Source organism: Trichomycterus rosablanca, chromosome 16 (genome assembly GCF_030014385.1).
Source record: "Trichomycterus rosablanca isolate fTriRos1 chromosome 16, fTriRos1.hap1, whole genome shotgun sequence".
Classification (NCBI taxonomy): Eukaryota; Metazoa; Chordata; class Actinopteri; order Siluriformes; family Trichomycteridae; genus Trichomycterus; species Trichomycterus rosablanca.
In genome coordinates, this window is record NC_086003.1 from 10,098,011 (window position 1) to 10,161,133 (window position 63,123).

General features: G+C 39.0%; 2 protein-coding genes and 2 long non-coding RNA genes across 4 annotated transcripts; 3 read left to right on the top strand and 1 right to left on the bottom strand.

Annotated features, from left to right (window-relative positions):
* Positions 1 to 8,984: 8,984 nt before the first annotated feature.
* On the top strand, positions 8,985 to 11,578 carry LOC134330846 (uncharacterized). Its single transcript, XM_063012116.1, has 5 exons — positions 8,985 to 9,063; positions 9,114 to 9,700; positions 10,237 to 10,392; positions 10,499 to 10,591; positions 11,011 to 11,578. The coding sequence occupies exons 1-5, from the start codon at positions 8,985 to 8,987 to the stop codon at positions 11,320 to 11,322; spliced, it is 1,227 nt and encodes a 408-aa protein (XP_062868186.1). The 3' UTR covers positions 11,323 to 11,578.
* A 20,138-nt stretch (positions 11,579 to 31,716) lies between these two features.
* On the top strand, positions 31,717 to 33,310 carry LOC134330177 (uncharacterized). The gene is made up of 3 exons (XR_010014987.1): positions 31,717 to 31,773; positions 33,099 to 33,151; positions 33,256 to 33,310. It is a non-coding gene; the product is annotated as an uncharacterized LOC134330177 (long non-coding RNA).
* Positions 33,311 to 38,596: 5,286 nt separating this feature from the next.
* On the bottom strand, positions 38,597 to 39,480 carry ch25hl2 (cholesterol 25-hydroxylase like 2). Its single transcript, XM_063011994.1, has one exon. The coding sequence runs from the start codon at positions 39,478 to 39,480 to the stop codon at positions 38,599 to 38,601; it is 882 nt and encodes a 293-aa protein (XP_062868064.1). The 3' UTR covers positions 38,597 to 38,598.
* A 17,307-nt stretch (positions 39,481 to 56,787) lies between these two features.
* On the top strand, positions 56,788 to 58,164 carry LOC134330744 (uncharacterized). Its single transcript, XR_010015030.1, has 3 exons — positions 56,788 to 57,341; positions 57,621 to 57,653; positions 57,947 to 58,164. It is a non-coding gene; the product is annotated as an uncharacterized LOC134330744 (long non-coding RNA).
* The last annotated feature ends 4,959 nt before the right edge of the window (positions 58,165 to 63,123 follow it).

Consider the following 63,123-nt stretch of genomic DNA (forward strand, 5'->3'; position numbering starts at 1 on the left):
GCTTTATTTCGTTGATATGAACATTGTCAAATGAAATAACATCTTCGATAATCTCGAAGAAGCGTTTACAGCAGAGAAGTTTAATGTCAGTGTTCCTTTTACATTTATATTACTTCAGTGATCTGAGCATTGCCAACTGAATTTAAAAAGTCAAAAAGGCTCAACGAAACGTTGAAATCAAAATAGTTGATTTGTATAGTGTTACTTTAAAGTCTCATTACTTCGTTGAGACTACCTTTTCCAAATGCATTTCAGTCCTCAGACAAGTTCATTCACAGCAGTTTAGTGTTTTTCCAAATCGCTATTACTTAATTGACACTGACATAGCCATTTTCAGCGTCAGACAAGCTCTTTGAAGCGTTTTAATAACTAATAAATAATTGAAAAGTTTTATTCAATTTGTAAATTCATTTTACTACATTCCTATGGACATTGCCAAATGAATATTAAGCGTCATCAACTCTCCACGAAGTATTCAGTCTGACATTGTCAAATGCATTTTCATCCTCAGACAAGCTCAAAACACCGTTTTAGGCACAACAATTAAAGGTTCTCGTACTTGTCTTTTACATTGCATTATTTCTTCAATCTGACGTAACAAATACATTTCTAAGGCTCAGACAAGGTCAAAACAGTGTTTTAAGCATAGCAACGAAGTGTTTTATTGTTATGAGTATTCTTAACATTTGACATTGACGTTGACATTGATTTTGCCAAATGCATTTCTAACTTTGCAAGACACAGTAGTTTAGTTTTTCAGTTGGTGTGTACAAATGCATTTACATAACAAATACGTTTCTAAGGCTCAGAAATGCTCAAAACAGTGTTTTAAGCATAGCAGTGAAGTGTTTTGTTGTTTTGAGAATTCCTAAGACTTCGTTGGCATTGACTTTGCCAAATGTATTTCTTACTTTGCAAAACACAGAATTTTAGTGTTTCAATTGGTGTGTACATTGCTTTTACTTCATTGAGACTTACTCAGCCAAATTCATTTTCAGCGTCAGACAAGCTCTTACAATCGTTCAATTAACAGCATCAATAAGCTTTTTCAGTTTGTAAATTCGTATTACTCCGTTCATATGGACATTGCCAAATGAATATTCAGCATCGGAAAATGTCGATTAAGCAAAGTATTTTAATGTTAAAGTATTTCCCAACAATCTTGTTTATTCGTTCAGACGTTTATTGCCAAATGAATTTTTAAGCTCAAGCATGATCAAAACAGTGTTGCATGCAAACCCGTGAAGTGTTTTAGTCATTTTGAACATTCGCTTTATTTCGTTGATATAAAATAACATCATCGACAATTTCGAAGAAGCGTTTACAGCAGAGTAGTTTAATGTCAACGTGTTCCTTTACAGTCTGGTTAGTTCGTTTAGACTGACATCTCCAAATGCATTTTCAAGCTCTGACAAGTTCAAAACAGGCAGAGTTGCAAAGTGTTTTAGTCATTTTGAACATTCCTATCATATCGTTTAGATGGACATTTCCAAATGAATTTTAACCAAGCCCGGAGTGGCTAATCGGTAGATTCGGGAGGATTTTTGATGGGCCGGCTCATGTCAATCTCGAGTTTGGGCCGGTTGGGAAAAATAATTTTGACACATCTGTCACTTTTCTATTTTTCTTCTTGCATTCATTCATCTGACAGCGCAGCCCCTACATCACAGTAGATCAGATTGGTTCTACCATCTGAGGGAATCCCCCCCCTCCCCGGTTTGGCCCACGAGGCGTCTTTTCTGGAGCGCCGGTAAAAGTAAATAGCGCAAACCATCAGTCGGACTCGGTGGTGATGGAGTGCAGGAAGAGGCCAGGTGAAGCCGAAAAAGCCAGTTAAAAAAAGGGGGTTGGAAGAAGATGCTGCCAAATGTGCCAAATTAACAGACTTGTTTTCCAGAGGACAGACCCCAGTTAGCCGGTAAAGAGAGATATGGACATTTGCAATGTCAACTTAGCGTAGTTTATTTTGTAGAACCCAATACACACCATTAATCACAAATATCCAGTTTCAAGCTGAAAATAATAAACATAATTTGAAGTGTAATATATTAAATAGCCTAACTCATTAATGGAATGTTTTGTTCCGACGCTACTGTACTGATGATCCCGAGGAAGCTACTGACTACTGAAGGGACAGGATAGAGGATAGTCTAACCGTAAACTAAGATACACTGTAAAAAGGACACTGTGAAATGTACAGTAACTTGCTGGCAGCAATTAGCCGGTAAGTTGCTGTAATAAATTTTACAGTACGCTTACTGCAAATTTAATTACAGTAACTATAAAATACTGTAATATTTATTACAGTAATAATCACAGTACGGTAGCTCTTATTACAGTAATTTCACATTACTGTAACCTATTACAGCAGTAATGCAGTCTTTTCATTACAGCAAATATCAGACTACTTTAAAGACATTACAGCATTTAACACTAAAATAATATTCGAAAAATAACTATACATTGTAAAAATTAAGACACTGCATTTGTAACAAAAATCATTTATTGAATTTCAACATTTTAAAACATGTTTTTGAAAATACATAGATAATTAAATAAATACATTCATATTTTTGTAAACACTGCTGTTTTGAACAAAACCATAAAAAAATCCACATCTTGGGCTAAAGTTTTCTTTCCTGCACTGTAAAGATAAAACAAGGAATTACTGTTACTGCTGTAGAAATTTATATACAAGACTGGAGACTATGACAGTTTTGTTCATTCCTAACCTCCCATTAGAGATATTACATTAATAAACACATTCTGCTATTAAAAATGTGCTGTTTAAAATTCTTACCTGTTTTGGTAATGTTATGCACGCTGGCTCTCTAGTGTATCACTTTTGGCTAGACCATTAGCTAGTTGTTTATCAACTGGCCGATTAGTTCTATGTTTAGCGAGCTAGCTCGCTTTCTGTCTTAATAGCGTTTTAAAAGAGTAGGTGACTATTATCAAGTAATTCTAATTTCTGTACCTGTTACTGATTATATAAAGATGTCTTTCTGTCTGAGTGATAAAAAAACTAATATTTTTGTTAGATATAATGCAAACTGTACTATTACCAAAGACGGATTATTGTTTAAACTGACAGAAAAGAACAATCCCGCTTAAACTTACTGTATTGTGATTCACAGCAGAAATATGCTTACTGTAAAATTCGTTCACCACTGAAACTTGACCATGATTCTTTGCAGATCTACAGTAAAATGCTGTGTACAGGTTCTACAGTAAGAATTTTATCATTCTACAGTAGTAATACTGTAAAAACTACAGAAATTTGTTACAGTGTAGTTATTTGTAATGTAAAATATAATGTAGAGAAAATACATGATATATGTTAAATTGTTCAGACAGATGTCAGCACGATAGCCTAATTTATTTTAACAAATGGAGACAATTAGCCTAAATCACTATCAATTTCACACCATGTTATGTCCATGTTATGTTATTCAGCAAAATAGGCTAACCTATAATGACATTTTTTTAGCCTCAGAGCAGCAGATAAGCCATGTCTTTAGACAATGACACTGTTATTAATAAAGTTGCAGAAACCAGTGCACTGCTTAGGAGGCTTTTGATGCTGTAGGTAGCCTACTAAACACACTGAAAAAATGGAAACTCGAGGGCTGTTCAAATTACAAATATGCAGTTTGTATATATTACATAATTTATTTATATTTCTCTTCAGAACATGTTTAAATCTTGTAAATATATTTCAATTTTTAGGTATGTAAATTCTGCTAGTTTCAATCATGTTAAGAATAATTAAAGTAGTTATGTTTTATTACCCGGGAAATTTCGCCTTCGGGGGTCAGTCTCGAGGACAGAAAACCGTCACTGTTGAAGCACGCCATATTTTCCCTCGCTTTTGAAAGATTTACTGTGGATGTGGACCGCAAACTACACGGAAAAGGTAATTAAAACTTATTAAGTTTCAGTCAGTGTTAGAGGTAGTTTGTTTACATGCAATATTTGAACAAGTTTAGTTTTTGATATGCCGATAATTTCGAGCGAAACGAAGTTTATGTTAATGCTTAAACGTTAACTTTTTTTTATCAGTATTAATAATGCGGTAATGTGTTTTAGATTTTGAAAATGTATGTGACAGAACTTCTCTTTTAAAATCCGTAATAAATGGTAGTTTTTTTAAAAACGTTACTATTGTAAAACAAGCTAACGCTTGTGAAAATAGACTTTATATATATGAGATAACTTCATTAGTTAAATAATATTATAATTCTTTAGACGGTGTTGGTCAGTTTTCTCATTATAAAAGCCTTTATGGAGTCTCACTGTAAATTCCTATGGTTTATTTTACTTTACAAATAACATTTTTTAAAAACTGTTTAGACGTTTTTTTCATCTAGTGCCATTGTTTGGCCTCTTGAGTGCTGTTCCAAAGGTTGTGCAATTGTGGTGAGTACATTTTTTTTTCATTTTGAACAAAATCTTGGTGGTTGAACTGAGATTTTAATGTAAATGTAATGATTTAACACTTAAAAGTATATGTTTGAAATTTATATAAACAGACCACAAATGTGTTTCTCTAAATTGAAATGTGGATTAGATGTTAGATTTACTTGATTTCTATGAAGTAGTTAGTTAAAAAAAAATAAAGTTTAAAATTATTTTAAATGAAATAATACAATTTATTTTGTACTTTATAGGTATCCTCCAACTTTGCTCTGAGTGCTGTGTCAAAGGCTCTTTAGTGGTGAGCATTATTATTCAAATGCATTTGTTGGTTTACTTGTTCCACAGCATGACTGATGCTATTCATCTTAAAAAATGTGCTAAAAGAATTGCAAGAATATAGATAATTTCTATTTTTTTAGATGCACATCATTGTTATGAACTTTTTTCCAACAGCCCTGAAGTGAGTCTTACTTTCTTTAAGGTTCTAATGTTCATTTTTTTGTTGAAACTGATTTAGATGGGTGTCACTAATAAAGTTAAACCTAATTATTCTAAATATTAAACACAACACAAATTAAACAGCACCACAAACTACAGCACCTAAAGTTGCTGTGAATGTTAATTAACACTTCCATTAAACACAGGTGACTAAAAATGACAACCATTATGATGGTGGGATTTATTGGATGGCTGTTGAATTACACTACAGTGGTTTTGGTTTTAAAGGTGGCATCTAAATGTATGCTTTTGAGTGGTAGAGAATAGTGGTATGCAGCATTTAATTATTTTGTGAGGCAAGACTTATTTTGTAAATGAACTGACCTAACCATAGTTTGTCTCTCTTTCTCTAGTAAATGTGGCAGTGTAAAGGGTGTTCAGTAGCTGTTGGAAGTAGGTTACAACTACTTAACCATTACAAACTTAAACACCCACATTTTGGACGCACCATACGCTATCCATGTACATATTCTAAATGTCCATGTACATTTAAGACATGGAATGCTTTAATCGTACATCAAAGTAGGGTGCATTCCACACATGATAATCAGACACATAAAGAGTTGTCTATATTTAGCTGTCACTTATGTGCATGCAAGAATTTAGCTAATGAAAGGGAGTTTTTTATACACATCAACACGCATCTAAAGAGAAATGAAAATGTCAGCTGCATGTTTGCTGGCTGTAGTTTTCAAACCAGTATTTATGGAACCTTTAAAGCTCATAAGAGTCGCCGACACACACCTCACAAGTTAACTGACTTCTTACCAGGTATTGTGAAAACAACTACACTAACAGCTCCATCATTAGATAATTTTTTTACTGATAGTCAGGATTGCGAGTGTGTGAAAGAGGGAGTTTCTGATACATCTCTTGATTTAAGCAATGAACATGAGGCACTTCCAAGTGTAATTGAGCAGCAGCTTGCAGCAGCCTTACTGAAGTTGGAATATTTAGTCCATGTGCCAGGTACAGCTATTGATGAATTTTTACAAGAACTTTACTTGATAAACTCTGCATCAGTTCCACTATCAAGAGATGCTGTAAGGGATATCTTTCAGCATCACAACCTACATGTTGATGAATTTGTAGTTACAGAAATCACCACAGCGGTTTGCTCATCTAACCCTGTTCCAAAAGCAATTGAAAAAGGTGGCCCTCTAAGCACTTCGTATCGACGCAAACAGTACTACAAGGAAAAATTCAATGTTGTGGAACCAATTACTTACATACTTGATCATAAAAAAAAACACACTTTTCAGTATGTTCCACTGTTAAAATCTTTGCAGCAAATTTTAAATAGAAAAGACATTCTTGATAGGATTATTCAAAATCATAGAGAACAGCAGGACATCGAACTTGACCCATCTTATGAATTCAGGTCACCTGAAGATGGTTTACATTTTAAGGAAAACAGCTTCCTGAATGCAGATGAGTTGCGAATATCACTGCGTCTCTATATTGATGATTTTGAGACCTGCAACCCCCTAGGCACTTCCCGGAAAAAACACAAGCTTTGTGGTATTTACTGGATTTTAGGTAATTTGCCACCAGGCTCCCACTCGTCGTTGTCGTCTATTTATCTTGCAGTACTTTGTAAGAGTGGTTTTGTAAAAACTTACGGTTATGACAAAGTTTTGGAACCTCTTCTTCAAGATCTAAAAACTCTTGAGGACCATGGTGTGTATGTGCCTTTGTTTGGCAGGTCTCTTAAAGGTACAGTGTTGTGTATTGTGGCTGATAACTTGGGAGCTCACAGTATTGCTGGATTCATAGAAAGTTTTTCTGGTGATTTCTTTTGTCGGTTTTGCACAGGAAGGAGTTGTGATATTAGGAATCATTGTGTTGCATCTGGTGCTTTCAGGCTGAGAACTAAAGAGGACCATGCAGAACATGTAAAAACAGCTTGTGAGATCAATGCACATTGCTTTGGAGTTAAAAGGGAGTGTGTTTTTACCAAAAATCTGTCTCATTTTCATGTTGTCTCCGGTTTCCCTCCTGACATTGCTCATGACTTATTTGAGGGCATTGTGCCTGTTGAGCTGGCGTACTGCTTGGCATCAATGATTTCAAAAAAGTTATTTACATTGGATCACTTGAATAAAGCTATATTGGCTTTTCCCTATAAATGGTCAGACAAAACGAATAAGCCACACATTGTACCACAGAGTTTCTTGGTTCGTAAAACTATTGGCGGCAACGCTCATGAAAATTGGAGCCTACTGAGGCTGCTTCCATTTGTGATTGGGCATCTTGTGCCAGAAAATGAGCCAGCGTGGCTTGTGTTGATGGATTTGAAAGATATTGTTGAGTTAGTTGTTGCTCCCGTGCATACTGATGAATCCATCTCATTCCTTGACAGCAAAATTGTTGACCACAGACAGAGGTACCAAGAGCTGTTCCCTGATGTCCGAATTCTACCGAAGCATCACTATCTTGAGCACTATCCTCAGATGATAAGATGTTTTGGACCAGTAGTTGCAGTTTGGACAATGCGATTTGAAGCCAAGCATGGCTTCTTTAAGAACATTGTGCAACACACCAGTTGCTTTAAGAATATACCTCTTACTTTGGCTTCAAAACATCAAATGATGATTGCTTTTCACATAAACTCGCCATCCTATGGTACATCTAGCCTAAATGTACTGTATCTAATGTATCCACAGTTCCAGTTGATGTACTGAAGGAGGAAGTGGCTGAGGCTATTAGGCTAAAATGCCCTAGCATGTCTGAAGTTCATCTTGCCAAGAATGCATCAAGTAGTGGCATAGCCTACAGTAATGGCATGGTAGTTGTCCATGGATCAGCAGGTGGATTACCAGAGTTTGCTGAAATTATTCAGATGTGTGTAATACATGAGAGTCTGTTTTTTATTGTAAAAGTTCTGTGTGGGTGGTACAGTGAACACTACAGAGCCTTTGAACTAAGCTTGTCCCCGTCCAGAGAAATAAAACTTGTGGCACTCAGTGACCTCACTGACACATATCCACTGGCCTGTTACATGGTTGGATCAAGCCGTATGGTGACCTTAAAAAGGCATATCATTATTAAAGGTTGGTTAACCCTCCCCAAAGTTGTCATTAAAGTGTTCTGTTTTGTACATATATGCAATTTTGTTGGCTTGTGTGATCTAATGAACTCCAGGGCTAGGTTGCCAAGAGCTCCCAGTAGGGTCTCCCAAGGTGAACAGGTCTGGAGTGAAGATCCAAACAAACACGATCCATATTTCGCCCTTATGAACCCAAAGGAGAGCACACTGTGTGCCCTGCCCAGGAAAGGCTTACCAGGACCTACCCCTGGAGCTTGGCATGGGGGTAGTGTCCAACAACGAGTTTCTGGTGGCTAGGCAGCCCATTTAACCCTGGCCGAGCTCAACCCAAAAAGGCAACGTGGGAGGATGTTGTGGACCCACTACCCGCAAGATCCAGATTAAGGGTGTGGTGCAGTGTTTGTTGGGCACAGTGTGGGGGAAGGGGCCCCTGGCAGAAACATCTGGGTTTTTTGCTTGCCCTATTGCCACCATGACCCTAAAAGGATAAGTGGAGTAGTTGATGATGTTTTATGATTTGACTACAAAATAAAAGCCTGGGCTAGAATCAGTTTAAAAATGAGAAACCTGACATCCTATTCAATACATGGTTGTTTCAATACAATAAAAATAAATAAATAAAATAAAAAATCTGATTAACCTAAAATAATAAGTAATTATGCTTTAACCTAATCACTATTCTTACTTTCTCTTAACAGACTAAGGCATAGAAGGATGTATTCCCCAGCAGTTCTCAGAGTTATCCTGGGTGACAACAGCAGTCAGAGGATAACTTTCCAAAATGGACTTCCTGAATCTATCAAAGAACTTGTTGATGAGGTACAAAGACAGTGTGAAGTTCACTTTAATTTTAGGCTTCAATTTATGGATGAACTATTTGGAAATGAGTTTATGAACCTTACTTCAATTGATGAAGTACAGGATAGAGGGACAATCAGAGTAATTCCCATAACCGACGCTTCAGCTCCCCACTGTGCTAATATCTCTTTTACCTCAGCTACTGCCCATCGCTCGGTTGATGAATCCTCATCTCTGTCTAGTGTTGACACAGATATACTCTCTTCACCAGAGTCAGAGTCATCGTCATCAAGCTCTCGGTTATTTTGGCCTAGAATCTTTCATGTTCCTAAGTTTTGTTACGATGCAGAGTTGAAACTTCATCAGGGCAATGCAGCTTACAAGGAAAATGGTACATTGCTTATTCCAGATCCAAAACTGAAGTCAAACATTCTTGACGGCCTGGTGCAAGAAATAGTTACGTTTAAAGTTTATGTCACTGATAAAGAGTTTAACACTGTTGGAGAGGCCCTCATCTCAAAGCATCCTTGCCTGACTGAGAAAGGCTCCCTCACTGGATTTGCTGGATGGAAAGCTAGCTTGAAGAATAAACTGGCAATCTACCGCACTCACTTGAGAAAGCTTGGGTGTCCAGAGGTGACAATAAACTCTCTTAAGCACAAACCAGAGGGCAAATCAAGTGCTGCTTTTGGCATAAAAAAACCTAGGAGGTCTGAAGTGAACTACTGTCCCTCCTATCCTGCTGGAGAATCTGTTAAGAGCCTTGAGAGTGTGAGAGTTGAGCTTCTTTCAGATGTTAAGAAGAAGAACAACAGGGAAGTACTGAGAATGAAAATGGAAAAGACATTTGCATACAGGAGACATGAAGTGGTTCGTGATACACCAATGATACAAGACTTTCAGGCAAGATGGCCAGCACTCTTTGACGTAAGCGAGGTATGTAATTTATAACATTCTACACACAGAGATGTTATGAACAAGCTAAAACAAAAGCTGTTTGTATGAAGCCTAACTGTTGAGCTTTGCCACAAAGCTAAACATTTGGCATATTTTTGTAAAATTATCTGCTGGCTGCTTGACGGCCCCCCTTAGTTTTAGACAAATTATCGTCATTATGTAGTCCGCTTATGTGCCCAACAAACATGTGGCCAACAAACACTGCACCACACCCTTACTTTGGATTTTTTGGGTAGTGGGTCCACAAGATCCTCCCATGTTGCCTTTTTGGGCTGAGCTTGACCAGGTTATGTGGGCTGCCTATAGCCACCAGGAACTCCCCGTCGTACACTACCCCCAGGCCAAGCTCCAGAGGTCATAATACTAATTATTTGTGAACTTTGGAACTGCTGTACAAATTAAACTTAAGCTTCCTCTTGCTTATAGTAAATAAACGGGTGACAAACGTTTTCATTGTATTTCTTTCCAAATTCCTGCTTCACAGCACATTTATGTCTAATCATTCTTGTTTTCAGATAAATGCTGAATTTAAGCGGATTACCACCATGCCCCTTCAGTCCAGATTTCTCTCTCAGTTAGATGTGCACTCTGAGAAACTGATGGTTCTGTTTAAAAAAAGAGGAGGACAAATAGGCAAACACCTAGAGAGCATCATAGCACCCATGGCTCAAGTAAGTATACTTCCTTGAAAAAAGTACTGCTTTGTTGATGTAGCATTTGATTAAAAGGAAAAAGACTTTAAGCAAACAACTTGCTCTGCTTATTCCCTTTGAATAGAATGATGATGTTGATTTAGGACGAGAATGTATCATCAAGGCAATTTGTGTGTACCTCAACGAGGATCCAGAAAACCTCTTGAGAGAGTATGTGGTGAGTACTATTTTTGAGGTTCAGATGCCCAGATTTTATCTTTAATATTTTGTAAACTTTACAATGTCTATTTATTGAAATTATATATCAGCCAAGTCAGATATCAATATTGTAATGATGGGGCTGTGACAGTATGGATTTTTACTATGGTGGAAAAGCAACATATGCCTGCTCTTTGGCAATTTATTGCCAGTGACTTGTTAGCATGTAAATGAATATGGGTAATAAAATACAGTAAATAGAATAATAATTCTGATGAGAATATTGCAGTTGAAATCCATTTTGGGGCCCAGTGCGATCATTCACAAAAATGTGTAGGCTAACTTCAGAACCTGTCCTTTCATTCTGCAGTACAATATTTCCTCTACACATTAGCAATGTGTTTGTGTAATCTTATTTTGTGACTGTGTGTTCTTCAGGCAGCAGATGAAGCCCTCATCCAGGGATCCATTGAGGAGACCACACTGGGAATATATGTTTTAAAAAAAAGAGATGCCAGTGATAAACCAGACGACATTGGGATTGTCCTTGAGGGTCAAGTGGTCTTGCAGGAGTTGGATAACGTTGCATTAGCTTCTGCAATGTTGTTTGGCCTAATGTATTCTCTAAACCTAAACTACCCTCCTGAACTCAAGTACATCTTCGAAGTGCTTCAGAAGGTTGTCATGGAGCTGGAAGGCAACACACTCTCTAAGAAAGTCCAAGTCCTTAAAAACAGACTTTATCAGTAAACTGACATGTTTTGGAATGAATCACTGAATAGAGGGTATCTTGGCCTCAGCCTCTTTTATGACCCCTCTCATTGATTTTTGTGAACATATGTGAACCTTGCATTCAAATGCTTTGTTATATATGCATATATTATTTATAAGTGGTACAGTACCCCCTTTCCTGTTGGATTTGGGGTGATTTGTTCATGCATTATTTACTGTTGAACGATTGTCATTATAATCGTTTGAGCGCTTGCACATTTATGGGGCCTTTGTTATTAACAGATTTACAACACTACATTGTTAGGTAAACACAAATATTATAAGGAAAGTCTTACTGTTTTGTTTGAGGTTCGACCAATACCTACTGCTTTTATCAAAGATATTAGCTGTCCAGAGTTGAAAACTACAGTGTTGTAAAAAAAAAAGTATTTGCTCCTTCCCAATTTCTTATATTGTTGTTTATTTGTTACATTTTAATGTCTATGAGTTGTAAACTAATTTTAATATAAGATAGTCAACATGAGTAAACACATTACTATTTCACATGTTCAATAAACTAAACTATTATTTAAAAGCTGCAGTCATGCCTAGTAACACCGAACACATTTGTCAATTGGATTATCGGTTATCGGTGTTATCTGTATTGAATACATCTTCATGAAACTAAATGATCATTTAAAAGCTGCGTTTGTGTTTGCTTGTGTTGTTTATTTTGTGTTAATGTTATTTGAAAGCTGTAAAACATTGGAATGTGACATTGGCAACAGTAGAAGATTTGGGAAGGTGCAAATAGATTTTTACAGCCTTGTACGTAAGAATTCTTTGCGTCATTGTGGATCATTCTTTATTGATGCCATTTTTTTCGTCTTGAAAAAGAACTCTTTATGTTCTCTAATGTTTTTGCATAATTAATGGTTAGCATGTCAACAAATTCATTCAGTGTAGTTTGGTGTGAAATGCTCTGTTTTAGAGAAATTTGCAGTTTTTATATGTAATATTCATGCTAAATAGTGAATAGTTATATTTGTGTTGCAGACATTGTGAACCCATGTTCCAATCACCACTGAAAAGAAAATTTGATTTAACCACTGCATACTACTACTGAATGATATTGCTTTGGGTTCCAGTAGTAATGGATGTTTACTATGCATTTTCTTTATAAAACACATTATATAACTGATCAACCATAACATTAAAACCACTGTCCATTTAATCAGCTCCACTTACCATATAGAAGCACTTTGTAGTTCTACAATTACTGACTGTAGTCCATTTGTTTCTCTGCATGCTTTTTTTAACCTGCTTTCACTCTGTTCTTCAATGATCAGGACTCTCCCAGGACCATGACAGAGTAGGTATTATTTGGGTGGTGGATCATTCTCAGCACTGCAGTGACACTGACATGGTGGTGGTGTGTTGGTGTGTGTTGTGCTGGTATGAGTGGATCAGACACAGCAGCGCTGATGGAGTTTTTAAATACCGTGTTCACAGTGTGGGCAGCGTCCTGTGACTACTGATGAAGGTCTAGAAGATCAAACAGCAGCAATAGATGAGCGATCGTCTCTGACTTTACATCTACAAGGTGTAGTAGATGTAACTGACTTTACATCTACTAGGTAGGAGTGTCTAATAGAGTGGACAGTGAGTGGACACGGTATTTAAAAACTCCAGCAGCACTGCTGTGTCTGATCCACTCATACCAGCACAACACACACTAACACACCCCCACCATGTCAGTGTCACTGCAGTGCTGAGAATGATCCACCACCTAAATAATACCTGCTCTGTGGTGGTCCTGATAAAATGGACAGTGTGTGTGTAGAAACAAGGAGGTGGTTTTAATTTTATGGCTGATTGGTGTATTTTTTTTTTTTTTCAAATGTTGTATGTTTTGTGTATATGCACACAGATTTTTTTTTTTTTTTTTGAGTGACTTATTTATTTTCCTGGTAAAGTTGAACGTCTGTTTACCTTAAGTAGGCGCGCGCCTTGTACTGAGTACAAAAGATTTTCAGAATTCCAGGTCTTACCTTGATCAGCTGAATCGATTCGATGCTATCTCAGGCCTCTTGAACCATCCTCTGCTACCATTTGTTAGGATAAATCTTTTAGTTCAAAAGGTCCTGAAGAAAGCAGTCGGGAAGTCCAGAAAGTACTCTTTAAAACACTTTATTAAGTGTAAAAATGATCTGTGAATATATATCAGAGCTAAGCCAATCGGCGCTCCTTTCTCCTGCAGTCTAGAAACACAACCACACAGAAAGAGACCGCTTCTGTCCGCGCCGTTCTTTTTTAAACTCAGCTAGGCTCCTCCTTCTTTACTGCTGGTGGAGCCAATGAAGTGTGCTAAAAAGCCCAGGGCTCCGCCTCCCCCCTTCGGTAGAAGTCAGGGAGGGAGCCTAGCCGGCGCCATGTTGGACAAAAGACCATGCGGCCTGGATGTCGTAAAACTTGGAAAATGCCGTAAAACTTCCCATATTAAATGTACGTTTTTATGTTCCGAAAAACCTAACAATCTTTAAAGTTTTTTGGTAGGAACTTACCAAAAATACAGCCTTTTGCTTGAGACGGTCCATGTAGATCAACCTTTACTTACAAGTACCAACTATAAAACTATGAAACCTAACGTTCTCTCATGGTTTTATGAGAACTAACAGAGAACGTTAGGTAAAGCTTGTATAAGGTTTTATTTCTTATGTGTATAAAGTATCGTTCCAGTAACGTTCCCGGAAGGTTTCTAAGTTAACCCAGCTAGCACAATCATCTGGCCCAGTTCCCACTTTTCTATCGGCACAGTCGGCCGAGTGTCAGAATCGGCCAGAATCAATGTAGCCAGATCCGGCCCAGTTGTTACCACAGCTGGGTTTGGCTGGTGCTCGTAGAAACGCGTGCGCGCCGACGCTGGTTGTCCGGCTGTGGCCCAGCGTCCAGTCTCTGATTCAGCGGCGGCAGAACGAGCGTCACCATAGCAACAGTGCGACGCGAGCCGTTGAAGAAGAGGACTCGTTCGTTCGTGTGAGGTAAATAAACATTTAATCTCTGGAAATGGAAACTGTTTATGGTAATGTTATCTAGTGAGTTTCAGGTTAACTGGTAGTCTGAACTGAAACACTTCAGGTAACGTTAGCTAAAAGGCTAACAGTTTCTAGCATTAGACAACAGCTGCTAAATAATTAAAGTTCATTGAATACTGTGGATAACGTAAACTTAAAAGCTACAATAAGCAACAAGAACAACAACAACAATAATAGTAATACAATAATAAGCAACAGACGACCTACCATCTCTGACTACATCCACAAGGTGGACCAACAAAGCAGGTGTGTATAATTTAAGAGTGGACAGTGAGTGGACACGGTATTTGAAAACTCCAGCAGCGATGCTGTGTCTGATCCAGTCATATAAGCACAACACACAGTAACACACCACCAACCACGTCAGTGTCACTGCAGTGCTGAGAATGATCCACCACCTAAATAATACCTGCTCTGTGGTGGTCATGTGGAGGTCCTGACTATTGAAGAATAAGGTAAAAAGGGGCTAACAAAGTATGCTGAGTAACTGATGGACGACAGTGGAACTGTAGAGCTACAAAGTGCACCTATAGATAGATAACTTTATTAATCCCATAGGGAAAGTCAGTAAATGGTTAGTAAACTATATGGTTAGTGGAGCTGATAGAAAAAGAGTATACATACAAAGAGGTGGTTTTAATGTTATGGCTGATCGTATATAATTTTATAACCCAAAGATTGTCCCTTGTATTTTTTGTAGATATTCAAGTGTCCACTACCATCACTGAGCCACATTTGCTTATTCACCTCTCATACATGAGTAAAAACTATGAACACTACTCTGCAGCATCTAACAGCCGGTGTAGATCATCAGCCAAGGTCACAAGATCCAGCAAGAAGGTTCTGGGTTCGATCCCCAGGTGGGGCGGTCTGGGTCATTTCTGTGTTGTTTGCATGTTCTCCCCATGTCCGCGTAGGTTTCATCCGGGTGCTCCGGTTTCCTCCCACAGTCCAAAGACATGCAAGTGAGGTGAATTGGAGACACTAAATTGTTCATGACTGTGTTTGATATAACCTTGAGAACTGATGAATCTACCGTTCCTGTCATGAATGTAACCAAAGTGTAAAACATGAGGTTAAAATCCTAATAAACAAACAAACAGTACTTCTTTATATTGTGTATATATATATATATATATATATATATATATATATATACAGTATATATATATATATATATATATATATATAGTTTACTTTTATAATTATTATTCTTATATGCAATTATATGTTATTTTCTATGTATAGTATTCATATAGCTGTCATTTTGGTTCACTTTTGTAATTGGTCTTATTTATAATATTCTGATTATTATTATACTACTTGCTGCAATTATCTTAATAAAATACTTTCTACTGCACAATCTGTAGTTAATCTGTAGCATCTGTAGTTAATCTGTAGCATAAATCTACTATTTTTTCTATGAGGATGTGAAAGGAGAAGAAAACGGTAAATAAATAGTATCGTAGTGTTTCGGGGGCTATTCCGGCCCAGTTATGGGAGAGTCGGCGGAGATCTGGCACCCGGATTTGGGCCAGTGTATTTGGCCCGATTCTGGGCAGTCATTCAAAAAGAGTCAGAGCCGACACGGGCTGCCGGTGTTACCGGAGTGTTATTGCAAGGTTGTCTAAAGTTTTCAATAATTTAAAGGTTAGTACAAGGTTCCCTTAAGGTTTCAATAATTTTAAGGTTAGGGGAACGTTAGGGGAACGTTCCCACAACTATAATGCACAACCAAACGGGAACGTTCTATTTCCGTAAAGAAAACTTTCCTGGGGAACCAAAGGGCAACCAAAATGATCTGTTCCCAGAACGTTCTGGGAACCAAAAACTAACGTTCCCGGAACGTTCTGGGAACCAAAAATTGTTAGCTGGGTTTTTATCAATGGGAGACAGAGTGATGTGTATAAAAACAGAAGGAAACTGCTGTTTAATTAATTATATTCATATATGTTCACTTTTATTCTTAGTAACGCGGTGTGTGCGCAACATAACCTGTTTAATACACCGCTGTATGAGTGCAGATGAAGCCTCATTTAAGCTTTTGAAGCTTTTTTCCTGATTGTGCTGAAAATACCTGGGGGGAGGGGGGGCACCTTACACAGTCATGAGAACAAAGGTTTTATTTATGGTGTTTAACATTTATTATTTTTATTCTTTATAATAATAAGTCAACCATATTTTAGGCAAAACAACGCACTCTGCCCACTGTGCTACTCATACAGCGGTGTAGTGTATTAAACAGGTTATGCTGCTATAACCAGCGCACACACACCGTTACTAAGAATAAAAGTGAACACTACTTAATATAATTAATTAAACAGCAGTTTCCTTCTGTTTTTATACACATCACTCTGTCTCCCATTGATACATTGAAAAATTGAAATTTGAAAAATACAGAACAAAGCGTCCTGTATCAGTTCAATACAGAACGCGGCGTTTAGTCTCCAGATAAAGAAGGATTCTGTATTTTACAGGACGGTGGGTAACCCTGGTTTGATTGTCTCTTATATAATCAGTGAGATAACACACAGCACCAAAGCTTCATCAGTCCTGCACATGCTGCTTTAATATAAGCTCCGATACACTGAGTCCACTGTTACAAAAGTGAAACAAGCTTTAAAGCCTCGGCATCAAATGTTCCGTCCCTAATAAACAATGTTTTGTCCATTTTGTGTTAATTACTTTCATTATTTCGCTTTTGTTTTCCTTGTGGGAATTCCTTAGATGTTTAGAAGAGCGGACAGTAGATAGAGATGCACACATCTAAACATCTGCACAATCTAATAACTTTCCACAAGAAAAACAATAGCGGGTCAACTGGATAAAATGATTTCCACAAACTAGACAAAACCTTGTTTATCGTCACCATCACAAACTCCGTTCACTTTACCGCTGACAAACAGTTTGATTGACAGCAGGTAAGCAACACGCACTTCCGGTGTTATTGTACCTACCTTTTCCGTCAGAAATGTGCGGCCGAGAAGTGCAAAACAAATTAACATTTTAGAAAACAAAATTACATATGCCGAAAACAAATTTACAAGTGCTGAAACACTTTTACATATGCCAAAACAAATTTACAAACACTGGGTACCCAAACACTTGTAAAAAAATTTTGCAAAGTGGCCTGTGAAGTTAAAAATTGTTCATATATATTTACAGAGGTAGATAAATGAGTGCACAGAAGGGCATGGTGTCCAGTATCGAACCTAGAATAGTTCAAGCAACATATAACCGTTCAAAAGTGTTATGAGTTCAGCAGTCTGATGGTCTGGGGGAAATAACTGTTACAGAACCTGGTGGACCTGCAGCCTCCACACCACACAGAGATGCAGCTTGTCAGAATGCTCTCTATGGTGCTTCTGTACAAGGTAATGAGGATGGGCGGGGGCAGGTGGACTCTCCTCATCCTGCGCAGGAAGTAAAGACGCTGCTGTGCCCTCTTGACCAGTGACGCGGTGTTTACAGACCAGGTGAGGTTGTCTGTGATGTGCACCCCCAGGAACTTTATGCTGTTAACCACCTCCACTGCCGTGATGTTAATGAAAAGTGGAGCGTGGCTGGGCTGGTTCTTCCTGAAGTAGATGATGATCTCTTTTGGTTTATCCACGTTCAGGATCAAGTTGTTCGCTTTGCACCAACCCACCAACAGCTCAACTTCCTCTCTGTAGGCCAAGTCGTTGTCATCCTTGATAAGGCCCACCACTGTAGTGTCGTCTGAGAACTTCACAATGTGATTAGTGGCAGCCCTAGGGACACAGTCGTGAGTCATCAAAGTGAACAGCAGGGGGCTCAGTGCACAACCTTAAGGGGAACCTGTGCTGAAGGTGATGACACTGGAGGTGTTCTGTCCAATCCTTACTGACTGTGGTCTTTCAGTGAGGGGGAGGGGGGGGGGGGAGTCCAGAGGTGATGTGCTTCTTAACCAGCCTCTCAAAGCACTTCATCATAACTGGAGTGCAACGGGCCGGTAGTCATTTAATGATGAAATATGAGGTTTTTTTGGCACTGAAATGATGATGGCAGACTTAAAACATGATGGGACTTTGGCTAGATCCAGTGAGGTGTTAAATATATCCGTTAGAACAAGGGCCAACTGGTCTGCTCATTCCCTGAGCACCCGACCAGGTATATTATCAAGGCCTGGGGCCTTCCGTGTATTGACTCTCCTCAGAGTCCTCCGCACATTTGCCGTATCAAGGCAGAGTACCTTCTCATCTTGGTGGGGAACAGCTTTCTTCGCTGGAGTGCTATTTAGTGCCTCAAATCTCCCAAAGAAGTTATTGAGTCTATTTAGAAAGTCCACGTCATCATCATCACACACAGGAGGGGTTAGCTTGTAATTTGTGATAATTTGTCCATATGCTGTGCCACATATCCTTGGTGTTAGTGGAATCATGGAAAAAGTCCTGGATTTTTTGCCCGTGAGCACGCTTTGCTAGTTTGATGGCACGGTTTAAGTTGGCTCTCGCTGTTCTCAGTGCATTCTCGTCACCAGACTTGAAGGCTGTGTTCCTAGCCTTAAGCATCTGTTAAGCAGTTAAATTCTAATTGTCCATTACCAGTTTCCCTAATCACACCCAGGCATGATTACTGCCAGACCTGTTGATCTGTTGATTTATACAGCACTTAAATAAAACCTGTCCAAGGTGGCACAGCGGTAAAAACACACGCTGGAACCAGAGCTGGTATCAAATTTCAGCTCTGCCTTGCCGGCTGAGCAACCACACGAACAACGATTGGCGGGACTAAGTCTCTCTCTAATGACTGGTGCAATTACGACCTCTGCTGGCTGATTGATGGCGCCTGCACAGAGATGAGAAAAGAGTGCTCTTAGGGTGTGTCCCTCTGTACACGCAGCTAAGCTAAGCTGCACTTATCAAAGTGTGGGTGATAAGATGCATACGGCATGCTGCCCACGTGTCGGAGTTGGGTTAGCTTCGTTCTTCTCAATCAGAGCAGAGATCGGCATTGGTGGAGAGGAAGCATGATGCAATGGGGCAATTGGACGAGCTAAAAAGGGAGAAAAAGGGGAGAAAATGCATAAAGAAAAATATTTAAAAAAATTTAAAAAAAAAACCTGTCCAGCAATGTGAAGATAGCATCCATGGGAGAGCTGCAAGGTACCAACCACTGTTGACAAAAAAGAACGCAAAGGCTCATCTTTTGCATTTGCCAAAAACATTTAGATTACCCCCATGACCTTTGGAATAACATTCTTTGGACTGATTTGTCAAAAGTGGACGCACTCTAATATGAAAAGACCTAAAGACCATATAAAATACCTTAATGCTAATATTACTTACTCAGAAACCTCCTAATAAAACATGACGATTAACCAGCCTCTCAAAGCACTTCATCATAATTGGAGTGCAATGGGCCGGTAGTCATTTAGTGATGAGATATGAGTTTTTTTTGGCACTGAAATGATGATGGCAGACTTAAAACATGATGGGACTTTGGCTAGATCCAGTGAGGTGTTAAATATATCCGTTAGAACAAGGGCCAACTGGTCTGCACATTCCCTGAGCACCCGACCAGGTATATTATCAGGGCCTGGGGCCTTCCGTGTATTGACTCTCCTCAGAGTTCTCTGCACATTCGCCGTATCAAGGCAGAGTACCTTCTCATCTTGGTGGGGAACAGCTTTCTCCGCTGGAGTGCTATTTAGTGCCTCAAATCTCCCAAAGAAGTTATTGAGTCTATTTAGAAAGTCCACGTCATCATCACACACAAGAGGGGTTAGCTTGTAATTTGTGATAATTTGTCCATATGCTGTGCCACATATCCTTGGTGTTAGTGGAATCATGGAAAAAGTCCTGGATTTTTTGCCCGTGAGCACGCTTTGCTAGTTTGATGGCACGGTTTAAGTTGGCTCTCGCTGTTCTCAGTGCATTCTCGTCACCAGACTTGAAGGCTCTGTTCCTAGCCTTAAGCATCTGTGTACGTCATCGGTCATCCATGGTTTTTGATTGGCCCGTGTGGTGATGCTCTTTATGATGCTGACATCATCCCTGCATTTATTTATGTAAGCTGACACAGTCATGGCATACTCATCAAGGTTGATGTGATCATTGTAAATGGCAGCTGCCCTGAACATGTCTCATTCAGTGCATTCAAAACAGTCCTGTAGTGCATTCATAGCCCCCTTAGGCCACACCTTCACCTGCCTCACTGTAGGTTTTTCTTTGATCAGCAGGGGCTTATACAGGAATTAGCATAACAAATAAATGGTCTGAAGAGCCAAGGTGGGGGCGGGGGGCTGCTCTGAATGCATCCTTCATGTTGGTGTAGGCCATATCTAGTGTGTTCTTTCCTCTGGTTGCACAATCCACATGCTGATGAAAGTTTGGAAGAACTGTCTTCATATTGGCCTGGTTAAAATCCCCAGCCATAATGAAAAAGCCTTCAGTGTGGGCTGATTGCAACTCACTGATGGTCCGGTAGAGAACACTTATAGCCTCCTTTGTATTGGCACTAGGAGGCACATAAACAGCACATAAAACTAGGGTAAAATAGGGTAGAATGGTCTGCAGTTTACAGTCATAAACTCAATGTCTGGTGAGCAGTGGCTTGAGACAAACTTAGCATTTCTGCACCAGTTGTTATTCATGTAAATACACAAACCATCCCCTCGAGATTTACCGCTGAGAGCGCAGCTCCTATCGGCACAAAATGTAGTTAGCCCCTCGATGCTAACAGCGTTGTCCGGGATAGATGAGTTAAGCCATGTAAGCCATGAGAAGGGTGTAGCAATAATTTGATGAATTTTAATTGAAATGAATATTAAGTGTTTTTTTAAATGATAAATTCATTTATTAAAAGACAAATGCTGTTCAGTCTTACCTGACCCTATATGGAAAAAATTATTGCCACCTTAGCAACTAAATAAACCAGTTAACAAATTCTAATTGTCCATTACCAGTTTCCCTAATCACACCCAGGCATGATTACTGCCAGACCTGTTGATCTGTTGATTTATACAGCACTTAAATAAAACCTGTCCAAGGTGGCACAGCGGTAAAAACACACGCTGGAACCAGAGCTGGTATCAAATTTCAGCTCTGCCTTGCCGGCTGAGCAACCACACGAACAACGATTGGCGGGACTAAGTCTCTCTCTAATGACTGGTGCAATTACGACCTCTGCTGGCTGATTGATGGCGCCTGCACAGAGATGAGAAAAGAGTGCTCTTAGGGTGTGTCCCTCTGTACACGCAGCTAAGCTAAGCTGCACTTATCAAAGTGTGGGTGATAAGATGCATACGGCATGCTGCCCACGTGTCGGAGTTGGGTTAGCTTCGTTCTTCTCAATCAGAGCAGAGATCGGCATTGGTGGAGAGGAAGCATGATGCAATGGGGCAATTGGACGAGCTAAAAAGGGAGAAAAAGGGGAGAAAATGCATAAAGAAAAATATTTAAAAAAAAATAAAAAATAATAAAAAAACCTGTCCAGCAATGTGAAGATAGCATCCATGGGAGAGCTGCAAGGATAAACCACTGTTGACAAAAAAAAACACAAAGGCTCATCTTTTGCATTTGCCAAAAACATTTAGATTACCCCCATGACCTTTGGAATAACATTCTTTGGACTGATTAGTCAAAAGTGGACGCACTTTTATATGAAAAGACCTAAATGCTAATTAAATTAAAATACCTTAATGCTAATATTACTTACTCAGAAACCTCCTAATAAAACATGACGATTCATTTTTCTGCTACCAAGGTAATCAGAATCAGAATCAGCTTTATTCGCCAAGTATGTTTACACACACAAGGAATTTGTTTCCGGCTGTTGTTAGCTCTCTACAATTTACAAACAACACAATATACAGACAAGACTATGTAGACTCGCTACAATTTACAAACAATACAATATACAGACAAGACTATGTAGACAATGTACAAATTTACATGTTCAGCAGAATTTGCACATGTACAGAAAATATAAAAATAGTGTAAAATAAATAGTTGAGTAAGGTAAGATGCAGTTACGGTATTATACAGCATGTATAAAGTGCAGTGTGGCATGTAAACAACAGTAAACAGCAGTTCAATTTTTGTTATTGATGAGTTTGATGGCATTTGGAAAGAAACTGTTACAGTGTCTGTTTGATTTTGTGTTCAGGGCTCTGTAGCGCCTGCCAGAGGGTAGGAGGTCAAAGAGTTCGTGTCCAGGGTGCGAGAAGTCTGTGATAATTTTTTCTGCCCGGTTTCTGGTCCTTGTTGTGTATAAGTCCTGGAGGGTGGGCAAAGGAGCACCGATGATTTTTGCCGCTCTATCCACCACTCTTTGCAATCTGCATCTGTCCTGTTTTGTGGCTGAACTGAACCACACTGTGATGGATGTGCACAGGACAGATTAAATGACTGCAATGTAGAACTGTTTCATCAGCTCCTGTGGCAAACCGTGTTTCCTCAGTTGACGCAGAAAGTACATCCTTTGCTGGGCCTTTTTGAGGATGGAGTTGGTGTTGGCCTCCCACTTTAGGTAATTGGAAATAGTAGTTCCCAAGAACCTGACGGTTTCCACGGTAGACACAGTGCTGTTGAATATGGTGATGGGGAGCAGTGTCGAAGGTTTCTTTTTAAAATCCACTGTCATCTCTACAGTCTTTAGTGTGTTCAGCTCTAGGTTGTTCTCACTGCACCAGAGCACCAGCCGATCAATCTCCTGCCGATATGCAGACTCATCTCCATCCTGGGTTAGTCCAATGATCGTAGTGTCATCTGCAAACTTTAGAAGTTTCACTATTGGGTCTGTAGAGGTACAGTCATTAGAGTAGAGAGAAAATAGCAGTGGAGAGAGGACACAGCCCTGTGGTGCACCAGTGCTGACTGTTCTTATGGTAGATGTAATATCTCCCAGCCTCACCTGTTGTGTCCGGTCTGTCAGAAAGCTGGTGATCCACTGACAGATGGCGGGGGACACACTGAGCTGAGACAGTTTGAGGTGGAGGAGTTCTGGTATGATGGTGTTAAACGCTGAGGTAAAATCCACAAAAAGGATTCTTACATAAGTCCGTGGGCTGTCCAGATGTTCTAAGATGTAGTGCAATCCCATGTTGACTGCATCATCCACTGACCTGTTTGCCTGGTAGGCAAACTGCAGAGGGTCCAGCAGGGGGCCAGTGATGTTCTTCAGATCTGTCATAAACAGTCGTTCGAAGGATTTCATGACCACAGATGTTAAAGCAATGGGTCTGTAGTCATTAAGTCCTGTGATGGAGGGTTTTTTGGGAATTGGGATGATGGTGGAGCGTTTGAAGCAGGATGGGACTTCACACAGCTCCAGTGACTAGTTGAAGATCTTTGTAAAAATAGGAGCCAGTTGGTCCGCACAGGCTTTGAGACATGACGGTGAGACTCCATCTGGGCCTGGTGCCTTCCTGGTTTTTTGACTTTGGAAGAGTCGTCTCACGTCCATCTCACCTATTTGTAATGCAGATTGTGTATCCATGGGGGAATGTGTGGTGATAGCTGATGGTGTGATATAATCTGTTGATGTGCAGGGGTGAAGGGTGGGTGTGAATGTGTCCTTCTCAAACCTACAATAGAAAACATTAAGGTCATCAGCCAGGTCTTTGTTTGCCTCAATGGGGTTGGGTGATCTCCTGTAGTTGGTTATCTCTTGCAGGCCTCTCCATACTGATGTAGAGTCGTTGGCTGAAAACCTGTTTTTCAGCTTTTCAATGTAGCTGTTTTTGGCGACTCTGATCTCTTTGTTCAGCATGTTCCTGGCCTGTGTGTACAGGGATCTGTCCCCACTTCTGTAGGCATCCTCCTTTGCTTGACAAAGTTTTCTTAATTTTGCTGTAAACCATGGTTTGTCATTGTTGTATTTGCAGAAGGTTTTGGTGGGCACACAAACGTCCTCGCAAAAGCTAATGTACGATGTCACAGTGTCAGTGAGTTCATCCAAACTGTTGGTTGCAGTCTCAAAAACACTCCAATCAGTACAGTCAAAACAGTCCTGCAGTTCCTGCTTTGCCTCGTTGGTCCACTTCTTCACAGTTTTAACCACAGGCTTAGCTGATTTAAGTTTCTGCCTGTATGTTGGAACAAGATGAACCAAGCAGTGATCAGAATGTCCCAGAGCTGCACGGGGCACAGAGCGGTACGCATCTTTAATTACAGTATAGCAGTGGTCCAATGTATTATTGCCCCTGGTGGGACAATTGATGTGTTGTCTGTATTTTGGAAGTTCGTGGTTCAGTTTTGCCCTGTTAAAGTCCACAAGTATGATAAAAAGTGAGTCCGCAAATTTCTGCTCCAAACAGGTTATCTGGTCAGCCAGGCTTTTCTGTGCAGCATCCACCTTAGCCTGAGGTGGGATGTAAACACCGACCAAGATAAAGGAGGAGAACTCCCGCGGTGAATAAAACAGCTTGCAGTTAATAAACAATGTTTCTAAATCCGGGCTGCAGTGTTTGTTTAATACTGTGACATCTGTGCACCAGTTTTCATTGATGTAAAAACATATTCCACCACCTTTAGTTTGACCTGAGAGTCCCGTTACGCAATCCGCTCGGTGTAGATGAAAGCCCGGCAGAAGTAATCCACTGTCAGGAACGGATTCGCTGAGCCAAGTTTCAGTAAAACAAAGTGCAGCGGAATGTGCAAAGTCTCTTTTAATTTTGTTCAGGAGAAGCAGCTCATCCATTTTGTTGTTTAGAGAGCGGAGGTTCGCCAAGTGAATCGATGGAAGCGCAGTTCGAAATCCTCGCTGTCTGAGTTTCACTAGCGCACCGGCGCGCTTTCCCCGTCTGCATCTCCTCCATGCCGCGCATAGAGCCGCTGCTCCACAAACAAAAATGTCCATAAAACTATCCGAGTTTGTAAAAATTGGCGAGAAACTGTTAGCGGTAAGCTGCCCGATGTTAAGCAGCTCTTCCCTGTTATCGGGTTTGCATGACAAAACACACATAAAATAAACAAAAACAAAGAAAAAAGCAGAGAGCGCTGTGCCGAGGCTGCCATCCTGTTTAATGCAATTTTTGATCATCCGTGTGCGGGGAGAGACGTGGAAAATCTTTTATGTGCAATTCAGCAGGGTAATCGTTCTGCTGCCGATCACGCATTAGAATTTCGCACAATAGCTGCTGGTAGTGGCTGGATTGAACCTGCTCTCCTCACAGTATTTCATCGAGGACTGAGAAAAGACCTACAGGCTGAGATGGCCTGCTAAGGCATATCCGCTTCCCTGAATCAGTTCATTCAAACCGCGATTGCCCTGGACCATGTGCTTGGTGAGAAACGTCTACACCAGGGGTCACCAACCTTTTCAAGACTACTTTCAAGGGCTACTTGTTTGATACAAACTTCCAGAATAACATAACATTGCACGGTTCACCTTTAATGATATTATTATTATTATTATTATCATCAATATTTATATTTATATATAAAGAGACTGTCTGATCATATGTTAATGATTCCTCAGAAAAACGTATTAACAACGATTTACCATGGTAGGAAACATATATTTCAACATGTAATATTATGTATTTCTATTAATCAAAATCTGTTTTAATATTTGAAAGATATTGTTGTAAATATCTTTCTTGACAGTTTTGTATGAATGAACACATATGTAGCATTTTGATCAAAATCACACGTGAGATCTTTATAGATGTATTCATCTCCATTATAAATTTTTGACAAATGTTTTTATACTTTATTGATACTTTAAAATTAATGGAAAATAAATACAAACGTTACTTAAAAAAAATAAAAAAATTAATGAGTTTGTATAAAAATAGTTTGACATGAATCCATCAATACATTACAAAACTTGAATGGATTTATTTCTCTGTAATAAGTGCAGAGTAAATGTTTCCTACGTTTTTCTGTTAGTTTGATGACGCTCCCTAACTCGTTAGCTGAAGTGGGAGACATAAATGTCATCTTAAAATTACCATAAGTATGTTGTAGTATGTTGCCTATTTGTATCTGTGTAAGAAATTATAAATAAAGTAGGTGTTTTTCAACCATTTTTATAGATCGGAACGGCGAATGTCAAACAAATGTTGCATATTAAACTTTACCGCAGTCAAATACTGTCCTGTTTGTACTTATCACTACCTTTACAACATTTTAGAACAAATCAGCTGTGATGTACAGGGACGTTTTAGAGACACGCACTGAAGCGTCTCTCCACGTTCCTCTCAATCATTGTGAAAATATTAAGTTTTCTTTTGCTTTTCTTGTAGGTTTTTTCATTATTTTTATTTCGGGGTAAAACCCGCATCTCGCTCAGTGTAGTAGCTGCGCATGCGTAGCTCGCTTGTCTCAGCGTTATGCGCACGATATAAATCTCCGCACCCAGACCAGATCAGAGCTCATATAAACATCAAACATTTATGTTTTTAACATTTTATATTCAGTTTCATCATTTTCAAATCTACATAAATGCAAGTGCCATTGATTCAAAAAGAGCAGCAACACAAATATATATTTTTAGACGGAGCTCTAAAGTCACTATAGTACTATTTAAGGACATGCCCTGTGGGCGACTCACGTGGTCCCTGCGGGCGACCAGGTGCCCGCGGGCACCGTGTTGGTGACCCCTGCCTTAGAGGAATGGAGGCATTGGCTGGAGGGAGCGTTACATCCATTTTTCGTTCTTACTGATCACAGGAATCTGGAGTATATCAGAACAGCCAAACGCCTAAACTCTCGTCAAGCTAGATAGGCGCTTTTTTTTTTTTTACCCGTTTTAACTTTTCTGTTTCATATCGGCCAGGAACCAGGAATTTAACGGCTGATGCATTGTCCAGAATCTGGGAGGTGGAACCCCGCAATGCTAAGGAGGAGAATATACTGAACCCCAGTCACATTTTGGCACCCATCAGGTTGGAAATAATGGATGAAATTCTGAGAGTAAGGGGAGATGAATCAATTCTTGCAGACTGTCCAGAAGGTAAAGAATTTGTGCCTGAATCATTGAGCAAGCAGGTTATCGAGCAGGTTCATACTTCCCTCAGCACTGGCCATCCTGGAATTGAACGCACTTGCCAGTTAATTAGTAATAAAATTTGGTGGCCTCAAATGAACAAGAAAGTGGCCAATTTTGTTAAATCATGCAACGTTTGTGCCCAAAGCAAAATCCCAAGACAACTGCCTGTGGGGTTGTTAGAACCGTTGCCTACCCCTGAGAGGCCCTGGTCACACATTTGTGTTGATTTCATCACCGATCTGCCTAAGTCCCAGGGCAATACTGTTATATTAGTAATCATTGACAGGTTTTCCAAGGGTTGCTAACTGATCCCCATGATGAAATTACCGACATCGATGGAAACCGCTGAAGCGTTATTTCAGCATGTCTTTCGGTATTATGGTTTGCCTGAAGACATAGTTTCTGATCGGGGCCCCCAGTTTACATCACATGTTTGTAAGGCTTTTCTCTCTATGCTTAAAATCAATGTCAGCCTCACATCAGGGTACCACCCTCAATCCAATGGGCAGGTGGATAGGCTCAACCAAGAAATAGGGAGGTTCCTAAGTTCATGTTGTAGCCGCTCACAAGGTGAATGGGCACGTTTTCTACCATGGGCTGAATATGCGCAGAACTCACTTGTCAGCTAGGCCACGGGTCTAACTCCTTTCCAGTGCATTTTAGGTTCCCTTGTTACCTTGGTCGGGTGAGCCATCATCGGTGCCCTCTGTTGATGATTGGATGCAGAGGAGTTGTCGAACCTGGGAGGAGGCCCATGTACGCCTACAAACAGCTGTATGTAGGTATACTATTCCCGTCATCGCCGACCCAACCCATCATTCAGACCTGGACAATTGGTATGGCTGTCCACCCGAGATTTAAAGTTAAAGTTACCCAGTAAAAAGTTGAGTTTCAAATTCATAGGCCTGTTCAAGATTTTAAAACAGATTACACCCGTTTCTTATCGATTGGACCTAGGACCTTCCTACAGAATCTCTCCTATGTTTCATGTGTCTCTGCTTAAACCTGCTTCTCCATCTTCCCAGGTTGACCAGGAGCCAGCAGCCACACCCCCACCCTTAGATGTGGACGGCTCGTCAAGGGGGGGCTTATGTAACATCTGAGAATGCTGGTTCCCCTCCTCACCAGCAGAGGGCCCCTTCACCTGAGTACTAGCTGGCTGGTGGCTCACCTGTGCCTAATCAGCGGCCATCTTTAAATCTATAAGAACCCTGTTTGTTGTTTGCCTCACTGCGAAGTCATGTAGTTGCTATGCAGTTAATTTCTGAGTGTTCTTTGATTTCTCGCGCTTTTTTGGTTTTGACCCTTGCTTTGTGTTTTATGGTTCATCGTTTGGTTTTTTGTTTTGGCTTTGTTTGTATTGAACTTTGGCTTGATTACCCAGTACCGACCCTGTTTGTTTTTGACTACTCTTCTGATTCAATAAACCTGCACTTGACTCCACTACCTGGTCTGAGTCTCTCTGGTGACAACCACTTTGTGCCAAACTTCAGAAGAGAATTGCCAATCAGAAAAGAACCTTTCTCAATCCAGTATTGCAAATATATGTTTATAATATGTTTATAAATGTTTATAATATTGTGAAAAGATTCAGGGACTCTGGAGAGATCCAGTTCATGTAGGGATTTCTCATAACTGCTGCAATTACGACCTCTGCTGGTTGATTAGGGGTGTCGGAGGGGGTTGTGATGGTTGTGGCTCACCAGGAATAAAGCAAATACGAACATTTCGGGTTACGAACAGAAATTCGCGAAACACGTGACGTCACGAACAAGTTCCCTCCAATCGTTTCTCTCTCTCTATATATATGTCGGTTCCAAAGACTAGTGAAGTCGGCTTGACACTTTACGTACCCTTATCAAAGTTCTAATACCATGTCCAAAAATGAATAAATCCACGGAGAGCGATGACTTGCATTTAAAAACTCTTTTACTGAGTACTTCAGGGCACAAAAACATACAAAAGGTATGACAGGTAAGACATAAGAGCACGGCAAGGTCAAAAAACTGTGCGACTCCACTCCAGTTCCACACTCCCATAGTGCACCACACCTGACTGTTAAATACTGCAGCGCACTTTGACCTTTCCTCTGTTACACAAAAAAATAACATAAATAACCAAAGAATATTAATCAAAGATCATCAATAATTATTAATATTTAACTTCTGAACAAAAGACAGTAATTATATATGTAAATCATGAAACAACTAAATTGATGCAAATAATCATGTCTCCAATCAAGATTATCAATAATATCACAAATCATCATATAATGCTAAATTTAGAATTAAACATAATCATAAAATAAACAACTGATATGAAAGTACACTTAGGCTCCTACCTTACCGGCCCCTAATTGTTATCAAATTTATTGAAACAATTATTCAAAAGGATTAATTATTTATTAAAGGGAGCCTACAAAATTTCAACATAGTGCAGGTAACCATTTACAGGAGTGTATACATGAAACTCAGATTTAGCTCAAATCTTCAAGTTTCTTTTTCAGCTTCTTGAAGAAGACACAGCTTTGTCACTGGCCGACAAAGCACTGTAGTTTTGGTCTTGACCTTTACTTGCCGGACAAGTCCTTTTTTGTCAGGAAAAGTCTCTACCACTTTTCCAAGTGACCAGGAATTTCTAGGGGATGTTTCGTCCACTATCAACACCACATCACCAACTCTGAAGTTTCTTCCAGCTGTGGACCACCTCTGGCGTTCTTGTAGCTGTGTGAGGTATTCTTTACACCACCGCTTCCAGAAGATGTCTGCCAGGTACTGGACTTGCTTCCATCTTCTCTTGGCATACTGGTCCTCTTTGTTAAACACACCAGAAGGTAATGCTGGTTTAACTTTAAGCAGAAGCAGGTGATTGGGTGTTAACGCCTCCAAGTCATTCATGTCTGATGATGCACTTGTGATGGGTCTGCTGTTAATGACTGCTTCAGCTTCACATAGCAGCGTGTGCAGGCCTTTTTCATCCAAAACCTGCTCTTGTAAGGTCACACTGAATATTTTTCTCACAGAGCGGATCAGCCTCTCTCAGAATCCACCATAATGCGAGCCTGCTGGAGGATTAAAATGCCATGCAATGCCCCTTTGCTGGAGATGTTTTGCAATAAGACTGCTATTCCACTGCTGGATAGATCGTTTCAACTCTGTGTCAGCTGCTTTAAGGTTGGTGCCATTATCAGAATATATCTCTTTTACCTGTCCTCTTCTTGCCATAAATCTTCTTATTGCATTGAGGCATGCATCTGTATCCAGAGAAGATGCAACTTCAAGATGGATGGCTCTTACAGCGAGGCAAAGATGACTCCATATCTTTTTACTTCTCCTCTTCCTCTTCTTACTAGAAAAGGACCAAAGTAATCCATGCCAACTCTGGTGAAAGGCAGATCATCAGGGAGGACTCTGCATGCAGGTAAGTCAGCCATTAGTTGTTTCCCAGCCACTCCATGTAGCCTTCTGCAGGTTATGCACTTTGACAACAGCCTTCTGATGGCACCACTGGCTCCAGGGATCCAAAACATTTCTCTTAGTTTAGACAGCATGTGGTTTCTGCCTGCATGAGCCGTGACTTCATGTATGTTTCTCAGTACAAGAGTGGTGATGTGAGACTGTTTAGGCAGTATAACTTGCTGCTTGGATTCGACTGGCATGGCTGATCGACTTAACCTTCCACCCACTCTTATTACACCATCGTAAAGCACTGGGTTAAGTTTGTGTAGTGGGCTACTCCTCTTAACTCTGTGCTGCTCCTTTAACATCATCATGCAGGACTTTGGTGCTGGCTGTACTTCACAATCTGTGTCTCTGCATCAGCCAAATCAGCACAGGTTAAGTCTGCTCCTTTTATTGTCCTTTTGAAATTCTCCATATTTATTCCATCACCTAAGGTCCGCATTTCCTCTCTTTTTGTTTTCAGCTCCATCAACAGCCTTTTCAGCTTGAGAAACCAGGCAACAGCTCGCTTCAATTTGATCCAGGATGAGAAATTATGCATTAACTGGTCTGTTGCATTGTGGAGCCTCTGTGACTGGATAACGTGTATTTGAGCAACTCTTTTTATTTCCAAGTCTTCACAATTCACATATACTAACATTTTTACACAGTGTGATGTTATTAAAAGCTTCTCACAAAACTTTTTGCCTTAATGCAATATTTAGTTTATTTCTTAGCAATGTTTTCATTCTATTTTTAATATCAAATTTAAAAATGTATATCCAGTAATGTTGAAATGGTTTTGTCTAAATATTTAACATTATAGCAAAATACCTTTAAATGCCTTAAAATTCTCTTGATTGTAAATATTTGCATACATTTTGTTTTATGTTCTTTATTTCTATGCTCCTTATAGAACTCTCACCTATTCTCGATTAAAGAGCTGCAGATGAGTCATTTTTTCTGTCCTCTCCTCAGCCTGTATCACCTCTTTGGTAAAGTAATGCTTTAACTACTGTATATACTTTTAATGGCATTAAAATCTTTTAGAATGACCATCAGTTTGGGTATTTTTATATACTGCTCAAAATTAATTAAGGGAGCACTTTATCATTATGGTATAACACCAAGTCAGTTAAACTTCAGGGATATCAGTCTGTCCAGTTAAGAAGCATTAGCAATTTGGAATCAGTTTCACCTGCTTTGGTACAAATGAAAGAGACAACAGGTACACTGGATAGGCAACAGCAATACAACCTCCAAAAAGGGAATGGTGTTACAGGTTGTGGACACAGACAATTATTCACTCCTTATCCTTCCTATGTGATTTTTCTCTAGTTTTTGCTAGAGTCCTTGTCACTACTGGTAGTGGTACCTGCATCCCATTCAGGTTGCACAGATAGTCCAGGTCCCTCAGGATGGCACATCTATATGTGCCATCACAAGAAGATTTGCTGTGTCTCCCAGCACAGTCTCAAGAGCCTGGAGGAGATACCAGGACACAGCCATTACTCAAGAAGAGCTGAACAGGGCTGTAGAAAGGCATCAGCCTAATAGCATGACTGGTTTGGCGGTGGGTCTGGGAAAAAACCTCGCACCAACCTCCAACCAGCGGCACCCTGACTGCTGTTAGATACAGGAATAAAATCCTCCAAGCCATTGTCAGACCCCCAGTAAGCCCTGGGTTCCTCTAGGTGCCGAACAATGCCTAGCCTTTTGTGGCCAGAGTGTGTAGGCAGTTCCTGGATGATGCCATTGACTGGTTGACTGGCCCTCACATTCCCCAGACCTCTGAAATCCAGTTAAAACCTCTGGCGTTATTTATCAGTGCATATGATGCCGCCAAGTAGTTCCACAGAATGTCCAGGAGCTCACTGATGCCCTGTTCCAGATCGGAGAGGCCGTCTCATCACAAACATGCCCAGACATTGTCGATAGTGCATATAGGCATATGGCGACCACACACACACTACTGAGTCACATTATGAGTGGCTGTAAAGAAATTTACACAAAATTAGAGTTTTTTACTTTGATTTTATGTATGATTTTAAATCCAGGTCTCATTGGGTTAATTATTTTGGTTTTCAATAATCATTGTTACATAATTTTGTTCTCAGCAAATTACAAACTTTATATCAGATTTTTTATGTAAATTTTTTTGTTAATCAAGATCTGAAATGTTATTTAAGTGTTCCCTTAATTTTTTGTGCTGTGCATATGTGTTTGTATGTTATCCATTCCCAGAGGACTGAAAACATGTACTGCTTTTGTACTTTTATTTTCTTTTATTTTTCTAACCAAACTTTTGCTCTATCCATAGCTCATCACCTGTGGTTGGACCCTGGAAACATTTTACATCAAAAAATATATTAGGTGTTCTTCTCTGTCAATATGTTATTTTAAATATTCATGTTACTGCAAAATGATGTATGTCACAAAAACTTACTAATGATGCTGTGAACTTGTGCTACCCTCAGGAGGTGAGGAGAAAGCTGCTGAAACTGATGAAAAGACTCCTGTGACTAAAAGAGCTCTCCTGTTATAAAGAAAAAGGTAATTCGTTTTTTTCTATGCAATATAGAATATAACATAAAACCTTGTAGACATTGCTCTATTAAGAAAACAGTCAAATAAAATATGTAAAAAGATAAAATTATCTCTCAATTGGCCTCTCATATTAGCACATGTATGCCTACGTTCCACCAATACAGTTTTTAAAACATGTACAGGTGAAGTAATTGCGTCTCCAGAAGCAAGGAATCACAAGTCAAATTCAGTGAGCGGGCAATCCCCCATAGTGCCAGCAATTAAAAAGAAAAACGAAGAAGTGAGAATTTTTGGGGATTTCAAAATCACATTGAATCCAGCACTCTACACTAGCATTACCATGCACAGAAGATATTTTTGTGTTATTGGTTGGTGGCAAGTGCGTTAGCAAACTGGATCTCTTACATGCCTATCTACAAGTTCCATTTAACCAAGAATCCCAAGGGGCTGTTTGGAATCTACCCTTTGAAATTACGTCCTCACAAGCCATATTTCCAAAGAGCAATGGATCAAGTACTACAAGGACTCCCGAATGTATCGTACATTGTTTTGTAGACGACGTACTGGTCGACAACCCTGTACCTGTGAGAACAGGGAGCATGAACCCAATATACAGGATGCTTAACTAGGGTAGAGCAATATTGCAGCTAAAGACCCACAAAAAAAATTGAACTACTTTGAGGCCAAAATAAAGAAAAATAAAACGGTATATAATCTAAGTGTATAAGTAGGAAGCATCACACCCCACAGGGACACAAAGCTATGCTGTCCCCAGTGCAACATTGGAAAGCTCACCTTCCTGTTGCTTGCCCACAGGTGCCTCTGCAACACACACTAACACAACGCACAACCACCAAGGAAAGTAGGAAAATTTGATCAAGAAAAGAGGTGAAGACACATCTTCACCCAAAGGTGATAACCCAAGTTTTCAGGCAGAAAACTCCACGGCACTGGTAGTGGCTAAACAAAAGCGGACAGCCACTCTCACACCTGACACTACTTGCACCCAAGAGGGATCCTGTGCTTGAACAGCGAAAAGCCACCAATTGAGTTCACATGAAAAACAAAAAAAAGGCAGAAACACAAGCTCTTCTGCAAGGCCAGCTTTCATAGTTACTCTTCACGGCTTAAGCGCGTGTATTGTGTATTGAAATGTGTATTGTTTGGCTCAGGAACCATGCAGATGTTCTGAACCATATGAACCATATTCTTACTTCTTAGTTGTTTTGTAATAGTTGTGTTTCATAGTCTTTAATCTTACTTTTAGTTTTATCTCAAATAGTTTTTTATTTATTAGAATTTTTGTGAAGCAGTTTGGAGAACAATGGAGAGAGAGTTGGTCAGAGAGAGGGGCACTTCATCTACACGTGAAGCAATATGGAGAACAATGGAGAGACACACACCCAGCTGCTACAGCTATGCAGATATGCACCTTGTTCTGTAAACTTTCAATTTCACATGAGGGAGGAATTTAAAAAAGGTAAGGTAAAAGCAATCAGGTGACAATTTAAACCGTTCACCCCCTCTGTGATAACATGAAATGTGAGATCCCTCAGATCTCCCCCACTCCCTCACCACCTCCACTTCCTTTATACCTCCACAAAACCTCCTCACATCAGAGCCATATACACGGACTCATAGGAATCACACCCCCATCTAGATATGACAACCAGCCAGGTGAAGAGACAGCTTGAGAAGCTGAAACTATGCAAAGCAGCAGTTCCAAATGGAATCAGTTTGAGGGTTCTGAAGGTTTGTGCCTTCCAATTATGTAGGGTTCTCCAACTTCTCCTCAGCTTGAGTCTTAAATAGGAGATGGTACCAGTGCTGTGGAAAACATCCTGCCTGGTTCCTGCTCTGAAGAAAACAGCTACCTCCTCCTTGAATGACTACAAACCAGTGGCTCTCACATCACGTCATGAAGGTATTAGAATAACTTGTGCTATCCGACCTTAGGTTGGTTCCTTCTTGGATACCCTGCAATTTGCCTACTAACAGCAGGTTGGCGAGGATGATGCTATAATGTACTTTCTGCAGAAGGAGCACCCCCACAATGCAACGGTGAGAACTGCCTTCTTTGATTTGTCAAGTGCTTTTAATACGATGTAACCTCATTTGCTAGAGCAAAAGTTGAAAAGTATGCAAGTGCGCAAGTCTATGCAAGTGGGTTACAGTATACATGTGGGACAGACCCCAGTATGTGCGTTTGGGTTTCTGTCAGTCTGGGTGTTTGGTGAGCAGAACTGGAGCAGTAATGAGTAATAAATTTACTCAGGGCAAATGTATCGAAGTAAAAGTATACATTTTATTTAGGAAATGTAGTGGAGTAAAAGCGAAGTAAAGTAGCGTACAGATACTCCAAAATACTTTGTTACATTGTACCACAGCATTGCATTGTACTACATCTTATACATGGCCCCACAACTTTGGTATAATCTCCCTGACTCTATTTGAGATTCAAACTTGGCCTCAAGCTTCAGGTGCAGATTAAAAACAAACTTATTTACTCTGGCTTTTCATATGGAACTACAACTTCTCTTTTTTACTTTGCAATGGCTTTGACATGAACCTTTGAGGCTGAACTGGCGTGCTAATAATTATGTACCTGCTGGATATAATGAGAATCTGCAGTGCATTCACAATGTTCTGAACTTATACTATATAATCCCTCAGACTGAACTGACAGATAATGAACTTATTAAATAATTATCACATTATAATATGCACTTGTTATAAGTTCTGTTAGAATGTTATTTTACATCTAGTTTATTTAATCTAATTCAAATTCATCTAAATATCATCTAGGCCATGCAAAGTGGATGGGTCGCTGATGAATTTGGTTTGTCTCAAATTATTTATTGTAATATCTGTTTAGTTGCCTTCAGCCCCATGGCTGGATTACTGACCGGGCCAGTGGGGCAAGCGCCCAGGGGCCCTTGAGGTCAGGGGGCCCCGGGGGGGGCCCTGGCCCAAAACATTTTGCGATGCCTATCAACATTTATGATACAATATATTTTTATTTCCGAGGGCCCTCCATTTTAAGGATCCTCTGACTATTAGGGACTTTGACCCCTAGCCATGCTTTTGGGCCCTAGCCATGCTTTTGGGGCCCCTAGCCATGCTTTTGGGCCCTAGCCATGCTTTTGGGGGCCCTAGCCATGCTTTTGGGCCCCTTATGAAAATGGATGAGGCGTTGTGGCACTGCTCTGACTTCGACTTCTGGCTATTAGGGGTCCTAGGAAAGAGGGGGGCATATTTTTCGAGGGCCCTGGTTATGAGAGCCCCTACCCGGGGGCCCTAGAGAAGAGCAGGGCATACCATTAGAGGGCCCTTGATCACGAGGGCCCCTGCTATGGGGCCCTTGACTTCCATAGAAGTCGTTTACCATGGCTCCTTGACTTTCTAGGGACCTACAAATTGCCAGGCAAGCTACCATATTTCATAAGGGCGATTCAGGCCCTTACTTAATGTTTCTGAATTTGTATTGTTTCAAAATTATTATGTTCAATTTCTCTTAAGCGCAGAGACACAAATTAATTTAGCAATTTTGCAATTATTTAAATTTAAGACAAGCAATTTCAAGCAGTTTGAATGCATACACACACTTAACTCTTTGCCCAGGGGCCCAGACTATCCTTAATCCGTCCTTGTTCAGCCCACTCATCAGGGTTTTAGTACTGGAATCTGTAACGTTGGTTTGAGACAATGTCCATTTTAAAGAACTTTTGCAAATTTATTTTAACTGATTAATTATTATTCGCTGGACTGCCTACCTTCCATAGGATGGTCAAATACAATCTTGATCATGGCTTTAAACTAATTATAAAACTTAAACTTAAATAAATCCCTTAAAACACAACCCACATTATAAACCACTGCCATAAGAAGCACATTTTTATCCTTATTGTTGAACTAGTTAGCTAATGAAAAACGCTTGTATTAGTTACAAAAGAAATGGGTGGGATGTCACTGTGGGACTCAGTTTTCAGTAAGTTTAGTTAAAAAAGTTTATCATACATAATGATAATTGTATTAAATATTTTTAGAATATATTTTTTTTGGGTTTGAGATATAGAAAGAAGGTAAATGTTTAGCAGTGTACCATTGCAATGGTATTGGCTTACAGGCACATTGTCTAACATGATAAGTTAAAAGTGCTGACATCTTCAGCTTACCTTATTCTTTGGATAAATAATTTCAACAAATGGAATTTGCTAGAAATGCTGTCATAAAAGAAATAGCTTTATGGGGTATGTGCCAATTACCAAATACATTAACATTTATGGCATTTAACAGGTGCCTTTATCCAAAACAAATTGGAATTGAGAGTTAAGAGCCTTGGCAGTGATGGGGCTTAAACCAGCTACCTTCTGATAAGTAGTCCAAAAGTTTAACCACTAAGATACCACTGCCAATTAATAATTTTTGCCTTTGTGTGTCTTTGTGCCTTTGATTTGACGCAAATACCTTAGAATCACAATTCAAAAAGAGCTATTTATAAAGAAAAACATACACATCCAATACTATGTTCCTCCTACATATACTGCTTAATGTACCTGCAAGTGGTTTAGCAACATTTAGCAACATTCAGGAACAAAAGACCCAATCTTATTTGAAGTATCATTTAATATGCCAGACACTCATAAAATGTTTTAAAACAGGTTTTTAATATACCCAGACACTAGTAAAAAGGTTCTAGAAAATGTTGTTTCACAAAAATTATACAGCACTGTTTTACACAACCTAAAATGAATTGTAAAAGCATTGTAACCAAGTTGCAAACCAAGTTATTTACTCATTTGTTACCTTACTTACATTTTAAATAACAAATAAAATAACATAACAAGTTAAATATCATGAACAAAAGAAATAAATAAGAAATACATGGTCATTGTAATTAAAATGCAAAATATGGCAAAATGCCAGTTGGTAAGCCAATTCTCAGGCACATTTGTTGCCTCCTTTTTTACTTAGCTGTAGTAGCTGTAGTAATACTATTCGTCAAGATTTGAATAGCCCTTTCTAAAGGCCAAATCTAATTTGATACAACCTTAAATTTGCCCACACAGACTAGTAGTAAAAATAGAAAAGAAATACAATTAAATAAACCAATCAGAAAAACAAGATGAAAAAAGTAGTTTTGAAGTACTTTTGTTAAAGAAGTAGCATTTAATTACTCAAGAAAGGGTGAGCTATTCATTGTAATTAAAAAGAATAGGAGTAATAAAAAGAAAATATTAGATAATTAATTATTTAAGCTTATCTGTCCACTCTCAGTCTTTAGCAGGATCATCATCATTGTTGCTGCTTAACTTTGAGGTGGGCACACTGGCTGAGCCTGCCACCCAGTCCCAGTGTGTAAAGAAGGGAGCAAAGTTGGTACCCGGCTGCAGGTGGTGCAAGTCATGTCGTGGTGCTCCACCCCATAAACCAAAGGGCACAAGGCGATGCATGGCCCAGGGAAAATCATAGCCACAGTGGTCCTCAGCAGACACCCACACATTAAAGACCATGAAGGCCCAGGCTGTAAGGCAATGACAGTGCAGAAGCAAGGGATCCACAGTGGTCCACAGGCCTACACTAAAAAGCTCCCATGCTGAAAGATATTGAGTGACTAAGCTAAATGGCTGTCGATATTGGTGGTGCACAGCATGGAAGGTTGAATACAGCCATGCAATACGATGATGCAACATATGCCAGATAAAGTACTGAAAGTCAAAGAGCACCATACAGCCCACAATACCCAACATAAAGGAAGTGATTGAGGGTGCATGGCATGGCAGTGGCACTGGTGTGCGCCACAGCCATTGTGCCACAGCCGCCGGAAAGATGTAGAGCAAGTGGTTGTAGGCAGTAAGTGCCAATGTGGCACCCACATTTGACCAGGTGACTGTACGCTCTTGATGTAGCTGATAACGCCGAATCATAAGGCACTTTGCAGCCATTAGGTCCAGCATGGTGTAGAGAAAGACAAGGAGCAGGTAGGTGGAGACAGACAAGAGTACAGGGAAAAGTGGGGAACGGAGAGTGCTGGCATGGCTCTGACGCAGGTAATCCCACAAGGGCTGTAGCAGAGTTTGTTCAGGAAGTAGCCATGTTGCATTCTTGCCATCCCATGATCCCCACAAAGCCCTGCTGAGTCCCTTCACACCCATGCTGTGGTCACAGAAAGAAATATTGACAGATAAACCCACAGTATTGAGTGCAACTCTAGTTCCAACTGAGGTTAATGTTGTCCTTTGTAGAGGATGAGTGGCAGTTTAAATCTCAGTTTAAGCATATAAAGGGTTTAGAGACTTTTGGAATGTCTAAAAATCTGCAGCCAGAGAAGCCAAACGAGTGCAGAACAGCTTTTATATGCATCTAAAAACACCTCCTACAGCTGCTCTCTCTCTTTTACTGTTGATCGCCCCCTCTTTCTCTATCACTTTCTCAGTCTGTCTGCCTCTCTTCTTTCATCAACGTCTTGTGTGTGCTTGTGTGAGAGAACATGTGCAAAGGTTTTCATTAGCCAAATGAGAATGCTGTATACCTTTTTGTCTCTGCCACATGCTTGTGGAGTATGCGAGTACTAATACTGATTATTTGCCTTTTCAGATTAATTATGCAACATCGAAAGTTTTTATGGTAAATACATGACAAATAGTGATAATAAGTAGTGAAAATAAAATAAATTGTGAAATAAGTAGACAGTTAAAAAATGGGGTAATCACTCACAGAAATGTGAGGAAATGTGGCTAACTTGCAATAATAACAGCCTTCAGCCACAAAATTACAACCGCATTTTCTTCATTGATTTCCTTACAAAAGAGCATTTGAGCAATCAACAGACCATTAAAGAACATTGCATCAGATACACTATAAGGACTCTCTAGCTCTTCATTTCTACTTCACTATGTAACAGTCAAAGGTGATCAAACTTTAAACTGTTGAAGAAAACTCCTCTTAATATACAAAGCTACTAAATAAAACATTAAATCACCCTTACTCTTTATTTTTATCTTCATTCTTCTATTAGTGCCTGTGCAACTAGTAAACTATAATAGTAGTATGTTTTTAGCCTCCTGACAAAAGATGAATGCAGCTGATTGCCAGCCAATGTATTTTAAAACGTGATTATTGAAATGTTACTTAAAACTTTTGTTATGTTTACTGTAGCGAATAAAATGTGATTGGCATACCTAAGTGTAGTGAACATGCAGTATGTTGTTAACATTGTGGATGGCACAGTATTCTAAATGACAGATTTACACATTTATTTTGCCTGCCCATCACAGCACATTGGCATTTAAAAAAAAACTATGAATTCTAGATTTTCTATGTGTGGCGAGACGTTGGAAAGCTAGGTCAACGCCACCCCAGGGAACACACTACTACTATTACTATTACTACCAGTAGGCCACACAGGTTCATTATACAGAGAAAGGACAGAGACATGGCTCCAGTCAAACATAGCAAAAGTTTATTTCACAAGACTTAACATAAGTAACACAGCACAGCAAACAATAAGTTCAACCAAAATTACAATTGTCTTACTTACACTTACACTGGTCTTATCAATCAACAAAGTAGGACAACTCAAACCAAACAAGAAAACAATACAGAAAAATAACCTGTCACCTCAGTTGAGAACTTACCAGTAGGGAGGTAGACTTACCAATCCAATGAAGAGATGAGCAATTAATCAGCAGACATGTGAAAACCATCACGCTACACACCTATACAGTGGTACCTTGAAACTGACTTTAATTGGTCCTGGGAGTGGCATCGAGTTTCAAAGGCATTGAGTTTCAAGGTATCTTTTCCCATAAGGATGTAGGGTAAACCTGTTAATACATTCTATGGTCACGTGGACAATTGAAAAACAGTTGAAAATCAATAAAAAAAAATGCACAATAAAACCTGGCTTTCCTATGGAAATAACTAAGCTCTTAAGTTACATAAGCTCTTAAGTTTGAGAGTGGCCTTAAAAGGGCCTTACATTTCTCTCCCTTAAACCTGCACATACACTGGTTTCTGCATTAATGGTCAGCAATTTGACAGATTTTTAAAACATATATTCTCAAATCTTGTTTATGAATTTTAAAAAATGTTTAAATAAAAATTTTGTTAGAATTACATTTTGTTTTTGTTTGTTTTTGTATTTTTAGGAAAATTATGCTGTTCTTCAACATAGTTCATGCTGTGTGGATTGAAACATTGTGCTCGACAACATCCCATATTTCATTTTCACCCTGCATGATGTTTGGGAGCTATTAAAGCTTCAGCATCCATTACCCCTCAGACATGGCATCAAACATAGAGTTTCTGCAGAGGTGAGTCTCTTTGGATTGCCATGATTCAATATTTATTTTGTTATTATTACAATTGCCTGTTTTCTTTTATTTTCCAAGAAGTTTCTTTTCCATCAACCCAGAAAAAGGCACTAAAGTGGAGAAGACAAATAAATCCCATCTTCACGTGAATCCTAGAGTCCTTACCTTGATTCAGGAACTTTTAGATCATGGGCCATTATGTAAGGCCATTATGTAATAATAGACCATTATGTAAGTAAGTAAGTAAACCTTTATTTATATAGCACTTTTTTAAGACAATGCTACAAAGTGCTTCACAATCAATAAGATCAATAAGATATGATCTAATTAAAAAGAAATAAAACACATAAAATACATATAAAACAAGAAAAACAACCCAAATACATCCATGGGTGAACTAAAAACAGACATAAATTATCCAAACAGTGCAGCTTCCTCTAATAAACCATAAGACAGGAAACATCATTTAAAGTCCATTCTCAAAGGCTAGGGTATAAAGATATGTCTTAAGCCTTTTTTTAAAAATCTCCTTTGACCCAGCAAGTCTAATATCCAAGGGCAGGGTATTCCACAACTTAGGAGCAAATGTGGAAAACGCACAGTCCCCCTTCCGTTTCCGCTTTGTCCTAGGGACAACTAAAAGCCCCTGACTGGAGGACCTCAGAGCCCTGGCGCCGGCATACGGAATTAAGAGATCAGAAATATATTCTGGTCCATCACCATGCACCGCCTGGAATGTTAAAACCAAAATTTTAAACTGAACTCTAAAAGCAACAGGCAACCAATGCAACGATGCCAATATGGGAGTAATATGCTCCCGTCTTATAGTCCTAGTGAGTACTCGGGCAGCTGCATTTTGGACCAATTGCAGCCGTGCCATTTCCCCTTGACTCAAACAAGTGAACAGAGCATTACAGTAATCAAGGCGTGACGATACAAAAGCATGAATAATCCGCTCTGTATCCTGGAAGGAGAGCATTTTTTTGACTTTAGCAATATTTCTCAATTGAAAATAACAAGCCTGTACCAGCTTGGTTATATGCCCTGAGAAATTCAGCTCAGAGTCAAAAATAACACCGAGATTTCTGGGATAAGGATTTGACTGTATAGCCAATGACCCAAGTCCCTTCCTTAAGTTGTTGGCAACATATTGGGGGCCCAGAACCAATACTTCAGTTTTTCCCTCATTCAATTTAAGGAAATTACAGCTCATCCAATCCTTTATTGCATGAATACATTCAGTTAGACTCTTTAATCTACTGAAGTCTTTAGTATTATTTTTCTCTTTACAGAAAGATAAAGTTGTGTATCATCAGCATAAAAGTGGTATGAAATATTAAAACGACGTATCAAGTTTCCCAAAGGGAGCATATATAAAGAAAATAAAATGGGGCCAAGGATAGATCCCTGTGGAACCCCACACAGAAGATCAGCACATGAAGACAACCTATCTCCACTAGATACCCTAAATGTTCTATTGGATAAGTATGAGACAAACCAATCTAATGCAGATCCTGATATTCCCACCCACTGATGCAGCCTCTTCATTAAGATAGTATGATCAACCATATCAAAGGCTGCACTAATATCCAACAGAACCAAAACAGACACCTCACCAGCATCAGCATTCATTAGAAGATCATTTAAAATTCTCACAAGTGCTGTCTCTGTGCTATGTTTCTGCCTAAAACCTGATTGAAATTTCTCAAATATACAGTTTTTTTCTAGTACTACTAACAGCTGGTTTGCCACCACTTTCTCCAGAATTTTCGAAAAGAAAGGTAACTTTGAGATTGGTCTGTAATTCTCACAATTTGTTGAGTCAAGACCAGGTTTTTTGAGTATAGGCTCCACCGTCGCCAATTTTAAACAATCTGGCACACAGCCTGAACTAAGTGATAAATTCACTATTGATTGAAGATTACTGCCAACAAAATAAAAAACTTTCTTCACAAATGAAGCTGGGAGAATGTCATCAGGAGAGGTTGAGGGATGCAAACAGTGCACAACTTCCTCTAAGTCCTCTAAAGAAATGGGAGAAAACTGATTTAAAATTTCAACCCTTCCACTCGGAGGAACAACTTCATAATCTGTAGAGGGAGGTATTATTATATTACTTTTAAGATCTATGATTTTTTCAACAAAAAACTTTAAAAACAATTCAGGGTCAATCTCAGAAATGGTTGTGTTCCCCGCTACCCCATTTACTAGACTATCTATCCTAGAAAACAAAATCCTTGGGTTGTGTTTATTTGCAGTTATTAACTCCTTAAAATATTTGGTTCTAGCATTCCTCAGTTTATTGTTAAAGATAGACCATAAGTCCTTCAGAAATAAATAGTGAACTTGAAGCTGTGACTTTTTCCATTCCCGCTCTACCCTCCTGCATATCCTTTTTAAGTGCCTGATATCATCATTTATCCATGGGGTAGAGTTAACAAGAGGTTTTATCCTCAGACTAACTGGAGCAACCTTGTCTAAAATACTTAAACATACATTGTTAAAAGAGCTAGCCAGAGCATTAACATCAGTACAAATGAACACTTGTTCACTAAGTCCTGTAAACTCATTTAAAAACTGTGATATTGACTCATTGTTAAATATTCGTGAGTGCACATAGCGTTTAGAAGCAGACATATTAATAAATAAGGGCATATTAAAAGTGATACACTTATGGTCAGACACAAATAGATCTGTCACAGATACAGAGTGGAGACCCAAGCCTAAAGTAAACACCAAATCCAGTGTGTGACCCCTATTGTGAGTTGGGCCAACCACATGCTGAACAAAATTAAAAGATTCCATAGTGTTCAAAAATTCTACGGCAGTTCCATCAGAGGCATCATCAATATGCATATTAAAATCACCAAGCAACAATACTTTATCATATTCCAAAACTAGTGAAGACAGAAAATCCGATAATTCTGACATGAAACCGCTTTGAGACTTGGAGGGGGGGCGGTAAATCACAGCACAAAATACTGGAATCTTTCCTAGCACTTTAAAAGACAACATTTCAAAAGTTGTAAAAACTCCTACAGATACACTCAAACATGTAAATGAGTCTTTATAAATGACCGCCAGGCCGCCACCCCGTCCTGACGTCCTCGGGGAATTTAAACAAGAATAATTCGGGGGACACAGTTCATTTAGGTGCCAGTTCTCACTAGGTTTAAGCCAGGTCTCTACTAAAAACAAAAAATCCATGCCATGAGAGGATATAAAGTCACGCATAACAAATGCCTTATCAGATAGTGATCTGACGTTAAACAGTGCCAGCTTAGAATTTGAGACATTACTCGTATCCAAGAGTGATAGGCAGGGAATTGCACGTAGATTTTTAAAATCCACTCCACCGCCCCTCATTACAGGTTTCCTGGAATGCACACAAGGATGTTGTCCTGGAAACACCGGCTGCAACCAAACGTAGCGCTCTGTCTGAATAAGGACTAAAAAAGATCAGTAAGATTAGTAAGATGGCTTTATGTTGTCCCCCAACCACAAATTGAAGGTTTGTTTCAGCTCATTATTTACTGGGTTTTTCAAAATTAACAAGCAAGTAAAAGTTTAGAACAAAATAGTTTTTTACACAATTGTCCTGGAGTTTCATTGCTGAGGTATTTCTTCATTTGCATAACTGTACCTCAATTTAAAGAACTTGTTTGAAAATAATTGTATTATTTATGTTACAACCCCAAATAAGAAAAGGTTGTGACAGTATGGGTATGCAAACAAAAACACAGTGATTCTTAAACTGACTTTTATTTTTTTGTATGAACCCAATATATTTCATGCTTTGTTTGTTAATTTTATTTGTTAATATACATCAATTCCTGCATTTTAGACCTTCAACACAAATTGGGATGGAGGACAATTTAGGGCAAGACTTTGAGAAGCAAAGATTAAAGAAGTAGTCAACAAATGTGTAAAAGTAAAAATAAGTGAAATGTTCAAAAACAGTGTTCCTCAAAGATCAAAAGGGATTTGCATTTTCTCCTTCTACAGTGCACCAGACGCACTGCATCTTGATTCATCAAACCACCATTCATCAATAGCTAATGTAACTGCATGCCCAAGGTATTTACTTTGGTAATCCTTTGTCTTGCACTACAGTAAAGAGTTACATTCACAAATGCCGTTACTTGGCTCTCAGACATCTGGGATGGACCATTTTAGTGTAAACGTCTACTGTGGTCAGACAAATTATTATTCCATATAAAGAATAAAATATTCTTTATATAATCTACCAAAGAAAAACCATAACAGTTGCATTCTGCATTATTTGATTACATGTTTATCCCCATTACACCTAATGCTCTTTCTTGCTATACACTTTAAAAAGAATCCACCCAATGAAATCCTTAGTAAATTCTCAGAGTTGCCCAGGTATGCTACTATCTGCATCCAATTCACATCATAGACCTTCTATATGGTGTAAAAGGATGGTTAATACGGATGTATGGATATGTGATGGTGCTAGTTAACATGCACTTCTGTGAAGGCAACATCCTTCACAGGAACAAATCATTTGGGCAATCATGAATGCAATCCCCAATGTTCTTGCAATCCCATCTTGCATCATGTCAGTTAGCCTGAGGTGCAAGCCCTGAGAGAACCTGCAAAGTACATTTGATATTTTAACTGTTTATTTTTAATTACTAAACAAGCATGATCACCAATAAGCAAAATAAAATTAGCAAGTGTATATTGAAATAAATCCCAAAGCTCAACATTATAAAATTGCACTATACCTCCACTAAAGCTAATCCATAACCACTGAGAAACTTTTAGTGCCACAGCAGTGTAAATTTCCTTCAGGACATAATAAAGTGATCTTTTTCTTTCTTCATTTGTCTATCTATCCCTCCATCCATCCATCTACTCACCCACCTACCCACTCTATTATTATACTCACTATTATGAAACCAAATAAAAACACTGAATTACACATTACTATGTAGAGTTCACTTACAAATTTTAGTGTTACCTTTAAACATATGTCATCCATGACAACAAGCTGAACTTGGATTTCTCAAAAATAGAACCCATTCTTTTGCCTCTGTAAATTTTATTCACTCCATTGTTTCATCTTCATATAATGACTACACCCTGGACATTTGACTGCCCTTGCTAGCAGCTTTCTTTTTTAAGGCCATTTGATGAGCTTAGCATTTCTTTGTGCGGGAACTTGAATTAGAAAAAGTAATAATTCTCTAGCCAAATTCATTGTCTTTGTAAACAGACCAATAGGGGAAAAACGCCGCGTCCGAACTAGTGATGGGCTTTCTGACTCTCTTCACGAACTGGGATAACAGCAAAGATATCCAAGATCCACCAGAGCTTCATATCCAGTTTGAGCAACAGCAGGTCACTGTTCTAAAGATCATGTGTTCCTGCGACCATGAAAACGAGACACCATCATTAACCCCCAAGGCAGTAGTGCGCCAAGTGTCAATAGAGTGCACTCAGAAGATGGCGAGCAAGCGAATGAAAAGGCCTGGTGAAACGCCAGTTATATACAGTGACAATGTTTATGGTAAGTAAACAAAACTGTTGTTATTAAATATGGAACTCATCGCAGATGTTCCTTTCTTTCTTTTTTTCCACTTTTGAATCAGCTGGCTAACATATTAGCTAACAATTCACTAACAAATGTTAGCTTGAAATTATACTGTCTGGCTAGCTCAACCCATGGTTTTCATTTAAAAGTTTTTCACTCTTGTCAGTGTATTAGTTTATGTATTAAACAACGGCGCAAGATTTAACAAACGACAACGCCAGAGTATAAAAGAAAAGATTAAAAATGAAAAGATTAGAAATCTTTATTTCCATTTCAGGAAGTTGTCAACCCTGTTTGTGTACCAGTATTGTAAAGTGTTACTATGTTGTTAACTATGGTCAATGGCAGCAAGTAATGTTACATATTTCAATTTTTTTTTCCTGCCTTGTCTTAATCCTCACCACAGAGATCCCCACCTCCAAACGTTACCGGAGAGAAGATTTAAAATCAGGTTGGTTAATTAAGGCCTAAAGTCAGGCTCTTAGGTTAATCATAACGTGGTTACCCTCACTAAGGTCAGTTAACACAGTTAAAACAAACATGCATGCAAATAATGTACAGAATCACATAAGTATTGAATTACTTAACAATTATATTATTGTAATTCATAGTGTAATTCATGTGGTCCTTCCACATCTTCAGGGATGAATACTACGATGGCAACTTATGAAGGTGCTGGCAGCTTCTGTATTTTTAACCTAAAATGTAATTTTGAGTTAAAGCTCTAAAAGTGTAGATATTGTTTTCAAATAAACTATAGAGAACGAACGTTTGTATAGGAGTGCTATAATTGGTCACATAACCAGAGCCATTGAATTCAAGCGTGCACCTGAGAAAAATGATGATGCATCAAAGCTCTGTATAAGTGTAAGGTTTCCTGCGGCGTTGACCTACCTTGGTTCCCGGCGTAAACAGGAATTACAGATCCTTCTTCTTCTTCTTATTCAATGGCGATTGGCATACCAACTGGACTGTGTAATACGAGATATAAATTTTTTTTTTTTTTTTTAACTAGATTCTATTATATATTTATATTTCTTTTAAAAACTTGATAATTAAATTATTTATATTACTTGGTGTTTTCCCTAATAATCCAGCTAGTGTTAAACTGTGTTGTTGAGCCATTTCCAAAGATTGCAAAAGGTTATTTCTTTCTTGTTCATATTTTTTACAATGTAGCAGTACATGTTCTACAGTTTCTTCCTGTGTACAGTGTATGCAATTTCCTGTACTATGTTTATTGATTATCTTTAGTGTGTGATTTAGACCTGAGTGCCCTATTCTTAGACGTGTTATTATGATTTCCTCCCTCCGTCTCCTGCCTGTCCTTCTACCCGAGTCTATCTTTTTTTGTATTCTGTATAAATGTCTTCCTGTTTCACTTCTATCCCAATATTCCTGCCAGGCTGTTTTGCCATACTTTTTAATGTAGACCTTTGCCTCTGTTTTGTTCAGTGGAATATGTAGATCTATGTGTTTGTGTTTTAAAGTTTGTTTTGCTATTTTATCCACCTGTTCATTCCCCTCTACTCCAACATGAGCAGGAACCAAAAGAAAACTTACTGACCTACCTTTGATATCTATTTTATGTAAAATGGTATAAATTTGATTTAAAATATCTGTTCTTAGAGATCTGCCTGACTGAATGCTACTAAGTGCTGAGTAGCTATCTGAAATGATGACATTGTTACTTAACTCTTTTTCCTGTAACCACTGTAGTGCCAGTAATATTGCCATTAATTCTGCGGAGTATACTGATAAGTGATTTGATAACCTTTTCTTAATATTAGCATTGCTTGCTGGGACAAATACCGCTGAACCTACTTTTTCTTTCTCTGGATCTTTTGAGCCATCTGTAAATATATGAACAGAATTCGAAAAATGTTTATCTATATATTTCTGTACTATGTCTTTTTAACCCATTCATTTGATTTATTCTCTAATATATTTTGAATACTTAAATCCACATCTGGCATAGGAAATAACCATGGGGGGGGGGGGGTTGAAGATAATGGAACTGTTTGGCAGTACTGGAGTTCATGTAACCCTACACTTTCAGCTTTAGCGTTACCTATCCACCCAAAACTTTTAATGTTTGAACCACTATGTTCCCAGCAGTCTAGTAGTATCTTTTTGGTAGGATGCGCATTATCTTGTCCCTGAAGATTGACCCAATATGTTAACATTAGTTGTACCCTTCTGATCCTTAAAGGCATTTCTCCCATTTCTACCTGTATTGCTGATACTGGAGAAGATTTAAAGGCCCCACTGCATATTCTTAATGCTTGAGCTTGCAGCACATCTAAGATTTTTAAATTTGATTCTGCTGCAGACATATATGCTATGCTACCATAATCAAATACTGATCTCATTAGTGCCCAATAAATGTTTAGTAGTGACATCCTGCTTGCTCCCCATTCTTGACCAGATAGACAACGAAGAACATTAACAATCTTTTTGCATTTGTTTTTAACTTTTTCTAGGTGAACCTTCCATATTAATTTTTCATCAAACCAGATCCCAAGAAACTTTACTGCCTTGACTTGTTCAAGAGGTTGTTCATACAATTTTAAAAGGATAGGTGTATTTTTCTGCTTTCTAGAAAAACAAATCACTTGTGTTTTTGCTACAGATAATTTAAATCCCCATTTGTTTGCCCATTTCTCTACTGCATTTATTGCATCCTGCATTTTTGTTTTAACATATGTTATATTGCGACCTCTAATCCATATTGCTCCATCGTCTGCATATAAAGATTTTCCTATACCATTTCCAAGTTGTAAAAAAATATCATTGATCATAATATTAAATAATAATGGACTACATACACTTCCTTGTGGTGTTCCGTTCTCCACTGAGTGTACTCTTGAATATTTTGTACCTACTCTTACTTGAATTTTTCTATTAAATAAAAAGTTTTTAACCCAGTTGTAAGTCCTGCCACCAATGCCCATCAATTCTAATTTAATTAGTAACCCTTCTTTCCAGAGCATGTCATATGCCTTCTCTATATCGAAAAATACAGCTATCAGTGCTTCCCTGTTATTCTGTGCTTTCCTAATATCTGATTCTAAGCATAATATAGAGTCCATAGTACTTCGTCCCCTTCGAAATCCACTTTGGTGTGGTGATAAGAGATTTTTACTTTCTAAAGTATAGGTTAACCTTTCTGTTACCATTCGTTCCATGATTTTTCCTAGCTGTGATGTTAATGCTATAGGTCTATAACTAGCAGGGTCAGATGGATCCTTTCCTGGTTTCAGTATGGGTACTATTATTGCATGTTTCCATTCTGTAGGTAATTGACCAGCATCCCAGATCTTGTTGAATAGTTTTAGTACTACGCTTAACGTACTATCAGTCATGTTTGCTAACATTTTGTAGCATACTCCATCTTTTCCGGGGGTAGTTTGTTTAGCCGATTTTATTGCTCTTTTAAGCTCAAACATGTTGAAAGGCAAATCTTGTAGTTCATCTGACTTATCCTTTTTCCTTAATACTGTTGGGTGTTTTCTTAACATTATACTTCTGTTTAACCTAGCCTCTTCTGTAAGATTCTCTGTTTTATGTATTCTCTTAAATGTTCTTGCTAAAAGTTCAGCCTTTTCAGAGCTGGTCTTTGCAGTTTTAACCCCATCAATTAACACTGGTAGTTCATAATTCCCTCTTATTCCTCTCATTCTTTTAATCATGCTCCACACTTCTGATAACTGTACTGTCCTTCCAATACTATTACAGTATTCCCTCCAATAAATTCGTTTTTGTGTTCTTATTACTTTTCTCACAATTGCCTGAGCCCTTTTATATTTAATTAAAGCTACTTGAGAATGCCATTTTTTAAGCCATTTAAATGCTTTGTTTCTATTTTTTATTGCTATACGACATTCATCATTCCACCATGGTACCATTTTATTTCTCTTTAATCCCTTGCTTTTAGGTATTGTTTCATTAGCTGCCTTTATTATTTCATTTCCTAGTTCTTTATTAAATGTATCTACTGTATATTTATTTCATCTTTCATTCCGAGTTTTATGCATTTTACTGCACTTAATACTTGAAATCCTTCCCAATTTGCATTTTCCCATTTCCATTTAGGAATATTTTTATTTTTTTCACAATATACCTCCGTGCCTATTCTTGTCTCTACTGGGTAATGGTCACTGCCTATTGTAGTGTGTTTGATCACCTTCCATGTACTTACACCTGCCATTGCCCTAGATACGAATGTTATGTCAAGAGCTGCTTCAGTGTTATTAATGCTGTTGTATCTTGTCCCTCTTCCATCATTAATGCACACTAACTGATGATTATCAATGAACTCTTCAATAACTAATCCATTTGTATCTGTGTTGTTGCCACAGATACAAATGATTTTGCCACAAAATCCCCACACCATATTATATTACCATTTAAAGGTCCCACCACCTCTTCTAAAATACTCTCATTTATTTTCCCACATGGATTATAATAATTAGCAATACCTACAGTACCTTTGTTAGTCCATATCTTAACTACTATGGCTTCATGGTCTGTATTTATATGAGAAATTTTATAACTTATCTTATTTTGTATGAAAGTTGCTACTCCTCCTCCTCTACCATTATCTCTGTCTTTCCTAACTGCAGTGTATCCCTTTATTATAAAATCTAGCTCTGGTTTCAACCATGTTTCCTGAATACATATTACATTAGGTTTCTCTTGCATATCATCGATGTACTTTTTAAACTCCTGACCATTAGCGATTAAACTTCTTGCATTCCACTGCAGTATAATTAATACCATTATTTGGGTGCAGAGCATGACTGTTGTAGTGGTGTATCTTCATTTAAATTGTCTCTAACAGCCAACATCATCCCTTTTATATCTAAATTTATATCTTTTCAGCTGACTTCACTATTATTTTAATCCTTTCGGTTCGACTTTGTGTCTGTGCTGAACAATTAATGACATCTGCTATGAAAAGTACAAAATCCTGTTTATTGACTTTCAGTGTCTCTTCATTTAATTTATTGCAACCTTCACATTTATTATTATCTTTGTTTCCTATTTCATTTTGCATTTTTACTGGCATAATCCTTGGGGTTTTCTTCACAGCTTCTGAGTAACTTATGCCTTGCATTACCTTAACTTTTTGTACCTCAGCTGCTATTTTACTGATCTCACATCCACGATATGCTGCACTGTGTTCTCCTCCACAATTACAACATTTAAGTTTATTGTCTGCTTTACATTGTTTGTACTCATGTTCTTCCCCACACTTACTGCACCTTAATTTACCTCTGCATACAGCCGCTACATGTCCAAATCTTTGACATTTATAGCACCGAAGCGGAGGTGGGATGTACTGCTTCACCTCATAACACATACAGTGCCTTGCAAAAGTATTCAGCCCCCTTGAACTTTTCAACCTTTTGCCACATTTCAGGCTTCAAACATAACGATATGAAATTGTAATTTTTTGTGAAGAATCAACAACAAGTGGGACACAATCGTGAAGTAGAACGAAATTTATTGGATATTTTAAACTTTTTTTAGAAATAAAAAACTAAAAAGTGGGGCGTGCAATATTATTCAGCCCCTTTACTTTCAGTGCAGCAAACTCACTCCAGAAGTTCAGTGAGGATCTCTGAATGATCCAATGTTGACCTAAATGACTGATGGTGATAAATAGAATCCACCTGTGTGTAATCAAGTCTCCGTATAAATGCACCTGCTCTGTGACAGTCTCAGAGTTCTGTTTAAAGCGCAGAGAGCATCATGAAGACCAAGGAACACACCAGGCAGGTCCGAGATACTGTTGTGGAGAAGTTTAAAGCCGGATTTGGATACAAAAAGATTTCCCAAGCTTTAAACATCTCAAGGAGCACTGTGCAAGCGATCATATTGAAATGGAAGGAGTATCAGACCACTGCAAATCTACCAAGACCCGGCCGTCCCTCTAAACTTTCAGCTCAAACAAGGAGAAGACTGATCAGAGATGCAGCCAAGAGGCCCATGATCACTCTGAATGAACTGCAGAGATCTACAGCTGAGGTGGGAGACTCTGTCCATAGGACACAATCAGTCGTACACTGCACAAATCTGGCCTTTATGGAAGAGTGGCAAGAAGAAAGCCATTTCTCAAAGATATCTATAAAAAGTCACCTGGGAGACACACCAAACATGTGGAAGAAGGTGCTCTGGTCAGATGAAACCAAAATCGAACTTTTTGGCCACAATGCAAAACGTTATGTTTGGCGTAAAAGCAACACAGCTCATCACCCTGAACACACCATCCCCACTGTCAAACATGGTGGTGGCAGCATCATGGTTTGGGCCTGCTTTTCTTCAGCAGGGACAGGGAAGATGGTTAAAATTGATGGGAAGATGGATGGAGCCAAATACAGGACCATTCTGGAAGAAAACCTGTTGCAGTCTGCAAAAGACCTGAGACTGGGACGGAGATTTATCTTCCAACAAGACAATGATCCAAAACATAAAGCAAAATCTACAATGGAATGGTTCACAAATAAACGTATCCAGGTGTTAGAATGGCCAAGTCAAAGTCCAGACCTGAATCCCATCGAGAATCTGTGGAAAGAGCTGAAAACTGCTGTTCACAAACGCTCTCCATCCAACCTCACTGAGCTCGAGCTGTTTTGCAAGGAAGAATGGGCAAAAATGTCTGTCTCTCGATGTGCAAAACTGATAGAGACATACCCCAAGCGACTTGCAGCTGTAATCGCAGCAAAAGGTGGCGCTACAAAGTATTAACGCAAGGGGGCTGAATAATATTGCACGCCCCACTTTTCAGTTTTTTATTTCTAAAAAAAGTTTAAAATATCCAATACATTTCGTTCCACTTCACGATTGTGTCCCACTTGTTGTTGATTCTTCACAAAAAATTACAATTTCATATCGTTATGTTTGAAGCCTGAAATGTGGCAAAAGGTTGAAAAGTTCAAGGGGGCTGAATACTTTTGCAAGGCACTGTATATCCTATATACAGTGTATCACAAAAGTGAGTACACCCCTCACATTTCTGCAGATATTTAAGTATATCTTTTCATGGGACAACACTGACAAAATGACACTTTGACACAATGAAAAGTAGTCTGTGTGCAGCTTATATAACAGTGTAAATTTATTCTTCCCTCAAAATAACTCAATATACAGCCATTAATGTCTAAACCACCGGCAACAAAAGTGAGTACACCCCTAAGAGACTACACCCCTAAATGTCCAAATTGAGCACTGCTTGTCATTTTCCCTTCAAAATGTCATGTGATTTGTTAGTGTTACTAGGTCTCAGGTGTGCATAGGAAGCAGGTGTGTTCAATTTAGTAGTACAGCTCTCACACTCTCTCATACTGGTCACTGAAAGTTCCAACATGGCACCTCATGGCAAAGAACTCTCTGAGGATCTTAAAAGACGAATTGTTGCGCTACATGAAGATGGCCAAGGCTACAAGAAGATTGCCAACACCCTGAAACTGAGCTGCAGCACAGTGGCCAAGATCATCCAGCGTTTTAAAAGAGCAGGTTCCACTCAGAACAGACCTCGCGTTGGTCATCCAAAGAAGCTGAGTGCACGTGCTCAGCGTCACATCCAACTGCTGTCTTTGAAAGATAGGCGCAGGAGTGCTGTCAGCATTGCTGCAGAGATTGAAAAGGTGGGGGGTCAGCCTGTCAGTGCTCAGACCATATGCCGCACACTACATCAAATTGGTCTGCATGGCTGTCACCACAGAAGGAAGCCTCTTCTGAAGTCTCTACACAAGAAAGCCCGCAAACAGTTTGCTGAAGACATGTCAACAAAGGACATGGATTACTGGAACCATGTCCTATGGTCTGATGAGACCAAGATTAATTTGTTTGGTTCAGATGGTCTCAAGCATGTGTGGCGGCAATCAGGTGAGGAGTACAAAGATAAGTGTGTCATGCCTACAGTCAAGCATGGTGGTGGGAATGCCATGGTCTGGGGCTGCATGAGTGTAGCAGGTGTTGGGGAGTTACATTTCATTGAGGGACACATGAACTCCAATATGTACTGTGAAATACTGAAGCAGAGCATGATCCCCTCCCTCCGGAAACTGGGTCGCAGGGCAGTGTTCCAGCATGATAATGACCCCAAACACACCTCTAAGACGACCACTGCTTTATTGAAGAGGCTGAGGGTAAAGGTGATGGACTGGCCAAGCATGTCTCCAGACCTAAACCCAATACAACATCTTTGGGGCATCCTCAAGCGGAAGGTGGAGGAGCGCAAAGTCTCGAATATCCGCCAGCTCCGTGATGTCGTCATGGAGGAGTGGAAAAGCATTCCAGTGGCAACCTGTGAAGCTCTGGTAAACTCCATGCCCAGGAGAGTTAAGGCAGTTCTGGGAAATAATGGTGGCCACACAAAATATTGACACTTTAGGAACTTTCACTAAGGGGTGTACTCACTTTTGTTGCCGGTGGTTTAGACATTAATGGCTGTATATTGAGTTATTTTGAGGGAAGAATAAATTTACACTGTTATATAAGCTGCACACAGACTACTTTTCATTGTGTCAAAGTGTCATTTTGTCAGTGTTGTCCCATGAAAAGATATACTTCAATATCTGCAGAAATGTGAGGGGTGTACTCACTTTTGTGATACACTGTATATCTTGTCTGGTAGTTTTACCTCATCAAATGTTAATACAATAGAAAGACTATCACATATTTCTCCATTTCTTTTTGTCTTTAATCTTCTAACCTCTTTCACTTTAGTATTTTTAATAGCTTCTTTCAAACTATCAGCTTCTACCATCACTGGGATTCCTGTGATAACTCCTCTAACTCTCTTATTACTATTTGTCATAGAGCATTGTACCTTCTTTCCATTTATTGTATTTATTTTAACTGCTTTTTCTTGCTGTTCTTTATCTTTACAAATGACTAATAATGATCCATTTCTCAGTGTCTTAGCACTTTTTATCTCTCCAATTTTCTTATTTAAGAGCCTAGTTAGTAGTATTGGGTTCCACCCCTCAAAAGAGCCTCCTTCTAGCATTTTAATAAATACCTTATATTCATCTCTAAAGCTATTCCTTCCCACTGATTCCAATTCATAATCCTCACTATCAGATTTTCCCTTTTTCCTTTTCTTTTTCTTTCGTACATAATCCCACTCTTCATAACGCCCATCATTTACTAATCCTCCCGCTTCACTTCCTGATTCGCTACTTCCTTCCATCTCGTCTTGATCCATATATCTGCTAATTCAGAATAATGGCTCTAACAAAGCAGTTTAACACAAACTCACCAAGCCGGTTTCACTACAAATCCTCTCACAGCAGCGACGGCGATTTCGGTGTGTCCCTTGTGCTAAACAGGTGTGCTCAGTCCCGGTCGTGCTGAGGCGCGATCGGTGACGGAGCCATCTGATTCCCCGAACGTCGCGACGGCGAGTTCGGCGTGTTCCTTGCACTAAACGGGTTGGCTTCTTTCCAGCTGTGGCTGACGATATAGCCACCCGTTTCCCCGAACATCGCGACGGCGAGTTCGGTGTGTTCTTTGCGCTAAACGGGTTGGCTTCTTTCCAGCTGCGACTGACGATATAGCCACCCGTTTCCCCGAACATCGCGACGGCGAGTTCGGCGTGTTCTTTGCGCTAAACAGACTGGCTTCTTTCCAGCTGCGGCTGACGACAAAGCCTTCTGTTCCCCCGAACTGCACTACGGCGATTTCGGGGGCTTTCTTGTGTTAAATAGGTGTGCTTCTGCCCGGTGACAGCAAGGTGCGGCTGGTGCCAGAGCCACCGGTTTCTCCGGACTACGCCGAGGCGAGTTCGGGCATTTCTCCTGTTTCCTATAGGTGTGCGTCTGCCCGGTGACAGCAAGGTACGGCGATTTCCCCCGGACTACGCCGAGGCGAGTTCGGGCTTTTCTTCTGTTTCCTATAGGTGTGCGTCTGCCCGGTGACAGCAAGGTGCGGCTGGTGCCAGAGCAACCGGTTTCTCCGGACTACGCCGAGGCGAGTTCGGGCATTTCTCCTGTTTCCTATAGGTGTGCGTCTGCCCGGTGACAGCAAGGTACGGCTGGTGCCAGAGCCACCGATTTTCTCCATGGAGAAGCTCCATCCCTGCAGCACCGGTTGCGATGGCCTCGCATGCTGCGATGGGGTTCGCGACTCGGTTAGTTTTTCCTATGTTTAATGTTATATCCCTGGTTATTATTTGTTTACTTTTTATTAATAAAACATTTTTTATTTAATCTCTGCATCCTGGGTCCTGTTTTCTCCCCCCACGTAACAATAAGGACATAAGAAAAACATGTTGTAATACAATCAACATATTTGGAATAAAAAAATGCACATCGTTGTTACATATTTGGAATAAAAAAATGCACATCGTTGTTACTTGGGGTTGTTTATTTGTTGTTGTGTGTGTTTTATGTTATGTATCCTGTATTAGGTAGGGGGCATCAACAGAAGAATGATGAAGCTGGTAGGTGCAAACTTTCTCCAGATGATCATGTAGAAGACGGTGATATGAATATTGCAAATTAAATACAAGAATTTTACTAGTGGAATTTTTATTGACAGAAAAAGTTACCATAATCTAGCTATTGATTTGCTAGAAAACCCATCTTCTTCTTTTAAAATTATTGTTTATCATTTAGCCTGATTTCTTGTGCTGGTAATAACATATCCTAGGATTGAGATTATTACTGAAAAAACATTGCATTTCATTCCATATGGCAGCCTGAAATTGTTTACATTATTTTCTGATTTGACAAGGCGCTCCTACAGCCCACCTTGCACTTCAAAATGCAAAACAGACAACAGAACTGCAAAAGGCAAAGATAATTAGTCTGGAGGAAAAGGTGACATCCTTAATAGAAGAAAGAAATTATCTTTGTGGAAGACTTGAGGACAGTAAGTACACAAAAAGGGGTTTTTGTATCTGTTGGTCCTGGATTTTGTAAAGTTGCTTTGAGACAATGTCTATTGTAAAAAGTGCTATATAAATAAAGTTGACTTGACAAATTGTTTCAATTATTCATTCGCTAATTTCAGTTCCAATGCCTTACAAAAGCTTACAGTATATTTAGTTTTATACAACAGGTCTTGCTACACAAGTTAATTGGTTGAGAAGCGTTTTAACATTTTTTCACAAACACTATCACTCCGCTGAACACTTAATAAGCCACAACTTTGACAGCTATAGGAGACTCTAGGTCACTATTAGTGTATAGAAACTATAAATCATATGATGATGATGCTTGTTGAGGAACTAAATTTTAGCGGAAGGAACATTAAAACATATTAGACGCAGCATTCATTGCTCAATTTATTTGTTTCTTACTTTATTTATTTTATTTTATACACTTGAATAAAGTACGATATCACAGCCTTGCTGTTATTTCACGATAACACAATCCCTCTCGTGTTCTATTGCTTTATTGTTTAATGTCATTGTAGAACACCGTACATTGCAGTTCTACAGTATATTTACAGTACATTTTAGTTCTATAGTATACATACTGTATATCTACAGCACAGTTTAGTAAGTTCCTGCAAAAATTATGATATGAAACCCCATAACTATGTACAGAGTTGATTCAGGTGTGTTTGAGCAAGATAATTACCAAACTGTGCAGGAATAATAATAAATAAATAATTTTTAAAATTTTATTTATAGGTGCCTTTCAGAACTCTCAAGGTCACCGTACATAAAAGAATAAACATACAAACAGCATAAAACAGCAATAAAAACAGGGAAAGAATTTTAAAAATATATATATAGTCAAGAGAACAGGCTAAAGACAGGCTAAAGTCAATATTACGAATGTCTGGTGGGAGGGAGTTCCAGAGACGGGGGGGCCGAATGGCTAAAAGCTCTAGACCCCATGGTAGTCAAACGGGATGGAGGGACAGTAAGACTAATGGATAAGGAAGATCTAAGGGTCCGGCTGGGTCTATTTATGTGAAGGAGCTTGGTGAGATATGGAGGAGCAAGGTGATGGATAGCCTTAAAAGTGAGCAGTATAAGTTTATAGTCAATGCGAAATTTAACAGGGAGCCAGTGGAGCTGTTGAAGAACGGGGGTGATGTGATGAATGGATGGGGTTCTAGAAATGATACGGGCAGCAGCATTCTGAACTAGTTGTAGCTTATAGAGGGACTTGAGGGGGAGACCAAACAGAAGAGAATTGCAATAGTCCAAATGGGATGTGACCAGGGAGTGGACCAGAATGGCAGTTATTGTCAGGAGTGAGGGAGGGACGGAGACGGTTAATATGACGAATATAAAAGTATGCAGACCGAGTGATGTTATTTATGTGAGTTTGGAAAGACAAAGTGCTATCAAGGACGACACCCAGACTCTTTACCTGAAGGGAGGGGGAAACAAGAGTGTTGTCAATGGGAATAGAGAAACTGTCTACTTTTGCAAGGACAGATTTAGAACCAATGAGAAGAACCTCTGTTTTATCACTATTGAGTTTGAGAAAATTAGAGGAAAACCAAGACTTGACTTCCTGTAAGCAATTGCAGAGGGAAGAGGGAGGGAGGGTAGAAGTGGGTTTGCTAGAAAGGTAGAGCTGAGTGTCGTCTGCATAACAATGAAACTGGATATTATACTTATGGAAAATATGACCTAGGAAGGAAGGAAGAAGGTAGATGATGAAAAGAATAGGACCGAGAACCGAACCTTGAGGAACACCAGAAGTGAGGGGAGATGGTTGGGATGTAAATGTCTTTAATTGAATAAAGTGAGTGCGGTCAGAGAGATATGAGGTGAACCAGTCCAGAGATATGTTGGAAAAACCAATGGCTGATAGTCTATGGAGGAGAATAGAATGGGAGATGGTATCAAATGCTGCACTCAGATCAAGGAGAATGAGTATGGATAAAAAACCTGAGTCTGCTGCAGTCAAGAGGTCATTTGTTATTTTGAGGAGAGCTGTTTCTGTACTTTGATAGGGACGAAAACCAGATTGAAACTGCTCGTAAAGGTGATTATTGGAGAGGTGAGAAGCAACTGTCTTCTCAAGGATTTTTAAAAGAAAAGGCAGATTAGAGATGGGACGAAGGTTATTGAAGTTGTTAGGATCTAGACCGGGTTTCTTTAAAATAGGGGTGACTGCAGCAGACTTTAATGACAAAGGGACAGATCCAGAGGTGAGGGAGGAGTGAATAATAACAGTTATCAGAGGCAATATAGCGGGTAAACTTGCTTTGACCAGGGGTGTTGGGAGAGGATCAAGTTGAGAAGTGGAAGATTTTGATTTCTGGATGAGATTAGATATATCAGAGATAGTGGGAAGGTGAAAAGTAGTAAATGGATGAATAAGAGGGACTGAAACTAGGGAAAATACGGTACAAGAAGTAACAGGAAGCAATTGCTGGGGTATCAGATCTATTTTAAAATTGAAAAATGACATTAACAAGTTGCAATGATCGACAGAATAGAAGTGTGAAGGTAAAGAGTCAGGTGGGCGAAGAGCGTTAGTGACCAGAGAAAACAGGGCCCGTGTGTTTCCATCACCAGAAAGGTGAAAGACTAAGGTTAGGAAGACTGTCAATACCTGATAAAAGAGAAGTTAGATTAATATTTTTAATATTACGATATGTAATGTCACGTGGTGGTCTACTTTTAGATAAAGTCATATTGATATTGAATGAAATTAACAAGTGATCAGAGACAGGGAGATCAGTGGCAGTACAGTTGTGGGGAGTTACACCAGAACAGCAGACTAAATCCAAGGTATGTCCTTTAGAGTGTGTTGGGAAGTTGATATGTTGTTGTAATCCAAAACTGTCCAAGCAAGATATAAAATCCTTAGTAGTGATGTGATTAACATTGTCCATATGTATGTTAAAATCACCAAGCACAATGATGTTAGGGAAATGTGAACAGAGGAATGTGAGAAATGCTGAAAAGTCATTTATAAAATCCTTATTGGGCTTGGGAGAACGATAAATAGTAGCCAGAACAGTAGGTTTTGGTCCATACAACTGTATGGCCACTACTTCAAATGTATGGTAGACAGGTAGAGTGAGAGTGGAGGTTTTCAACTGCTCACGGCAAAGTATCTCGCGACGTTCGTTGTGGGAATTCCTTAGATGTTTAGAAGAGCGGACAGTAGATAGAGATGCACACGCCACGTCTAAACATCTGCACAATCTAATAACTTTCCACAAGAAAAACAATAGCGGGTCAACTGGATAAAATAATTTCCACAAACTAGACAAAACCTTGTTTATCGTCACCATCACAAACTCCGTTCACTTTACCGCTGACAAACAGTTTGATCGACAGCAGGTAATCAACACGCACTTCCGGTGTTATTGTCCCTACCTTTTCCTTCAGAAATGTGCGGCCAAGAAGTGCAAAACAAATTAACATTTTAGAAAACAAAATTACATATGCCGAAAACAAATTTACAAGTGCTGAAACACTTTTACATATGCCAAAACAAATTTACAAACACTGGGTACCCAAACACTTGTAAATTTGTTTTTGCTTTCATTGTAAATTTGTTTTTGTTTTTTTGTAATTTTGTTTTCTGAAATGTAAATTTGTTTTGCACTTCTCGGCCACCGTAATATCATATACTTTTTTAGTTTAATTGCAACGAAATTTCATTCTGCGTACACTTGTGTATAATGAATGACAATAAAGTTTGTCTGAGTCTGTAAGTCTAATCATAGTCATATTCTATTATCTTTTCACTGACTGCCAGTTAAGTTTCACAATTACTAGAAAATAGTCTTACCAACCTATAAAGCAGTTCATGGTCTGGCTCCACAGTATTTGAGTAAACTTACTAAGTACTACAACCCAGCACGTTTACTTCATTCACAAGGTGGAGGCCACTTTCATTTATTAAAAAAAAAAAACACAGAGCAGGGAAAAAATGAGTGTGTTACAAAAAAGTTGGGACAATAGGTAAACACAACTTTTATTTAACTGAAAACAGTATTTGTATTTAATGTATTAACTTGTCAACTTTTATAGCTAACAAAACAGCACTGCATTAATAATCAGCATTCCTTTGTAACAATTATAAATACAGCTTTATAAATACACCCAGTAAAGTCAGTAAACACACTTTTTTTCACTGTGTCTACAAATGCAAGACACAAAGCGAAAACCAAATATAAACAGTTTTTTTTAATGCATCTGACCTCTCTTATCTCATGCTCTCCTTAGATAAATGTTTTATTGGAAATGTGTGCTGTGGTCTCACGAGACCACCTTTTAAACCATTTTTGGAAACCATGGATGTCGCATTTTCTGTGCCAAGGAAAATGACCATCCCAAATTTTACCAATGCTAAGGGGTACACATGCATTTTTGTAGCAACATATGCTGTCAAGCAAGTCCCTGCTTGTTTTATCATAACAATAACAAAGCACATTCTGCATTTTAATGCACAGTATAGAACAATGAGTGGTTAAAGTGCAAGCAAGAATGAAAAAAATCCACTTTTACAACTACAAAAAAATAAATACAGGACAATACTTGTTTTATTTACATTTCAACTACTGTCCAACACTCTGGGAATAGTGTTTGTTACAAAATATAGACATTAGAATGCATTACTGATCTGGTACATTGCAGCATGGTGTAGACAAACATGTGGAAACATGTTTGCAGTGGAATGTTCCAGGCATTAAGAAAATACACACAACAAAAGCACACAACTCACACAGTGTGAATTATATTAGAAACACACACTCACAAAGAGATGCATACTTCTAGTCAAACTGGCTAGACTGGTTTGGACACATTCATCAGGATTACAAAAAAGAAGAAAAGCACAATCAATCTGTTTAATATTTCAGAACAAACCTTAATTAAAAACAGATTTATTGTAGCACAATAGAAACTGTAAAAAATAGTTGCAATACTTAACCCTATTTATCTTTGTTGTCCTGTTGGAGCTGATACTTTTAAAATAAAAAAG

Excerpts from the sequence above, each read along its gene's own strand:
- LOC134330846 (XM_063012116.1), top strand. The coding sequence starts at position 8,985 with ATGAATCCTCATCTCTGTCTAGTGTTGACACAGATATACTCTCTTCAC. Across the intron at positions 10,393-10,498 it reads TCATAGCACCCATGGCTCAA|AATGATGATGTTGATTTAGG; the intron begins GTAAGTATACTT and ends CCCTTTGAATAG. Across the intron at positions 10,592-11,010 it reads ACCTCTTGAGAGAGTATGTG|GCAGCAGATGAAGCCCTCAT; the intron begins GTGAGTACTATT and ends TGTGTTCTTCAG.
- ch25hl2 (XM_063011994.1), bottom strand. The coding sequence starts at position 39,480 with ATGGGTGTGAAGGGACTCAGCAGGGCTTTGTGGGGATCATGGGATGGC.